This window comes from Dipodomys spectabilis, unplaced genomic scaffold (assembly GCF_019054845.1).
Source record: "Dipodomys spectabilis isolate Male_0828 unplaced genomic scaffold, ASM1905484v1 ptg000170l, whole genome shotgun sequence".
NCBI lineage: Eukaryota > Metazoa > Chordata > Mammalia > Rodentia > Heteromyidae > Dipodomys > Dipodomys spectabilis.
This window is the reverse complement of record NW_024870847.1, coordinates 2,018,351-2,090,439: the sequence shown is the minus strand read 5'-3', so window position 1 is coordinate 2,090,439 and position 72,089 is coordinate 2,018,351.

Below are 72,089 nucleotides of genomic sequence, written 5' to 3'. Positions count from 1 at the left end.
CAATAAATAAGTGGGCGAACGACTTAAAGACAAGCATCTCTGAAGAAGAAAGAAGGATGGTCAATAGACACATGAAGAAATGTTCAACATCCCTAGCAATAAAAGAAATGCAAATCAAAACAACATTGAGATATCACCTCACTCCAGTTAGAACGGCAAAAATCAAGAACTCTAACAACAACAGACGCTGGAGGGGATGTGGACAGAAAGGAACCTTACTTCATTGTTGGTGGGAATGTAAACTTGTTCAACCACTTTGGAAAGCAGTATGGAGGTTCCTCAAAAGACTTCACATAGAACTCCCCTATGACCCAGCAATCCCACTTTTGGGCATTTACCCAAATGTTTACAAAAAACACCACACTAAAGCTACCAGCACAACTATGTTTATTGCAGCATTATTTACCATAGTTAAGATATGGAACCAACCCAGATGCCCCTCAGTAGATGAATGGATCAAGAAAATGAGGTATAGATACACAGTGGAATTCTATGCCTCCATCAGAAAGAATGACATTGCCAAATTTGTTAGGAAATGGAAAAACTTGGAAAAATTATATTAAGTGAAGTAAGCCAGGGCCAAAGAAACATAGGTCCCATGGTTTTCCTTATTTGCAATATCTAGTATATGTATGAGTCAAGCAGAAAAGGTCAGATAATGTGATGTCAGGAAAATGAACCCTTAGATATGTATTTTAATGTTTTTTTCTTTCATGCATGTATTTCTAACGCATTTATAAGATTATCTCTTTGTTGCTTTGTATGTCCCTCCCCCACAGTATAACCCCTGCTTTCACTATATTTGATGTCAGTATAACTTGTGGAGGAGATAGGGAAAAACCAGTTGTTTAACGATACAGGTGGACCTGTTGCAACAATGAGAAGTACAACTTGACATGTCCAAAACGAGCTTTACAACGTCAGTGCGGGGGGGGGGCAGGGGGAAGGGGGAGGAAGGAGAAGGATTGGGATTGGGGGGAGGGGGGAGGCTGGGAAGGTATGTGAAGGGTAAACCCAAAGAGGAGGCTGCAATGCTTGGTAAGAAATGTATGCATTATCGTGCTCATGTAATTGTAACCCCTCTGTACAGTATGTTCACAAATAAAATAAAATTAAATTAGAAAAAAAACAGAAAAAAAACAAAATACACTGAAGAAAACTATATTAAAAAAATAAAGATAAATTCCATTAGAACCTTGTTTCACACAGTGAGAGTATATTTCCTGGGTAAGTACAATTCTCAAGGGAACCTACAGTATTTATAGCAAGGCTTTTGAGATTTGTTTGTTTACAGTGAAAAGGAGCCATCTTCACCCACATTGCTCCCTCTCAGCTAAGTCTCCATGGATTTCTTTGCATGAAAGCCTATTTTCCCCGGCAATTTTAAATTTTATTAAAAGGCTAAGTTATTAAAAGTTTTGAACAATTAAACTTTACCTGTCATATTTTTTTTCTTTTGAAAATACTGTACAGACGGGTTACAATTACATGGGCAAGATAATGAGTATATTTCTTATCAAGCATTGTAGCCTCCTCCTTTGTTTCCCCTTCCCATCCTCCCCTTGCCCCCACACCAAATCCTCCCCACTCCCCTTTCCCCCCTTCCCCGCACCAAAGTGGTAAATTTCGTTTCCTACATAACGACTTGTACATCTCATTGTTGCAATGGGTCCACCTGCATCCCTACTTAAATGATTTGTTTTTCCCCTTCCCCTCCACAAATTATACTGAGATCAATACAGTGAAAGCAGCAGTTATACTGTGGGGGAGGGACATACAAAGCAACGAAGAAATAATCTTATAAATGTGTTAGAAACCATCACATGAAAGAATAAAAACATTTGAATACATATCTTAGGGTTCATTTCCCTAACATTACCTTATTTGACCTTTTCTGCTTGACTCAGACATATACTAGATATTGTAAATAAGGGAAACCATGGGACCTAGGTTTCTTTGGGCCTGGCTTACTTTACTTAATATAATTTTTTTTCTTTTTTTAAGTTAATTTTATTTTATTTGTGAACATACTGTACAGAGGGGTTACAATTACATGGGCAGGATAATGCGTACATTTCTTACCAAGCATTGCAGCCTCCTCCTTTGGTTTACCCTTCACATCCCTTCCCAGCCTCCACCCTCTCCCCCAATCCCAATCCTTCTCCTTCCTCCCCCTTCCCCCTGCCCCCCCCCCCCCGGCACTGACGTTGTAAAGCTCGTTTTGGACATGTCAACTTGTACTTCTCATTGTTGCAACAGGTCCACCTGTATCCTTAAACAACTGGTTTTCCCCATCTCCTCCACAAGTTATACTGACATCAAATATAGTGAAAGCAGGGGTTATACTGTGGGGGAGGGACATACAAAGCAACAAAGAGATAATCTTATAAATGCGTTAGAAACACATGCATGAAAGAAAAAAACATTAAAATACATATCTAAGGGTTCATTTTCCTGACATCACATTATCTGACCTTTTCCGCTTGACTCATACATATACTAGATATTGCAAATAAGGGAAACCATGGGACCTATGTTTCTTTGGGCCTGGCTTACCTCACTTAATATAATTTTTCCAAGTTTTTCCATTTCCTAACAAATGGGGCAGTGTCATTCTTTCTGATGGAGGCATAGAATTCCACTGTGTATCTATACCATATTTTCTTGATCCATTCATCTACTGAGGGGCATCTGGGTTGGTTCCATATTTTAGTATAGTAAATAGTTCTGCAATAAACATAGTCGTGCTGGTAGCTTTAGTGTGGTGTTGTTTGTAAACATTTGGGTAAATGCCCAAAAGTGAGATTGCTGGGTCATAAGGGAGCTCTATGTGGAGTCTTTTGAGGAAATTCCATACTACTTTCCAAAGTGGTTGAACAAGTTTGCAACCTGTCATAATTTTTAAAGTCTTTTAAATTCCTTTATCAGAATCGCGAATTCACCAATCCTAATTCCACCTTTACCATCAAAAACAGTTAACATGTTGTTTTGATGTTATTGTGTCCATGAAACTATTATTTTCCAGTGACTTTGTTATGCGTATATATGACCATATAAGCTGATGCTGAGCAAAATGGACTCCAAGATATGGAAACAGAGATTTTTATTTGTGATTGTTGTTTTTTAATGTACTATGTGATTTCTATTTTCTTTGGGCTTTTCCCCTATAGTTTATTCCCTGCTGTATTTGATTGTATACACATTTAGGTAAACAATTTGTATACACCTTTAGGCAAACCAATGCAATAGAAATTCTCACAAGACAATACGTTGGAAATGTACATTACAACTTTTGAGGTTATTAGGGTGAAGAAAATCTGTGAGAAAATGAGGGAGGGGGTAACAAGTTTGAAAAGTTATTTATTCACTAATTTACAATTACTGTGACCCCACTGTACATCACTTTGACAATAAAATTAAACTAAAAAAATAAGTTGCATAAAATATACCTTATCTCTATTCTGAAAAAAATACTAAACCTCTGCGAATGTGATGCCCTCCTTGTTCTGGAACGAACACCACAATAAACTGGGTTGCACGAATTTTTCCCATACTGGTATTCTTGAGATCAGAACACTTGCAAATATTATTCATATTTATACTTTTTAAACTATCATAGATATGCAGGATGCTAAGATTGAAAGATTATAGTTCAAAACCCACCCAGGCAGGAAGGTTCGTTAGAGTCTTATCTCCAATAAACTTCTCAGAAAAAGCCAGACACAACTGGCACTGAAGTTGAAGTGATAGGGCATGAGCCTTGAGCAAAAACAGGCTCAGAGACAGTTTACAGGCTCAGCGTTCAAGCCCTAAGACAAACCAATAAAACAAAACAAAAATAAAATCAAACCCCAAACCTAACATTTTTCTCATTGCGTACAGCAGCATATAATTAAGGAAATTGCTTCCTGTGTTACATATAGGTAGAAGAAAGACGATCTCACAGAATCATTCTCTTCATTCCATGTTATACCAAAGCCTCAAAAAATTGCTTTTTATAAATTTATAAATTTAGAACTCTGTCTACATTACTCACATTATGATTTTATACACGAACTATTGGAATTATCTATTAACTAATTTCTAATTATAACTCTCTTGAAAGAATATTCTTGGCAAATAGAATGCCAGAAACATTTGTTTATTTATCAATTAAACCATCTACATGAAAAGAATTTTGTACTATCCTATAGAATATGAAATTACAAAAAAAACCAAAATATTTATTTTAAATCTAAATTCTAATTTAGCAAGATCTTCGAAGTCTTACAGATGAAATTTGCTATTTCTCCAGGCTTAACCTTTTGTAATCCTTCATCATTTCTTTGGAATCCAACTGAATGATGATTACTTACTTTTTCAAATTTTGGATGGGAATCATGAGCCATTTTGCATCTAGGAATGTTGGGTAATGAAGAGAGCATTTAAAACTCAACTGGGGACAATATATGAGTTGCATTGCGATAGGAAACTTGACTTCTCAAAACATAATAACAAAATTAGCCCAATCTTCCAATTGTGTATTCCTTTCTTGAATGGTTTGTTTTATTAAGACAAAATTATACTACCTGGTCTAGGGAAGCTATCGCTATATAATTGCACTCTCTAATCTCCTGTCTTAGTCTGAGTGCTAGAATTCTATCCTTGTATCACATTTCCCTGTCATAGTTTCTTGGTTTATTTAATCTAGATAAAGACTTGCAATTCTGAACTACTCCAGTGATATTATTCACTAGAATGACTGTTCAGACTGTTTATCTTCTATTTTCAAAGATGTTCTAACATTTCACACAAGATATGAACATTGTCAGATGCACCTGCAGGGGTCTCTGATTCATTCCTCCATGGATCCAATCCCTTTAATAATGATTACTTGATTCTCTTACTATCTCTGGTACCTACCTATGTAATAGTCTCAAACTTTTTTGAAGGTAATTCACTTGAGGACTTTCTAATTTTAAAAATTATTACTTGATTCTAGTGTTACTCAGGACATATTTTCTATTGTTTTCTAACTTTTCTACATATTCTGAGAGTTGTTTCATTTGTGTATTCGTGTGTGCACATGTAAGTGCCTCTGTGTGTATGTGTATCTTTGTATGTATGTATGCAAAAGCCCCAAGCTCTTATCCATCAGTCTTGCTCATGACTGGTATTCCATCACCTGAGCCATTCTTCCAATCCAGCTTTTGGCTGGTTAATTATAGGTAGTGTCACAAAGTGTTCTGCCAAGGCTGGATACAGACTGAATTTCACAGACTCCTTTACATTCTTAGGTTTTATTTCTCCAGGAGTATCAACTTTTAAACTACAAACATTTTTGTGAGTATAAAGTCTAAGCTGTTTACCAGATTTTTCACACAAGAATTCATATAAAGATAGATGAACATGCACATTGCATATACTGAGTGTACACTGTTAGAAATGTGATCTTAAACCGGGAGGCGTTGGGATCTGAGGATTGGGTTTCAAAGCCAGCCCAGGTAGGAAAGTCCCGGAGACTCTTTTCTCCAGTTAACTACAAGAAAAAGGGAAGTGGTACTGTGGCTCAAGTGGTAGAATGTTAGCCTTGAGCTGAATAGCAGAGGGAAAGTGCCCAGGCCCAGAGTTCAAGACCACAACCACCAACAAAAAAATATATAAGTAAAGAAAAAGAAATGTAATCTCAGCCAACCGTTCATTGCTAGTATAATCCCTGTTCTCTCAGGATTCACTTTTTCCCAAGTTAAGTGCATGCTCTTATATCTGACTTACATTGGAAAAAGAATTATTCTTCCATTCTACTTTTAACAAATTTGCATGATTAGAAAGTGTGATTTAGAAAGGGAGTGGCCACATACTTCGTGTTCCACTTAGGAATAATGCTCTCTGTATATCACTCCCATAAATCTACATACTGGAAATGGCTTTATTGTTTCATTGTTGTCTTATTTGTAGAGTCTTCTATAGTGTATTGAACCCTTAGACTTAAAAGCAGAACTTCTCTTTCTCCTATTATTGATATTGTTTCTCTTACTGTTAACTCATGTACACTTGGGAAATAATGCGCAGCACATATACTCACAAAAAGAAGGAACTGAGAACCTTCTTCCCATTAAAAATTCGCCTTAATTTACAGACACCTTACAAAGTTTGAACTCAAGGTACTCATTGATAGTATATTCATAAGCATGATAAATTTCATATTTTCTTTTTACTAAGTTGTCTCTGAAACACGTGCTACCTCAGGTCCAAAGGTGTCCTAGTGTTATTTCAGTGAACCCAGAAAACTTTCATCATAACTCAGGTAGCACCATCGATTGTAAGTGGAAATAATTGCTGTTGGATGTGGAAACTCCCAGGAGAGGAAATGAACATAGAGGAATAACAAAGGTCATGTTAACTTGTGCTTTCCCTTTTACTGAACAAGAATGAATCGCAAGGCTTGAAGGAAACTCTGTCCCTGATATTTTTGAGTGTGTTCTATACTCATATAAAACTTTTCTGTAAACTTCTAGTTGAGAGTATTACAAAAAGAAATAATGTGCTATTTGAAGGCCAGCATAGAACAAAAGGAAAATAACGTTGTTTTAAAAGTGTTCTACAGCAAAGAAACAAAGACATGGAGGTGTTAAAGTCTCTTATGGATGGATATTTCACTCCTGAGATGATTCTCTTGTTGCAGGAGACAGTTATCAATTCCTTTAGTCTGGCCCTGAGTTCTCCAGAGCAATAAGAATTCCAAAAAAGCAGGATCCAGTGAGTATGATCAGCAAAAGGAGCCTCTTCTCAGACCAGTACTCCTTTAAGGATGGTCCCAAAGAAATATGTGGGGTTATTTTTGTTTCCTTGTTTGTTTGTTTAGTTTGTGTTGGTTCTGGGGCTTGAATCCAGAGGCTAAAACCTATCCCTGAACAGTTGTCTTTCCTGCCCACCTGCCTCCAAAGCTAGTACTCTACTGCTTGAGCCAAACTGCACCTACGGCTTTTTGGTGTTTAATTACAGATAAGAGTTTGACAGACTCCCCTGCCTGGGTTTGCATTGAACTAAGATAGTAAGAAAGCTAAGTGACATCAACTGTATAGACTTATCTTTTGAAACAAGAAATATTAGTTGAGGGCTGGGAAAGTGACTCAGTGGTAGAGTGCTTGCCTTGCATGCATGAGGCCCTGGGTTTGATTCCTCAGCCCCACATAAGCAAAAAGAAAAAAAAGCCAGAAGTGGCGCTGTGGCTCAAGTGGTAGAGTGCTAGCCTTGAGCTGAAGAGCTGAGGGACAATGCCCAGGCACAGAGTTCAGGCCCCACATCCAGATCCCCCCCCCCAAAAAAAAAGAAAAGAAAAAATTATTATTTGCAAGTTATTGTCAAACTAATATTTGACAATTTTTAAAAGAAGAGAATATGTCCAGCAAAGAAGCCATAACTTAAATTTTAACTCAGCAAAAGTAGGTGCACTGAATCATTTTGGAATTATTTCTTCTGCTTAGGAAGATTATTGACCTTGTCGTTCTTTTGGGGGAAACTTAAAGTCATATTTCACTTTTTTTGTTGGTCTTGGGGCTTAAACTCTGATTCTAGGCACTGTCCTTAAGCAGTTTAGTTCAAGTTGAACGCTCTACCACTTTAGCTACAGCACCACTTCCTGGTTTTTGTTGGTTAATTGAAGATAAGAGTCTCATGGATTTTCCTGACCAGGCTGGCTTTGAACCACAATCCTCTGGTCTCAACCTCCTGAACAGCTAGGATTACAGTTGTGAACCACCAGCACCCATCTCACATTTGCATTTATGTGCAAATATGCAGACAAAGTATGGAAACTTGAACCAAATGATGACATTGCAGCTTTTCAGAAAATTTGAGTTAGCAATAATTATGTCCTCCTTTTCCAAGTTGTTACGTTAATAACTAATGAGCTATAGGACCCTTACATTAGTATCTTTTGCCATCTGTACATGTGTAGTATCAGGAAATGTTCATAGACAAATAGAGAAAGACTGAGATTTTTAGAAACAAAGGAGATCAGGTATGAAAGAACAGCCTAGAAGGAGATACATTTATCACACAGAGCTTAAGAACTATTCTAAGAGATTTAGAAAGCTATAGGCAATGAGGAACAATCCTAGTTGATAAACTAGTTCTTCAATAATCAAAAATGGTTCCCTACAACAGCTTCTGGTATACCTTAGCTACCATTTTATTCCTTCCATCTGGAGTTATTCCTTCTCTTCTGTCACAACTGTTAATTAGCCGCTGCCTTTTTGGTGCCATGACTGACCAAAAAGATTTCTAAATCACGCTTTGACTACCCTTCTCTTTGTGATTAGCAATGACCACACAAAAGCCTGGAATCATTGAATTTCCAGAATTAATCTTCACCTGACATCTAAGCACATTCCTGGCATTAATTCCTGTGACCTAATAAACAAAACTTTTTATTTCAACACAGTATCCTAATATGATTAAAGTACATGAATTAGAGACTATTTTCAGGTGTCAGTATGGAAGGAGCAATTATATATTCCAAGTATGGGTTCTTTATTTTGCATTTACTAAATGTTTTTTGTTTTGTTTAGGTTTGTTTTTGCCAGACCAGGGGATTAAACTCAGGAATAGGGAATTATTCCCGAGCTTCTTTTTTTCCTCAAGGTAAGTACTCTACCACTTGAGGCACAGCACCACTTCCAGTATTACTGAGAAATTTAACCCAGGGTTTCAAGAATGCTAGGCAATCACCGTACCATGAAACCACATTCTCAGTGCCCTAAATGACTGTTTTTTAAATATGGCATTAAATTTTCATTCCATAACTATGTATCATAATTTTGGCCAGGTGCTACAAAATGATGTTGAAAACTATACTAAGTCCAGTAAGGGTGGATGGACAATGAATAACCATCACGGTCTAGCCAGGACACAGAGAGGCTTACCTCATGGAACTGTTTCAACAGGCTGAGCAAGACAGCTCCTGACCCAAAGCCCACCCCCTGAATGAGAGGGCCACCTTGGGTTCCAGCCATATGGGGACACTGGGCTGCCTCCTTCAGCGCCATCCAACCAGTTCCTGTGTGTGAGGGAGAGAAAGCAAGTCAGAATTACACTTAAGTCAGTGCTGGTGGCTCAGAACTCTAATCCTAACTAGACCGGAGCCTGAGATTTGAGAATCAGGGTTCATAGCCATCCCGAGCAGGAACGACTGTGAGACTCTTATCTCCAAAGAACCACGAGAAAACCGGAAGTGATGCTGTGGGCTCAAGTGGTAGAGTGCTAGCATTGAGCTGGGGAGCTTGGGAACAGCTCCTAGGCCTAGAGTTCAAGCACCACGACTGACAAGAAGTGGACTTTCGACCACAAGAAGTGGACTGAATAGCACACATTGTCCTAGAGACATGGCAGAGAAGTCAGGCTGATCATCCTCTGGACTTGAGGTCATAAGTAGGTCACCTGGCTTCCTTATGCCTTGATTTCCCCAGCTGCAAAACTTAACACAGTGAAGGATCTCCTTCCTCATGAGGATAGGATAAGGATGAAAGAAAGCCATGTTTTGTTTCATAATCCCAGAGGTGTTGCATGAATAATAACAGGTCCCACATGAGCCCTTTCCTGGTATCTTCCTGTCATATGCTCCCAGGATTGTCAAGAAGCTTGTATGAAGGGCACTCCCTCTGTGCTTAGCCATGCTCGAGATCCCTCTGTATAAATCCCTTGTTTCTTCACAACTGTTCTGTGAGGAGACTGAGGTCCTATGGTTGAAGCCTTACACAGAGCTTCACCTGTGGTCAAAAATTGGCTGCTGTGGAATAAGGGTTTGGGTTAATCCATCTAAACCGATGACTGAGCATGGTGCTACATGCCTACCATCCCAACTACAGAGGACCAGGCCTGGTGGAGCATACCTGTCACAGATAGGAGGACCATGATTCAGCCCAGCCTGAGCATATATTAAGTCTCTATATCAGAAATTCCCAAGACAGAAAGGTGGCTCCTCAGAGCTGGGGAGAGGAAACAAGCAGGGGATCATGGTTCCCCTAGATGGGTGTCTGAACCAGGGTAGGGATGGTGTTGGGGGGGCCATACCTCTGTGCTGCTGAGAGAAGCTGTTGGTGGCTGCTCCGGGTGGGGTGAGCAGCAATGGCAGCAGCATTGCAGACACATGTGGCCAGAGCAGAGGACCTGGGGCAGGGACCAGGTGGGAGCCTTAGGCTAGCTGGCGGCAAGCCATTGCCTGAGGTATGAAACCCAGCACTGCGGGGAAGCAGAGGAGGGGGCCAGGGCCACGCTGGGAGTATCAATATCCTACTATACTCAAATTCTCTTGTGCACCACTCAGCCACCTCTGCCTTCCTCAACTGCTGGTAGTGGTGTCAACCAACAGAATGAATCCCTGTGCTACCTGGCAGCATAGAATATGGCCACCATTCTTGTATCCCATTGTTCAGAAAGAATCATGAAAGAATGGGAGTGTAGCCTGAATTCTGTGATGCAGGCAGCACGGGTGGAATAAAGATGACAGCGGCTCCCACAGCGCTTTTCCCAGAGAACTCTGTCCAATTCAGTTGGGTACAAGAGGGTGACCTGCTTTAGCCAGATAACGGCACGGATTGTTGTGTATATCTGTTTGTTTCCAGTCCCAGATATTGAACTCAGGATCTGGGCAGTCTGTGAGCTCCTTTTGCTCAAGGCTGGCCCTCCACACTGGAGCCACAGGGCTTCTGGCTTTGTTGGCAATGAAGTTGGACAGGGGTCTCAAGGGCTTTCCTGCCTAGGGTGACCATGATTCTCCTGCCACAGCCTGGTAAGTATCTAGGAGGACTGCTGAGCGCCACTGGTGCTTGCCTCCTCATTGGTCTTGCTGATGTTCTTGTACAGACCGGTGAGTTCCCTATCCACGGGTTGAAGTCGTGGAAGCTGGAGCCCACAATTCAAATCCTGGTCCTGCCACCTCCAAATGGCAGGAGATACTAAGAGACTTGTTCCTATCCATATGATTACCAGTGGAATGTGATATATGTCATGATTGCATGAGCAGATCTTGAATGATTCTAGCATAAAATTATTCACAATTATATTATAGGACACTGATCAATTTTAGTTAATACTTTATTAAGCATTTAAACAATCATATACATACAATGGAGGCATAATGAAATACCTAACAATTGGGCCGTACATACTATAAAGGTTCCATTTTTTCGGCCAGGACTGGGATTTGAACTCATGATCTGGGTAACTCTGTTGCACTGTGTGGGAAAGGGAAGCTGGCTTCCTCGAAGTCAAGAAATTCAATCTGCTCCTTAGGCCTGAAATACATCCCCACCACTAGAAAACATCCTATCCATGTACAACTTAAATATATGATGTATATTTATGTACATATGTTGACTCCATAGGAGTTAAGTATAGTTATTTTATTTTTTGTTTTAATCATGTATTGACCGTTTATGTCATTGACTATTATGGCACATAGAACATTGATTACATTGATTAAATAAGATATAGGTCTACATATGTATTCTACTTCATACCTGAAACCGAGGACATTCACAGAAAAGGAAAACTCCACGATTCATTGTTTGGGAGTGCTGGCATCTGAAATTATGGCCTACAAGGCCAAATTCATGAATGTGTGAGTGTCATCATGACATCCTGGGGCAAATTGGGCTGACAGGCTGTTTCCAGGATCTGAGATAGAGCCCCAGGTGTTAACAAAATAAGAACAGATTGACATGCAGATGGCATTATGCTAATAAATATATATCTTTATAGAGTGCCAGAGTTTTCTATAAATTTTTCAGTTATACAGATTACATTCCTACCAATTCCTGGGTATTTATTATGGATCCACATAATTAATGTTATTGTTTTCATCCTTAAAATATTAATGAAATCAATTAGTGTCCTGAACTTATTGCATTCCTGTAAGTAATTACATTCTTTTAATGCTTCATAAATATTAAATAAAATTAATCAACCTCCCGAAATGATGCTGTCTAATTTTATAGGAGCATAATTCATGATCAACTCATTCAACCATGACATTGACACCATTCCATTTTTATTCCTATGGATGGGAACCTGTATCTTAATATCTCCTGCCATTGATTGTTGTCAGAATGGGGATTCGAAATCAGGGCCTATGCTGCCACATAGCCCTATGGCTTCCCTGATAGTCTGGCCGCCGTCAGCAATGCAGGGTGAAGTACCCTTTGCAACAGTGTCATTCAGACCCAGGAGGGTCACCATGCAAAGGAAGAAAACATAAAATGGCCACATTTTTTCTGTGCATTTTTTTCCAGGCAAGGCCTGGAGCAGCTATGGGGCCAGTGGGTGCCCTGCAGCTTAGGGTGATCAGAGCTGAGGCAGAGGTACCACGAACTGAGTTCAAGCCCTGTGCTGAGAAAAAAAATAAAAAATAAAATATAAAAAAAATTAAGTATTTGGCTTGCAATTCCTGCAATTCATTCTTCCAGGCTTTGAATTTGAACTCAGGATCTGGGTAAATCTGCAGCAATGTGGATGAAGGGGAAGATAACTGTACTTGAAGATAAGAAAGTCAGGCCTGTTCACTAGGCCTGAATTCAAGCCCCAATCCTGGAAAACATACTATTTATATTCATTGTAAAGACAGGATTTATACTTACCTATAGATGTTCAGTCCATTCATGTTTGATGTGGTTGTTCCTTGTATTTTTTGTTTTATTCATTTATTTAACATCAATTATACTACGATGAAAACCATTCCGTTTATTACATTGATGACATCCTTTCACAGAGCATCTAGATTTGTAGAAATGTTCTCCATCATGTCTGACACCCAGGATTCTCACAGAAAAGGTAAACAAATTTGACACTCGGCTTCTTACTCCATGATGAACTTGTTGGTAGTGCTGGAATCTGAACTCAGGGCCTAGCAGGACCAATTGGAGAATAAGTCAATGTGTGAGCAACTAAGGAGCTCCAACATTCCTAGGATCTGAAAATGATCCCCAGGGTGTTCCACTATAGTCATAAATTGATTACTTAAACATAGGATCTATATTGACATACATGTGTGGACACCATCTTCTGTTCGGTGTACTTCTTCTTATTTTGTCCCAAATTCTTGGAGGTATTGTGTATTTTACTAAGTATGGTGACAGGTATAACTGTTCTTACATGGATGACAACCTGTTCCCATGGTTATAAGGTTGCCTATGCATTCTCCATTCTAGTTGATACACAGGACATTCACGTCAAGGAAAGCGTGTGCAACAACTGGCTTTTGACATCAGCATGAATGTTTTGTCATTTCTGGGATTTGAACTCAGGACTGGGCAGCTCTGTTGCACTGGGGAAGAGGGGGAAGCTCACCATCCTTGAGGGATAGAATTTCAGGCCTGGTCCAAGGCCTGATTTGAAGCCCCAGCACAGCAAGCCCACCTTTTTTAAACATAAGATCTCTCTTTACCTACAGGTGTGGTATGCATCTTGCATTCAATATAGTTATTCTTTTTATTTTGTGTCTTATTCAAGGATGTATTGTATATTTTGTTGAGTATGGTGACAGATATAACTATGCTGACATGGATGACAACCTCTTGTCATGGCTATAGAGTTGCGTATATAACATTCTCCATCCTCGATGAGATCCAGGACATTCACAGGACAAGAAAACATGTGCAACCATTGGTTATCACATCCGAATGAATCTTTTGGCAGTGCTGGAATTTGAACTCAAGGCCTAGCAGACCCAATTGGTGAATGGGTCATGGTGAACACACCAGCCTGTGAGCCACTAAGGAGTTAGGTCATTCCAGGGACCTGAGATCGAGCCCTGATGAGGGGCAATATAGTCATAAATTCATAATTAAAGAGAGGATCTATATTTCCAAACATGGGTGGGCATCATCTTGCATTCGGTGTAGTCACTCTCTTTATTTTGTGTCTCATTCATTGATGTATTTTGTATTTTCTTGAGTATAAGGAGACAGATATAACTGTGGTGAACGGGATTACAACCTATTCCAATGAGTATAGAGTTGCCTATGCATTCTCCATCCTAGCTGAGACCCAGAACTTGCACAACACATGAAAACAGGTGCAATGCCTGGCCTCTCACATCAAGGTGAATTTTTGGCAAAGCTGGGATTTGAACTCAGGGCCTAGGAGACCCAAATGCACAATGGGTCCAGGTGAGCACACCAGCTTGTGAGCCACTAAGGGCTGGATCCTTCCCAGAAACTGAGATTGAGCCCCAAGGAGGCCAAAATAGTCCTCAATGCATCATTGAAATATGATATATATTCACATCCATGTGTGGACTGCATCGTGCATTGAGTGTAGTTATTCTCTTTTTTTTGTACGTTATTCATGGATGTATTGTGTATTTTCTTGAGTATATGATGACAGGTATAACTGGGTTGACATGGATAATAACTTATTCCCATGGCCACAAGGTGACTCATGCATTCTCCATCCTATCTGAGACCCACGACTAGCACAGTAAAGGAAAACAAGTGCAATGATTGGCTTGTGACATCAAGATGAATCTTTTGGCAGGGCTGGGATCTGAATTCGGGGCCTAGCAGTTCCAATTGGAAATTTGGTCCACATGAGCACACCAGCCTGTGAGCCACGAAGGAGCTAGGCCATTCCCAGGATCTGAGATTGAAACCCCCCTCTGCAGGGGAGGAAGAGTGAGGAGCACAATAGTCATCCATTCATAAGCTGAAGTACTATGCAAATAAGTACATATTTGTATAGGTAGGAGAGATGGTGTCCTGTGATGGAATCCAATCTACCATGGGACTACCGATTCTTAGATCTTTCCTGATGCCTCCATTGCATGACTGTGATGATTATTGTCAGCTTCATCAACTCTTCTTTACAATTAATCAATACCCCATGAGTCTTGTCTATCCTTTTCTACTCGCATCATGCATGAACTACTCATTCAAGGATGAGATTGATAGCATACCATGACTCTTCCGAGGTCCACAACTGAGTAGCTCATGATCTCCCACCATTCTCTCCTCATATCGGGGTCTAAATTCAAGATTCAGGCCTGCAAAAGATACACCTTATATACATTTTAAAAGTAGGATTTATACTTCCATACAGCTATTCAGTCCATATTGTGTTTGGTGTGGTTATTTATTTTATTTCTTGTTTCATTCACTTATTTAGAATTTATTTTATTGACTCTGATGCCACCTATACCATTTAGTAAATTGTTTACATCCTATCATATAGCATCTAGATATTGGATGTGTTCTCCATCATGTCTGGCAATGCTAGGATCTGAACTCAGGCCTAGCAGGCCCAATTCATGAATGGGTGAGTTTGAGCATGGCAGCCTCTTGCCAATGAAGCTGTGAAGGGGCTCCCACATGCTGAGATTGACCCCAATGTTTGGACAAAACAGCGATACATGGATTGGCAGACGGTGGTATACAAATAAATATATATTAGTAAAGAGTGCCAGAGCCGTCTATCTATGATTGAATGAGACCTACTACGTTTCTATCAACACTTAGGTATTTATTATACTGCCAGTGAAGGAAAATTATTCATTTCATGCTTAATAAACTATTAATTAAGAAGAATCAGCATTCTAGGATTATTGCATCCAATTTTAGACTAGACCAAGGCATGAAGTAATCTTTCAACCAGTATTCCTATGCATAGGAATGAGTTCCTTTTGATCTTCTGCCACTGGTGTCAGGACTGAGATTTGAAGCTAGGGTCTATGTTGACAGGTTGTCCTATGGCTTCCCTGAGAGCCCATCAGCCAATAGCAATGGCAGGTCAGGTCCACTTTACAGCAGTGTCATTCAGACCCAGGATGGTCACTGTGTAAAGAAAAATAAATAAAAGAAACCCAGCCCTCTGCAGCTCGCCACTTTTTGTGTTTTCTAGCGTTTTCTTTTCTTCCTGACAGCCCACTGGGCCTAGGATCTCAGGATCGGCTATGGGTCCGGAGACTGCATCCCAGCCTAGGGAGGTCCAAGCGGAGGCAGTTTCCACGACCTGATTTCAAGCCCCATGGTTGGCCAATAAGTAAGTAATAAATAAATAAATTAATTAACAAAATTAAAAAAAATGAAGCTCCCTGGTTTGGAATTTCTGCCAGTTTTATTTCCTAGAAAGGGATTTGAACACGGCTTCTTGGTAAATCTGTAGCAATGTGAGGGAAGAGTTACCACTACTTGAGTTCAAACCCCATGCCAAACAAAAATGAAAAATTAAATCACTGACCTCGGCAGGGGGAGCTAGTTGTCAAGATGGGAGGGAAGGGATGGTAAGGGGAATACAAAGGAGGAGGCAACAGTGCTCAATAGGAAATGTACTCATTACCTTGCTCATGTAACAGTGATCCCTATGTATAACGTTTTTACAATAAAAAACATACAAAAAAGAAACATTAGTTTTCAGAGAGGCACTTTGGGGGTAAAGGAAGGCAATCTGAATAGCTGTACAAAATTCTACGCTGCCTATTTTTAATGTTCAGTATGGAACTGAATAAACATAAATGCTTCCATTAAAAAAAATTAAGTCACTGTCTTGGAACTGGGGCCAGTATTTCTGCCATTGCTAGGATTTGAGCTCACCATCCAGGTAACTCTTTTGCAACAAGGGTGAAGGTGAAGCTCACTGTCCTTGAGGAAAAGAAACTCAGGCTAGAGTTCCCAGGGCCTGAATGAAGGCCCTGCAATGGAAAAAAATATTTCTATACATGTATAATGAATGTATGATATATACTTACATGTGTATGTTAATTTAATATTATTATTTTTATTATTGATTTTTATTTAGTTTTATTTGATTCATTTCTTTATTGATTATTGTGTTAAGTATTATTATACACATAATATTTATTCCATTTTGCACATCTATTATAAAATTATACACAATAATTTAGGACATTGACTCGTTTTTCATTAATATTTTATTAAGTGTTGAAACATAATACATAATTAAATGGAGCCATTTGTCACAGTCTTAACATGTTTAGAGTCTCTCCCAAGTATGAGCTTTTTCTTTCTTTTTTCTTTCTTTTCTTTTCTTTTTATTGTGAAAATACTGTAGAGAAGGGTTACAATTACATGGGCAAGATAATGAGTACATTTCTTATCAAGCATTGTAGCTTTCTCCTTTGTTGCCCTTTCCCATCCCTTCCCATTCTCCCTGAGGTTTTTTTTTTTTTTTTTTTTTTTTATCTTTGGACATCTTCCTATAGAGATTTTTTTAGATGATTTATATTCAGAAGCCTTTTCCTGAGGATACGCAAATTGAGGGATAAAATTTTAAGGGTGGGGCTAGAAATGTGGCTTAGTGGTAAAGAGCTCGCTCCCTCAGCATGCATGAATGCCAGGGTTTGAATCCTCAGAGACGCATACTCAGGAAAAGCCAGAAGCTGTGGAGTGGTTCAAGTGGCTAACCTTGAAAAAGAAGCACAGAGATAGTACCAAGGCCCTAAGATCAAGCCCCAGGACTGACAAAAACAATAGGCTAGATGCCAGTGCTCACAGCTGGAATGCTAACTTCTCAGGAGTCTGAGAGTTGAAGACTACAGTTCAAAGACAGCCTAGTCAAGGAAAGCCTGTTAGACTGTTATCTCCAGTGAACCACCAAAAGACCCCCCCTGGCACTGTGGCTCTTGTGGTAGAGTGTTCGCCTTATGTTGAAGGGCTCAGGGACAGTGCCCAGGCTTGAGTTCAAGACACACACTAGAACAAAAGTGAGGGTTAATCAAAGTACTTTCCTATTTGCTAATTAGGAGAACATTCTCTGGAAAATGAACACTGATGTACACCAGAATTGGAGTCACAGCTCCAGGTTCAAATGTAGCAGATTTATATTCCAAGCCTCTTAGACTCTAGCATTGTAACCTTGTGTCCTACATGGTTCTTAAAGGTCCATTGTTGAAAAGCTTAATATGCTTCCCAAACCCTATGTGATAAGCAGTTGACTTGTATTGTAAATGTCATTACATTTCTGAACCTAGCAGAGCAGCAGTAGCTCATGCCCAACAACCTAGATCATGAGGCTGAGGTCTCAGGATCACAGGGTGAAGCCAGACAGGGCAGAAAGGTCTATGACACTCTGACTTCCACTTCTGAAAGGTCAGATGTTCAAGAGCTTCCTGTGTTTCCCTTGGTGATGAGAAGTTACTTGCACTCTAATGTTCTTAGAGTTCTTGAGCTATAGAAGCAGGAAAGAAACATTATTGAACCATCCTGGGTTCAAATGAAGTTCTCAGGATCCAAGCCGTAGCAATATTTGAAGAAAAACTCTAGTGTAACACTAATTGAAGGACAGAAAATGGTTGCAAAAGCCAGGCTAGGTGCAGAGACCTAGGCCTGCAGGATTAGGGAGCAGAATGTACACAGTCAACAGGGAAGTCAACTGCAAAAGCCAGCAATGGGGGGCCCTGAAACATTTGTTAGAGTTACACCAGGGTCAGGCTTTTCTCACCCTCTTCAAACAATGACTAATTAACCTTCCTCTCTCAGGTGAACGGAGCCTCAGGCTATCTTTAGGGTAACAATAGAGAGCCAGTTTAGTGGGGGAGAGGGGAGGAACAGAGAAGAAAAACCCTGCTCTCTGGTCTTAAGGAGTGGGGTTTTGACTCTCCATATGTCAGATTTAAAGACCATTCTTCTACCTCCATCAGTCCATTCTCCCTTCCTTCATTCTGCACATCATTAATGCAAATTCCCAGTCCAAGGAGAAGCAGGGCCCTTTCTCTTCTGTCTCCAAGCACCTGAGTTAAAACCTGGCTCTGCCCTCTTGGCTCTGGGGCATTTGGCTGCCTGAGAAGTGGGAAAGAGACAGTCTTCCTGCTCTGTGGTTGTGTGAAGGCGAAGTTGGTGACCGGAACATTGCATAAGGCATCATGATTGGAAATTGTTCCCTTCATTCCTCCTGACATCCAAGACCAGGCTAATCTGTCATGTTTCTTTCTATCTATTTATCTATCTATTTTCCTTTCTATTTATCTATCTTTTTTCTATCTATTTTCTATGTATCTATGTATTATGTATGTATGTATGTATGTATGTATGTATGTATATATGTATGTATGTATGTATGTATGTATGTATGTATGTATGTATGTATCTATCTATCTATCTATCTATCTATCTATCTATCTATCTATCTATCTATCTATCTATCTATCTATCTATCTATCTCTCTAACTACCTAACTACCTAGTTAATTAGCTACCTACCTAAGTAGGTTTCTGTTTGCCAGGTCTAGCCACAGCCCCAATTCTGGCTTTTTCTGTGTATGTGATACTGAGTAATCATATCCAGGGCTTCTTGTATGCTTGGCAAGCACTCTTTCAGTAATCAAAGTCCGCAGCCCCATCTTTTTCTTCATGGTAGTTTTTACATAAGTATACTACCATTTTACATCCCCAAATTTATTTTTCTGAATACTAGTTATTTCTAAAAAACCTTATCTTCTGTTCCCCTGCCTGATTTGTGTCTGTTCCTGAATGGCCTCAGAATAAAATGTAAATAAAGACTGCTGAGAGCTTAAGTGTCATCATATAAGGACACAGGCCTGGAACACTGGAAGAGAAAAGCCATGGGCCCGAAATGAAGAGAATGGTGCTGTATGTGCAACGAGCATACCTGAAAAATGAACCAGTAAATAAAAGGAGAAGCATTCCATATGATCTGTTTGCACTCAGGGATGTACTATACACACATAAGTAGTTAGTGCACTGATACATAATCCTGGCCTTCTCTTTTTGAAAAGAGAAGCCATCTCAGTGCTTAAGCACAGGGCCCAATGCATTCTTCAGCTGTTTCGTACAAGGCTGAGGCTTTACCACCACCATAGCTCCACTTCCAGCCATCTGGTCGTTAATTGGACATAAATGCCTCCCAGGCTTTCTTGCCTGGTCTGGCCTGTGTCTCCTGTTCGGCTTTTTCTCTCAAAGCTGGAGCTTTACCCTCTGGGACACTGTTCCACTTCTGGTTTTCTGGTGGTTTATTGGTAATAAGAATCTCACAGACTTTCTTGCTCGGGCTGACTTTAAATTGTGATCTCCCCAGGAGACTGCAAGCAGCTTTCTCAGGGATACACTGAGAAACCCCTCCACACAAAACCTTAGTCTAAATCTCGGGATGTACTAGAGAAAAACAGAAACATGAAGATGCTTCTAGTGTGTTCTAGATAATTAATATTGGAGATACACAACATTCATAATTATTAGATCATTTTATAGGGAAAAGGAGCAATGTGGACAGTATGAGGATTGCTCCAGCTTTCAGTTCTCTCATCCATAGAGAGTAAATACACTGCATCTCAATGCTAAGTGACAGAACTGGCAAGTAATGTGGACATTAGCTGCCAAATCCTGTGATACTCATTTCTTACTTTTGGCTTCAAACCTGTGACCAGAAGAGAAGATGAGGAGAGAAAATCCTTCTCAGAGAAAGCAGCTATAAAGGACATTGGAATAGCTTACTTATAAATTCAAACCACTGTAAGGACCTTGTTAAGAAGTCAGATTGTACAGATTAAAAAACAAAGAAAAAAAGAAAGGCAAGAGCCAGTGGAGAATGACTATAATCCCAGCTCCTCAAGAAGCTGAGATGTATAGAATCTGAGTTTCAATCCAGCCAGCATAGGAAAATCCATAACACTGTTATTTCTAAGAGATCACAGAAAAACCCAGAAGTGGGGCTGTGATTCATGGTTAATGCAATACCCTTGAGCAAAAGGAGCTAAGGGACAATGCCTAGGTTCATAGTTCAACCCCAGGTCCTGCCCCTTCGAAAAGAACCTGTACCTCCATATCTGTGTGTATATGGACGTATTCCTATAGTGAATCTCCAGTGTAGCTATTATGAATTGCACCAATCTAGAAAAATGTGTTTTCAATTCAATGATTTCATAACACAGAGAGTGCTTTCATGACAGTGCATGTTCTGGGCCTCACCTCACTGTTCCCAGTGTAGCCTGAGGGTTTCTCTGCATCCCAGGCCTGCTGGAAGAAGTTTCTCTCATTGTTTCTCTGTATCCCAGGCCTGCTGGAAGAAGTCTCTCTCATTATCTGGATATGCAGACAAATGGCCTCACTCCTGTTCAGCTGTTTAACAAACAATTCCATCTGCATCAGTTATTGATGATGAATGTGAGCAGGCTTTGAAGGCCAGGAGAAAAAGGCCTCTTTGTATCCCAAGCGATCTCTCTCCCTAGTGCCCTCTTTTGACAGGAAGCCTTCATTTGTGCCACTTCCCATGGCAGGCCCAGTCCTGTGCACTTATCCTGCCTTTGTGAGACTATTTCGGGTGTTCAGATACAGTGCTCAATATAATTCAGGAGACCTTCTGGCAGACAACTAGGGCACTGAACCTAATGAAATATTTCATTGTTGGAGATGATGGGCCTATGATACCTTTTCTAGGTTTCTGGAAGCTTGGGAAATCCAAGCACATGTCAGATATCTCAAAGCTTCCTGTCATCTAGGGCTGGTGAAGCTCATCAGATACTGAAACTTTTGACCTCTCCTAGTTAGGGCCTGGGTGGCTAGGTTTGGGGGTTGAACACAGGGCCTGGGTGCTACCATGAGCTCAGTGCAGAAGCCAAATGCATTACCATTTTGTGTCACAACTTCACTTCTGGTCTGTGTTTGTGTGTTCGTGTGTGTGTGTGTGTGTGTGTGTGTGTGTGTGTGTGTGTGTGTGTGTGTGTTTGTGTGTGTATGTGTCTGTTTGATTGCGAATACACCCGTCCTGGAGCTGGAACTCAGCACTGTACCTAGTTTCTCTTGTACAAGGATAGCCCTCTCCTGATTGAGCCACAGAGCCACTGCAGCCTTTTTCTAGTGTTGTGGTCCTGAGAAATAAAGTCCAGGGTTTCATAGTTCCAAAGCACTCCACCCCTAAGGCACATTGCAGCCCTTTAATTCAGGTTTATTAGTTTGTTTCTGTCTTTTTTGTTGTTGTTGGTTGTAGGAGTTGAAGTCTGGGCCTGGGTGCTATCCCTGAGCTCTTCAGCTCAAGTCTTGTGCCATACCACTTGAGCCAAAGCGCCACTTCATGTTTTCTGGGGGTCCATTGGGGCTAAGTGTCTCAAAGTCTTTCCTCCCCAGGCTAGCTTTGAACCATGACACTCATATCTCATCCTCCTGATAAGCTAGCATGACAGGTAAGAGCGACAAGCACCCAGCTTCAACTTCAGGTTTCTTAGTGGTGAATTGGAGATAATAGTCTCATGGGACCTTTTGTGTCTGGGATAGTTTGAAACCCAGGTGCTCAGATCTGAGCTTCTTAAGAAGGCGGGATGACAGTCCTCAGCTATCGACCCCTAGGTGGCACTCTCCTGCAAGGGGGTCCTTGGCTCCACGTGGTGGCGTGCTAGCCATGTGCCCAAGAGGTAAGGGTCAGTGGCTAGGCCCCAAGTTCAAGGTTCATGACTGTGAAAAAAAAGAAAGAAAAAAAAAACAAATTGTCTGCAGGAGACAACTCACTAGTCTTCAGTAATACATAATTTTGTCCCTGCCATGGACACATATCTGAGCCTCAATATTCTTGTCTGCATAATCATCTCAGTTGTAGTGCTCTTACAAAGACCTGATGAAAGAATGCACCTGTGAAGGACACAGCACATGGCACTCTTTGCATGACTCAACACACAGCATCCTGTGAAAGACCCAGCACACAGCACTGAAAGCAGGACTCAGCACACTGCACCCTGTGAAGGACTCAGTATATAGCACCAGGTGCAGGACTTAGCACAGAGCACCTTATGAAGGACTCAGCACATAGCTCTATTCCACAAGCTGTTATTAGAATGAGGGTGCTTTCATCAGTATCACCATTCTTTGAGGAACATTTCACAAACCACACAAGTTCACATCTAATGGTTTATTGCAGTGGGTTTTCTTTTGGGGGGGTTAGGCATATGGCTTGAACTCAAAACATGGAGATTATACTCTAATAACATTTGCTCAAGGCTAGAGCTCTACCACTTGGAGCCACATTTTAAAGAGTCCCATAGAATTCCTTCCAGGACTGGGTTTTAAAGCCCCTGAGCAGCTAGGATGATCTGGGTAAGCCAATTGTGTCTGGTTCCATGGAGCTGGGTTGCAGCATTTACATCTGGCTAAGTCAGGTTAGGTGGCAGCTGTCAGCACTAGACTCCTAGCTTGCTCTGTGATGGGGTATTTGAATTTCTGTCTTTGTATAGTTGCAGTTAGAACAATCTACCTTTTTGTGGCAGCAGTCCTATGGCTTGAGTAAGGCCTTAGACACTGTCCCTAAGCATTTGTACTCCAGGCTAGCACTCAATTGATTGAAAGACCTCAGAACTTCCTGGTATTCTGTTTATGTGGCACTGAGGAATCGAACCAAGGGCTTGGTGCTTGCTAGGTGAGCACTCAACAACTGAAACCAGGACTGAACAAGGTATACATAGAGATTGCTGTATATAAATATTATATACACAGAGAGATGTCTGTATATTATTTAATTATAGATAATATTACTAACAATTTTTAGGTATTAAAGTATGTCTCCATTTAATGATATGTTTCAGTTGAACAATTAATAAATCATTAATTAATAATTACTCTATATCCTGTTATCATATATGTACATACATCCATACATAAAATTACATATTTTATAGAATGAGATAGATGTCTATATATAGTTAAATTATGCATCATGTGTTACTTTCAATTATTAGGTATTTAATTATATCTCCATGTAATTTTTATTCTGTTAATGCTTAATAAAATATTAATTAAACTTAATGCACCTATAATTAGTGCATACAATTTTATTCCAGAATGATTCACTACTAATTCAATGTGTTTTTCATTCATTTTAGTGACAATTATTCCACCTATGACATTTCTTACCTTTATGACATCCTATTACATAGTATATAGATTTTTACCCGAATTATACGTCCTACCTGACACTGAGCACTTTCAAAGAAAAGGAAAACATGGGTCCCGCTCAGCTTCTTACTCCATGATTATATTTTTGGCATTGATAGGATCTTGACTCAGAGCCTAGAAGGCTCAGTTCATGAATGGGTGGCTGTCAGCACAGCAGTCTCTAGCCAATTCATCTGTCAGGCAGTTCCCAGGCCATGAGATCGAGCCCTGTATGTTGACTCAATATTGCGCTTATTGTGGTTAATCATTCAATTTTTTGTTTTATTCATTTAGTTACCATTTATTTTATTGACATGGAATATTTACCACATTTATTATATAGGATATAGATTTGCCTATGTATGAAACTTCACACTTGACACCCAGGACGTTCACAGAAAAGGAAAACATGTGTTACCCTGGGCTTCTTACTCCCTGCTTCAATTTTTGTGAGTGCTGGCATTTGAACTCACAGCCTACAAGGCCTAATTTATGAATGGATGAGTGTCAGCTTGGCCAACATGGGACAGATGGAGCTGACAAGCAGTTTCCAGCACTGAGATCGAGCCCTAGGGGTTGACAAAATAAGTACAGATTGACATGCAGATGGTAGTATACAAAGCAGTATAGAGGTTCCTCAAAAGACTCCACATAAAACTCCCCTATGACCGAGCAATCCTACTTTCGGGCATTTACCCAAATGATCACAAACAAGACCATACTGAAACTACCAGCACAACTATGATTTTGCCTCATTATTTACCATAGCTAAGATATGGAACCAACTTAGATGCCCCTCAGTAGATGAATGGATCAAGAAAATGTGGTATATATACACAATGGAATTCTATGCCTCCATCAGAAAGAATGACATTGCCAAATTTGTTAGGAAATGGAAACACTTGGAAAAAATTATATTAAGTTAAGTAAGCTAGACCCAAATATACGTAAGTCCCATGGCTGCTTTATTGCAATAAGTAGTATATGTCTGAGTCAAGCAGAAACGGTCAGATAAGTTGATGTTAGGGGAATGAACCTCAAGATAAGTATTGAAATTTTTTTGTTTTTGTTTTTGCCTTTCATGCAATTGTTTCTAACATATTTATAAGATTATTTCTTTGTTGCATTGTATGTCCCTCCCACACGGTATAACCCCTATTTTCACTGTATTTGATGTGGGTATAATTTGTGGATGGGAAGGAATACAGGTGGACCCATTGCCACAATGAGATGTACAATTCGTTATGTTGTAAAATGAACTTTACAACTTTGGTGGGGAGGGGGGGGAGAACCTGGTGGGAGGAGGAGAGTAGTATGGGAAGGGATGGGAAGGGAAACAAAGAGGAGGCAACAATGCTTGATACGAAATGTACTCCTTATCTTGACCATGTAATTGTAACTCCTCTGTACGGTATTCTCACAAAAAAAAGCCCTGAAAAAAAAAATAAATATAGATCTTTATAGAGTCCAAGAGGTTTCTACACATTCTTCAGTTATATAGACTACATTCTTACCAACTCTTGGGTATTTATTATGCCTACATGTAATTAATATGACTGTTTTCATCCTTAACGAATTTTAAATTGAATCAACCACTGTCCTGAAACTATTACATCCATGGAATTAAAAGTATTCTTTTAATGTGTCAGAAAATATTCATTAAAATCCATTGGCCTCCTAAAATCACTCTGTTTAATTTTATAGTAGTATCTTTCAGGAACAACTAATTCAACCTTGACATTCATAACATTCCATCAGTATTCCTATGAATAGGGATGAGACTCTTAGGATTTCCCTCCATTGGTAGGGGACAGGAACGGGCTTCTAACACAGGGCTTATGTTGCCAAGTTGGCCTATGGCTTCCCTGGTAGCCCGCCAAACTTCAGAAATGCCAGGTTACAAACAATTTTCAGCCGTTGTTCAAATCCAGGATGGTTACCTTGCAAAGAAAGCAAATGTAAAACCGGAGCCATCTGCAAGTTGCTGGATTTATATCTGTCTTTTCATTTTTTTTTCCTGTCAGTCTTTGGGGCCCAGGAACTCAGGTTCAGCTGTGGGTATAGTGGCTGCACCCCAGCCTAGACTGATCAAAGCTGAGGCACAGTTGCCACTACTTGAGTTCAAGCCCTGTGCTTGACAAAACAAAAATAAATAAATAAATACATACATACATTAAAAATATTTTAAAAATTATGAGGATCCTTGGCTTGGAAGTCACGCCATTTTTTTTCTGCCAGGCCTGGGATTTGAACTCCGGGTCTGGGTAAATCTGCAGCATTGTGGGGGAACAGGAAGCTCACTGTGCTGGAGACAAGAAAATCAAGCCTGTTCTCAGGGCCTGAATTCAAGTCCTAGCATTCGAAAAAAATAATATTCGTATACATTTTAAATACATGATTTATATTTACATGCACGTTTACTGCATATTGTGGTTAGTGTAGTTATACATTTTATTTTGTGTTTTATTTATTTTTACTATTTAATGAGTATGATTACACAGATAACATTTTTTACATCCTATTACATAGGACATAGATTTGTCTATGTATTATACATCATTCCTGAAACCCAGGACTTTCACTGATGAGGGAAACAACTGAGACCATTGGCTTCTTCCACCAGGATTAAGTTTTTGGCAGTTCTGTGATTTGAACTCCAGGCCTAGAAGGCCCACTTCATGAATGGGTTAATGTTAGCACAACAGTCTGATGCAAGTGAAGTTGGTGAGCAAATTTCAGGACCTGAGATCAATGCCTAGGAGTGGCCAATACATAAACAGATAGATGTGTAGATTGCTGTGTGTGTATTTACATATGTATATTCATCTATAAATAAATGCATATATATAGAGAGACAGACATTTATGTAGATTCTAGTGTATAACTCTATATAAAGTGATGTCTGTCTATATCTTATTTTTATATATTCTATTACTACCAATTATTAGTTCTAATACTATGCCTCCATTAATTACTCATGGTGGAAGACTTAATAAGGTACTAATTAAATTAATCAATGACTTATATTTATTGCATACAATCTTAGAAAGACTAGCCAATTAGTAATTAAATAGCATATGTCAAACATTCTATTAATGTTCCTATAGATAAGAACGAGTCTCCTAGGATTTTCAGCTGTGTGTAGGTGGCAGTCCCAGGATCATGGAACTCAGGGCCTAGGTGTCTCTGTTGGGCTCAGGCTTCACTGACAGCCCACAAGCCTTAGGCCATGCAAGGTGACATACAATTTTCCAGCCAAGTCATTGAGACCCAGGTTGGTCACAGTGCCAAGGAAAAAGTGGTAAAATGGTTGTGTAAAACTTCTTGGATTTTTCTTCCTCCGTTTCTTTTTTTTTTTTTTTTTGGTTTGATGTATTTTTGCCAGTGCTAGGAGTTGAACTCGGATCCTAGGATCCCCAGATCATCTGTGGGTGTAAATGCTGTACCCCAGCCTAGGGTAATCATGGTTTAAGACAATAAAGTGCTTCCTTCAGCAAAAGTAGCTCAGGGACAATGTCTAGGCTCACAGTTCAAGCCTCAAAAAAAAAAAAGTCATTACAAAAAGCCATTAAAAAGCCACAAAAAAGAGCCATTAACTCCATGTGTCTGTGTGTGTATGCATGTATTTCTATCGGTGAACATCCATGGCCGCTATGAAGAAAGGCACACAGCTAGGAAATTTGCTTTGAATAGAATGATTTCATAGCACAGACAGTGTTTTCAAGACAGTGCATGTTCCTGGGCTCCCCTCACTGTTCCCAGGGTATCCTGAGGGTTTCTGCGCACCCCAGGCTGCTGGAGAAAGTCGGCCTCACTGTTGGAACAGGTAGACAAAAAGTTTCACTCCTGTACAGCTGTGTAGCAAACAATTTATTGGGGGCAATTAGTGAGGATGAGTGTGGATGGGCTCTGAAGGCCAGGAGAAAAATGCCTATTTGTACCCCAAGCTAACTCTCTCCCCAGTGCTCTGTTTTGACAGGAAGCCTTCAAATGTGCCACCTCCTGTGGCAAGCCAAGTTCCCTGCACTTGTCCTGTCTTTGTGAGACTATGTTCCAATGTTGAAACAAACTGCTTCAATTAATTCGAGTTCTTCTGGCAGAAAACTAGGGAGCTGAACCTAATGAAAAGATTCCTAATTGTCAATTGGGGTGCCTCCCTAAGATTCTGGAAGTTTGCTAAATCTAAGCACTTGTGCAAAATCACAATGCTTCCTGTCATCTAGGTCTGGTGAAGCTTATCAGGTTTTGAAACCTTTGTCCTCTCCTAGTCAGGCCTTGGTTGGCTAGTTTTTGGGGTTGAACACAGGGCCAGGGTGATGTCCATGAGCTCAGAGCAGAATCCAGGTGCTTTACCATTTTGTGTCACAACTTTACTTCTGCTCTGTGTTTGTGTGTGTGTGTGTGTGTGTGTGTGTGTGTGTGTGTGTGTGTGTGTGTATACACTAATCCTGGAGCTTGAACTCAGGACACGAGCATTGTACCTGTTTCACCTGCTAAAGTATAGCACTTGAGCCAGAGAGCCATTTCAGACTTTTTTTCTAGGGATGTGTTACTTAGGATTCAAACCCAGGGTTGCATACATGCAAAACACTCTACCCTAAACACAAGTTCCCAGCACTCCACTTCAGATTTCCTTCTTTCTTGTAAGTTGGAGGAGTTCAAGTCTGGGCCTCAGTGCTGTCTCTGAGCTCTTCAGCTCAAGTCTAGCACTCTACCACTTGAGCTACAGCGCCCCTTCAGGCTTTCTGGTGGTTCATTGGAGATAAGCATCTCAAGGAATCTCCTGCCCAGGCTAGATTTGCACCATGATCCTCATGTCTCAGCCTCCTGATTAGCTAGGATGACAGGCATGAGTCACCGATGCCCAGCTTCCACTTCAAGTTTCTAAGTGGTGAATATAAGATAATAGTATCATGGGACATTTTGTCAGGTTAGATGGCAGCTGTCAGCACCAGACTCCCAGCTTGCTCTGTGATGAGGTATTTGTAGTCCTATACTTGTGATGAGGTATTTGTAGTACTATACTTACATTGTTGCAGTTAGAACATTCTATCTTTTTTTTTTTTTTGGTGCCAGTCCTGGCTCTTGAGTAAGGGTCTAGACACAGTCCTTAAGTTTTTATGCTCAATGCTAGTGCTTGACTGCTTGGGTGACAGCATGACTTCTGGATTTTTTTGTGTACACAGTAGTGAGGAATCGAATGCAGGGCTTTGTACTTACTAGGAGTACATTCTATCATTAAGCACCAGGAGTGACAATTGTATGAACAGATAAATGTATAGATTGGTAGATAGACAAATAGATGTATATGTATAAAACAAAAGAGAGATGTCTGAATATTATGAAATTGCATATACAATATTAATACCGATTATTGGCAATTAAATTATTCCTTCCATTTTTAAGTATCATGATTGAATAAATAATAAAGTATTAATTGAAAATTAGTCAATATTTTATAATTGTGTATAATTTTATAATATCGTATACTAACTACTAATTTAATTGTTAATTTTATAACATTCCATTTGTATATGGGAATAGATTTCTGAGAATCTCCATTCATTAGTGGCAGTCCTGGGATTCGACCTCCAGGCCTAAGTTGCTGGTTTTGGCTATGGCTTCCCTAATACCCCGCCAAACATCAGCAATGCAAGATAATGTATGCTTTCTGGGCCTTGTCATTTAGAACCAGGATGGTCACAATACAAAGGGAAAAAAAAGGAAAACTACCTCCTTGAACTTCTCAGTTTTAGGCTTCTCCTTTACAGTTTTTTATTTCTTTTTCAACCCTGAGATTTGAACTCGGGTCCTAGGATGCCACCACAAACTGTGGCAGAGATGCCAAGACCTGAGTTCAAGCCCCGTGCCTTGCCAAAATAATAATAATAATAATAATAGTAATAAGGCCCTGCTTTGGAATTTGCACCATTTTTCTAGTAGGCCTGGGATTTGCACTCAGGGTCTGGGTGAAGAGGAAAGGCTCAGCATCCTTGAAGACAAGAAATTCAGACCAGTTCCCAGAGCCTCAATTGAAGCACCAGCACTGGAAAAACTAATATTAATATATGAGATGTGTTTACATACATGGGTTAGTACATATGACATTTATTACCCTTATTTATTTAGTATTTACTATATACACATGTAACATTTCTTTTATTACATCAAATCACATAGGATATAGTTGCATATGGATTATACATCATACTGAGACCAAGGACTTTCACAGGGAAGGAAAATAATGTGTCAAAATTGGCTTCTTACTCCATGAATAAATTTTTGGCCATGCTGGGATTTCATCTCACAGCCTACAATGCCCAATCCATAAATAGGGTTACAGTCTTAGTCTTAGCAGACCAGCCTCCTGAAAACTGAGCGGCCAGGAAGTTCTGAGGACCTGTGATCAAGCCAAAGTAGTGCCCCATATATATATATATATATATATATATATATATATATATATATATACATATATATATATATATGTATATGTTGATAAATATGTAGATTGAAGTAGATAGAGAGATAGACATAAACATACATACATATATATACATATACAGAGAGTGGGACTGTGAGGATATTAAATTATATATGTTATTACCAATTATTAGTTAATAAATTTTGCCTCCATTTAATGAAGTATCTGGGTTGAATACTTATAAAAGCATTAATTAAAAGTTAATCAATATCCTTAACTATACCATGGTGCTAGAATGGAAAACATAAACCCAATAATTTTTGTGTGGCATTCTAAAATAGGGTCATGAATCCACTGCACATTTATTGTTACATTAATAAAACTCCATAAGCATTCACATGAACAGGAATAATTTTGTCAGGCTCTCCTTCCTTTTGTGGATGGCTGTCCTAGCATTCAAACTCCAGGCCTGGGTCGTTTAATTATAATGCAAACCATTGGAATGACACCGTGAAGACTTCAGATTGTTACGATTAAAAAAAAGAAAAAGAAAAAGAAAAGTAAGCAAGGTGCCAGTGGCTCCTACCTGTAATCCTAGCTCCTCAGGAGGCCAAGATGTAGAGAATGCCAATTTGAATTCAGCCAGGGTGGGAAAGTCCATGACACTCTTCTTTCTAAGAGATCACATGGGAAAAAAAAAACCATGCATGGGGCTGTGGCTCAAGGGCAGAGCACTACTCTCAAGCAAAAGTTGCTCAGGGACATAGCCTAGGTTCATAGTACAACCCTGGACCTGCCAAAAATAAAAAAAGGAGGCAATAACTCCATGTATCTGGGTATGGACAATAGGCATTCAGCAGGTTGCCCATGCCCAACCCCCCAACCTGGGCAATCTGGGACAAGCCCTCAGAGAGTACAAAGTCTGAGCGGGCAACATGAACAAAGCATCCATCTCTGCCATTTAAGAACTGAAGCCTTATATTCTGGCCGAGGTGTCCCATCAGGACACCATGCAGCCAGCCACTGCCTCCAGGGAAAGCACAGTTACTAGACTGTAGGAGTTGTCAAAGGTTCTAGCTCCATATACTCTATCCTTCTGTAGGATGTGAGGCTAGACTTCTGGGGAATGTGGCTATCACTCATTTATCATTCCTCATTGACAAGTCACAGTCTGGTCCCAAATCATGGCAAAGATATGAAATAGAGATTTCTACACCAAAGGGGGTAAGCCAATAAACCCCACCCTCATAACTCCTGTTAGAAGGGAGCCTTGGGCTGAGATTGGAGCTTAGTGCTAGAGTGCTTACCTAGCCCGCATGTACAAACCCTGGGTTTGGGTTTGATTGCTCAGTACCACAGAAACAGAAAAAAACAAAAGTGGTACTGTGGCTTAAGTGATAGAAAGATAGCCATGAGCAAATGTAGCTCAGGTGTATGCCGAGACCCTGATGTCAATCCCCAAGACTGACAAAAAGAAAAAATTCATCCAGGTGTGATCTTTTCTCTGGGATTCAGAGGAGGGCTGAAGTTATAGATAAGAGGTAGAGTAGAGGACGGGTGCTGGTGGCTCACCCCTGTAATCTTAGCTACGCAGGAGGCTGAGATCTGATGATCCCAATTGCAAGCAAGAAAGTCTATATGAGACACTTTTCTCCAATTAAACACCCAAAAAGCCAGACGTATAGCTGTGGTTCAGTAGTAGAGCACTAGCCTTGAGCACAAAAGCTCAGGGATTGGATAGCATCCAGGCCATGAATTCAAACCCCAGGACTGGCACACACATGCGCGTGCGCACACACACACACACACACACACACATGATAGAGCATTTGCCAATCAGCCCGCACAAGTTCCATCTCTAGAAACTCAATATTAAAAAAAAGAGGGAGAAGGGAAGGAAAGACTTGCTCAACGAGGTGATATATCCAATGCCAAAATTCCACAGGAGTTCTAAGATGTGGATTCAGGACAGAGGGCCTTAGGCAGAAAGTACAGCATGGGCAAAGGTACTGAGGTGTGCTTTAGAGCAGATGGTGTGGGTGGAATGAAGATTCTGTGGCTTCAGACAAGTCTGGTAAGACATTCAAGGCTGAGTCAAGGTTTATATTTGAGTCACAGGTAGGGCAGAGGGTGGGGTTCCAGAATGGGGCACAGGGGGAAGATCAGTTGGCTTTTTACCAGAGACACCTGACATTTCCTGTGGCTGGAAGCTTATTTTTCACAGCTCCTGACCCTCAGACCTCCTTTGCATGGAGGAGTCAGGGCAAATGCAGGGAAGAACATTTGCTTAAGAAAAGCTTCTAGCCTAATGCCACCAGTGGCTCAACCCCTGTAAATCCTAGCTCCTCAGGAGACTGAGATAGAGATTGTGGGTCAAGCCAGCTCAGGGGAGGAAAGTTAGTGAGACTCTTCTTGCCGATGAACTACCAAAAGCCAGAAATGGAGCTTTGGCTCAATTGGCAGAGTGCTAAAATTGAGGGAAAAAATTAAGGGACCAGAGCCTAACCCCTGAGTTCAAGCCCCAGTACTTGCACCTAAAAAAATAAAGAAAAGCTTTCAGAAGCTCCTAGTCTACTGTGGTGTAAGGCCAGATCAGCCGGCACCGGTGGCTCACACCTGTCCTCCTAGCTCCCCAGGAGGCTGAGATGTGAGGATCACAGTTCAAAGCCAGCCTAGGCAGGAAAGTCTGGGAGACTCTGATCTTCAAGGAACCTTCAGAAAACCAGAATTGGTGTTGTGCCTCAAGTGGCAAGCCAAACCTCTTGGGGACAGGCCCCAGGCCCGGAGTTCAAGTCCCATGACCAATACCTGGCCTGCTTGGACCTCACTCTGTGGATCTAGGCGGAGTAATTTCCAGTGGGCCACTGAGGATCTCCCAATGTCTAGGTGTCCTACAAGTCTTGAGAGCAGCCTCTTTGGAGGCCTTTGCCTACAGAGCAGGCCACAGTATCAGAGAAGGTTCGAGCCTTGAGCACGGAGGTCATTAATCTGTTCATCAGAATGGCATCTGTCATGGCTGCACTTTGGATCTGAGCAATAAATCGACCTCAGACCAAAGTTCTGGGCCAGAAGGGGCAGGAGCTGCAAGATGGCACAGGAGGTAATGCCCACTCACTCGAGTATCACAATAGTGTGAATCTGTCAGGCACACATTTGGCGGGTATTGAGTTGGGCTCATGAAAGACTTGTAGTCTCAGGTATCCACAGCCAGCAGGCTGCTGCTGGTAGCAGTCTCTATCCCAGGAGTCACAGGGCTCGGAGCCTTACTTTCCTCACCAGTACTCGGAGCAATCATGGGCTGACTACAAGTGAGCATTCATAGTGGCTTCCCTTGGTCCTGTGGCCCTGTGCATGGATAGAGGGGCAGGTTCCATGGAACTTACTGCCATGATCCAGACCCCTCAGCCCAAGAATGACTTAGGGAAAAACTACTTGATCTGCCTTGAGAGTTTACTATGACTATGCCTCAGGAGTGCCCCCAGTTTTGTAGCTGAGCTCATCATTACCACCATCTTCTGTGTGTGTGTGTCTGTGTGTGTCTGTGTGTGTATATATGCATGCACACACTTGCACACATCTTGGTACTAGGGCTTGAACTCAGGGCCTGAACTCTGTGCCTCAACTTTTTCATTCAGGGCTAGCACTCTACCACTTGAGCTACAGCTTTTCTTCCAGCTTTTCGGTGGCTAGTTGCAGAGGAGAGTCTCACAGACTTTTCTAGCTGGGCTGCCTCTGAATGGCAATCCTCAGATCTCAGACTCCTGAGGAGCTTGGACTAGGAGGGCATGAGCTATTAGCATCTGGCCACACTTTCCTTCTTGGCTGAAACAGAATACCTCTCCCCCAGCCGAGCGCCCATCTACAGCTACCCTCCTTCCCCAGGCTACAGAAGAAACATACCCTCCCATGAGAACAAAGAATGGGATCAGGTTAGAGGTTTATGTTCTCCACACAGTCACGGGATGCTGGGAGCTGAAGTGGAGGTCAGAGATCTAGGCCAGGGGAAATAGACAGCTGTTAGAACAGAAGAGCATATGAAAAGACATCCTTGCAACTGGGTACCAGTGGCTCATGCCTATAATCCTAGCTACTCACGGCTGACACCTGAGGATCAATCAAGATTCAAAGCTAGCCTGGGCAGACTCTTCTCTCCAATGAATCACCAAAAGCTGGGAAGCAGAGATACCCTAGTTCAAGTGGTACAGCACCAACCTTGTGCAAACAAGCTAAAAGATATCCCCTAGGCTCTGAGATCAAGTCCTGGTAAATACACACACACACACACACACACACACACACACACACACACATGCACACATGCACACATGCATGCGCACATGCACGCAAACATGCACGCAAGCACATGCATCCACTCCCATCCTTAATTGGAGCCAATTGCTCATACCAGCAATTCCAGCGACTCAAGAGGCTTAGCTCTTAGAATGGCAGCTTGAACTCAGCCCAAGCAGGAAAGTCTGTGAGACTCTTCTCTCCACTAACTACTAAAAAAGGTGAAAAGTGATCTGTGTTATAAGTGGTAGAGTGTTAGCTCAGGAACAGTGCCTAGGCCCTGAGTTCCACTCTGAGATTTTTTTTTTAATATACACCCTTTACCTTTGCCACCCCCACAGACCATAAATCCAGATTTTGGTCATACTAGATCTCACTTTTGCTCTTGCCATTTCCATAGCACTTCCACAAATGGCCGGTGTGTGGCCAGCCACGGGTTAAGAAGTGAACTTACGCAAGGAAGGCATAACCAGGTCAAGGCTAATGCCCCAGAACACTGAGATACTGGCCATACCAGTCTCTCATCCCCCAGTTCCCTGGCCCTGGAATCTAATGTCTGTGCCTCTATATTCTGGGTATCCGGAATCGTTTAGAAGGAACTGAGAGGTCAAGTTGGGGCTGGGAGATAGACTTGGCTGTGATAATGTTTGTTGACATTTCCTAGACAACAACAGATACTTCCAAGCCACCTGGGCCTCACCTCTATGCAGCCAAAGATCCTTCTTGCTTGGGCAGCCTTCATTCAGCTATCAAGCTCAAGTTGGTCAGAGCCACTGGCAACCACCCTTCCCCCACTCCACTGTCAGCTGCTGAGAGGGACATGCAGCCAGAGGCCCAGCTGAGGAAAAGGAAAAGACATCACATGACTGAACCCCACCCTTCCAGAGGTAAGGGAGAACCTATGCCAGCTGGCCCTGCTGACACAGAATCCCATGGAGGTGGCCAAAGATACGGACAGCCGGACTTGGGCACCAATGAAAAGCTGGACTATACAGGTCTCTGGCAATTTAGGACTCATTGTAGACCCTGCCTGGGGGCTAAAGGCAAGGTTGTAATGGAAGAGGGGCAACATCCAAGGTCAGGAAGAGGAAGACAGGCACCCAGGAAGGGGACAGAGAAAGATGAGGGAAACACACACACACACACACACACAGGGGTAGCCCAAGGCCTCATCAGGCCCTGAGCACCAGAACATGCCAAACAATGAGTAGATGGCACTACCATCCTCAGACCAACTGTAGACAAATCTCAGCCTCTCACACGTCTGGAATGGCTCATAACACAGCATGGCATTTCCTACTGTACACAACTCTATGCAGAAAACTCATCCACCTTATTTTTGGTTGTCGGTCATAGGGTTTGAACTATGGGCCTGCACGCAGTCCCTCAGCTCTTCAGCTTAAAGTGCACGCTCTACCACTGGAGGCACAGCACTACCTCTGGTTTTCTGGTGGTTCATTGGAGATAAAAATCTCACAGACTTTCCTACCAAAGCTGGCTTTGTACTGCAAGCCTCAGATCTCAGCCTCCTGAGTAGCTAGGATGACAGTTGTGAGCCACCAACAGCACCCGGCTTTAGTTACCTTCTTATAGCCAGGTAAAACCCAACTTGTCAGGCTACAAACCACATGCAACCCTTCACTTCAGACTTTGACACTAGCATCCAAAACTATATTTCCATGGATGAAGAGAATATAATTGACAATACCCACCCATCCCTGCTCCCATTAGCCCACTCCATGCCTAAGACAGGCCAGGACTTCTGGAGTTGTTGGTAAGGCAACACCCACCCTGCTGTGACTTCACACTGGGGCAAACTTGGAGAGTTTTTAGAAATTTCTGTACACTTAGGCTAGCATCTGCTCTCCCAACGACAGGACCCCCACTGCTTCACCATCACTTGCAAGCAAGGTTGTCTTTCTGGTTTTTATTATTGTTGTTTTTGATGAAGGGCTTGAACTCAGGGCTTGGGAACTGTCCCTGATGATGATTTTTGCTCAAGGCCAGATCTGTACCTTTTGAGCCATGGTGCCGTTTCTGTTTGGAGATTGGGGATGACACTCTCATGGGACTTTCCTGCCTGGGCTGGGAAATGAGATCCTCTGAGTCTCAGCCTCCCGAGTAGCCAGGATGACAGGCGTGAGCCACCAGCACAAGGCTTACGGTGTCTCAGTCATTCGAATTTCCATCTAGTCCTCCTCTATACACTACCACCTAGACACTCCTCTATCTCCCTCACAGAAAGCAAAGAAAGGGTTGGAATCTGGTAATGGCCATGGGCATTAAAGAGCTCCCTCCACATCTCAACCCCTCTCTAAGCTCCCATCTGCCTCCTCTGGATGGACTGGTCCTCTGTGACAGGTCAGACCCAGTAGGACTTTAGGGGTTTGCCCTGTATCCCCCGAACCCCATCCAACTTGTACCTGAGGATTTCTGGGGCCATTTCCGTGGTGGAAGATGTTGGGAGGGTTGCTGATAACCACCTCCAGGGGTGTCCAGGGCAGAAGGAATATCCAGCTCCCCTCTGTCAAAGAAGGAGACCCTAAGCATGGATGGATTTACTAAGAGCTACAGGGCATAGCCAACCACCTGTCACCAAGGTCCATCTGAGTGCTATTTTATTTTCACAGTCCTGAGACGTGACCTCAGGGCCTGGGCAATGTCTAGAAGCTTCTTCTGACAGAGGCAAGCACTCTTCCATGGTGCCGCTTCTGGCTTTTTCTGTGTATGTGGGACCTAGGAATTGAACCCAGGGTTACCTGTGTACTAGGCAAGCCCACTACTGCTAAGACACAATCCCAACCCTGGATAGCTGTTCCTCTGTGAACCCTCGGGCCTGCCTCGGGATACTCTTTCACATCAATATTGAGTTTCTCACCAGCAGCCCTGGCTGGAAACAAACATGCTCAACTATGTTGTAATTTATCTACAGCGTCTTTGCTCTCTGTGCTTCCTGTCAGATCCTCTTTGTTAAGAAAGACCCCTTTTCAAGTGCTGCCTCTAAAAAGCCTGCTCCAATCGCCCTGACAGAGCAAGATCTTCTCTGCTCTGCAGGCTGCCTGCTTTGTCATGCTCTGTCTTCCAGCTGGTGTGGGTTAAGATCACACGAAGGAGTAGGCCTGGCTTCCACCATCCAATTTCTGAAGGCTCTGATACACTAACTAGGACCGGTGCTGTATCACACACTGTGAGAGGGCACTCAGGGCCCAGGCAGTCTGGAGATGAAAAGATGGGGCCATTTTTGTGTGTGGGCTTGAATTCATGTTCTGGGAGTGGTCTCTCTGAGTTTTCATGCTCAAGGCTGGTGCTCCACAACTTGAGCCACAACTCCACTTCTAACTTTTTGGTGGTTCTATGGAGAGTAGATTCTCACCAGCTTTCCAGCTTATGGCTGGCTTTGATCTTTGATCCTCAGATATTTGCCTCCTAAGTAGCCAGGGTGTCAGACGTGTACCTGAGCCAGAGGAGATGGGCACCAGACCCTTTCTTTGTTTATCTCATGCCAACAAGCAAGCCATAGTTAAAACAGTCATTTACAAGGGATCAAGTTCCTCTGCTAGGTCAGTTAATACAAGGAGATAAGGTGCCTTTGAAAAAGGCTAGTCTGTGTTGGCCTAGGTGTGTGTGTGTGTGTGTGTGTGTGTGTGTGTGTGTGTGTGTGCATGTGTGTGTGAGTTTCGGGGATACCTACCCCTATCTCTGCAGTGCCTCATCCTCCCAGTGGTGAGTACATCCAGAATCCCCACCCCAAGGAAGGTGTTTAGGGGAGGGTATATAAGGTCACATTGAGTGGGATGATCTGAATTCTATCCTGAAACTGAAGCCTGGAGAGCTAATGGAGAGAAGGGGAGGTTTAGAGGAGCATCAAAGAAGCCCCTTACTTTTGGCTACAAGTACCAAAGAGAAGACTGAATCCATTTTTTTAGTAGTAAGATAACAGGTGCCCACTATTCATTTATTGTATTATTTTTTTCTGAGCCCTAGGACTTGGATTCAGGGCCTCGGTGTCGTCCCTGAGCTTCTTTCATTCAAGGCTGAGGCACTACCACTTGAACCACAGAACCACATCTGGCTTTTTTTCTGGTGGGGGGAGGTGGTTTTTGGGAGATAAGAATATCACAGACTTTGCTGCCTGGGCTGGCTCTTAGTCATGAATATCAGACCTCAGCCTCAGCCTCCCAAATAGCCAGGATGGTGGGTGGCACCCACCAGCACGTGAACACCACCATCCATTTATTTTCCTCTAGGGCCAGTGCCAGCCACCTGCACTGCACCCCCCCTTATTGTGAGTGGGAAGTAATCATGGGTGGGTTTGATACTTCAACAGCCCACCTACGTACCTTTTAGCATTGTTCCTGATCAGTTTGATGGCAGCTACTTCCTTATCCACAGCAATGACTTGGCTCTGTCACAAGAAAAAAGGTACCTCAAGAGCTGTCAGGTCTGGAGTCTTTCCTCTGCACCACGCCCCCCTACCTGAAATGACACACCCCAGCAAAGCGAAGTACACATAGAGTGAATTCATTTTCTTATAACCGGGGTCTGGCCAGATAGATGGCATTGAGGATCAGAGGTCCAGGATCATGCTGGGTGGTTGGACAACACGATACCTCCTCATCCACTTTCCTTTAACTCTCTTAGCAGAGGGTAGTGGGGAAGTATTCAGAGGATGGATGGACAATGAATAACCGTCATGTTCTAGCCCAGGCACAGAGTGGCGGACCTCAGGGAGTTATTTCAATAGGCTGAGCAAGACAGCTCCTGACCCACAGCCCACCTCCAGAATTAGAGGGTTACTGTGGGTCCCAGACACATGGAGACACTGAGCCACCTCCTCCAGGACACATTCAACCAGTTTCTGAAAGAGAGAGAGAGAGAGAGACAGAGACAGAGACAGAGACAGAGAGGGAGAGACAGAAAAAGAAAGAAAGAAAGAAAGAAAGAAAGAAAGAAAGAAAGAAAGGAAAGAAAGAAAGAAAGAAAGAAAGAAAGAAAGAAAGAAGGAAGGAAGGAAGGAAGGAAAGGAAGGAAGGAAGGAAGGAAGGAAGGAAGGAAGGAAGGAAGGAAGGAAGGAAGGAAGGAAAAGAAGGAAGGAAGGAAGGAAAGAAAGAAAGAAAGAAAGAAAGAAAGAAAGAAAGAAAGAATTGGACTTATGCCTGATGCCAGTGGCGCAGGCATAATGCTATACAGGAAACTGACATATCAAGATCATGGTTTTTAGCCAGGTGGGCAGGAACGGTCTGTGAGACTCTTATCTCCAAAGAACCACCAGAAATCCAGAAGTGGTGCTGAAGGCTCAAGTGGTAGAGTGCCTGCCTTGAACTGAGGAGCTTGGGGATAGCGCCCAGGCCAGAGTTCAAGCCCCAGGATTGACAAGAAGTGGACTTTCCACCACGATAAGTGGACTGAATAGCAGCCATTGTCATAGGGAGCATGGCAGAGAAGTCAGGCTGAGCTTCCTGTAACTGGGTGTCATGAATAGGTCACCCAGCTTCTTCGTGCCTCATTTTATCCAGCTGCAAAACTGAACACAGTGAAGGATCCCCTTCCACATGCAGATAGGGTAAGGATGAAAGAGAGCCGTGTTTTGTTTCATAATCTCATACCTGTTGCATGATAAATAACAGGCCCCATCTGAGCCCTTGCAGGGTATCTTCCTGTCATATGTTCACAGAATTTGAAGAACCATGTCTAGCAACCACTCCTTCTATGCCTGGCCCTGCCCCAGTGATCCCCCTATATTGATCCCTTGATTCCTCACAACTGTCCCAGGAGGATACTGAGGTCCGATGGTAAGGCCCCGAGCTTCAACTCTGGTCAAGAATCAGCTGCTGTTGACTAAGAGTTTGGGACAATCCATCTAAACTGATGGCTAAACGTGGTGCTACCTGTCTAGCATCCCGATACAGAGAACCAGTCATGGTGGCCCACACTTGTCACAGGAGTATCGTGATCCAGCCCAGCCTGAGCATATATTTAGTGTCTATCTCAGAAATGCCCAAGACAGAAAGGCTTGGCTTTCATGGTAGAATACCTGACTGGCAAGCCTAAGGCCTTGAGTTCAATCCCTAATATACCAAAAAGAATCAGAGGCCCGTTGCCAGAGGCTCATGCCTATAATCGTAGCTACTCAGGAGGCTGAGATCTGAAGATGATAGGTCAAGATTTAAAATAGGGTTGGCCTCACCCATCAGACCTCATGATGAGAAGACCCAGAGTTTGGCCCATCCAGTACGCTCCATACTAACAGAGCTGGCATCCTGAATAAGTGCTGGCCATGCTCTCTGTCCCTCTGGGGAGCCACCCCATGCAGGCCCCACTCCCAGGTCCTCCCAAGCTCCCTCTGCCACCAACCAGGGACAAGGGAGTAGACAGCTCCCGGGAACACAGATCCCTTGGTCATATAATTTAAGCCTTTCACCCTTCCAGGCTCCCAAACCTAAGACACAACATTCATGCACCCACCCAAAGATAGCAGTTAGAAGTTACCAAAGGGTCCAGCGCTCCTAGTTGCAACCCACTTCTACACACACACACACACACACACACACACACACACACACACACACACACAAATCCGGCACAGGTGTTTCATGTATGTCATCCTACCTACTCAGGAGGCTGTGGTCTGAGGATCACAGTTCAAAGCCAGCCCATGCAGGAAAGGCTCTGAGGCTCTTATCCTCAGTGAACTACCAAATAGATAGAGATGAACCTGTGGCTCAAGTGTCAGAGCACTAGCTTTGAGCTCAGAAGGTCAGGAACAATAACTATGGCCTGAATTCAAGGCCCAGTTCTTCTACTTCCAAACACACAAAGACACAGACACAGACACAGACAGAGACACAGACCCACACAGACACACAGACACAGACACACAGACACACACACACACACACACACACACACACACACACACACACACAGGGACAGCTCAAGGCTTCAGCAGTCCCTGAGAACAAAACTACGAACTCATTCCATTAGGATCATATCCCACCCACAAGAAGGTGGCACTAGCGACCTCAGACCCACTGTAGACAAAACATTGAGACTCTCACATATCTGGAATGGCTCATAGACCAGCATGGCATTTCATACCGTACACACTGCTATGTAGAAAACAGCCACCTCTTTTTTTGTTGTTGCTCATGGGGTTTGAACTCTGGGCCAGGTCACTGTCCCTCAGATTTTCAGCTGAAGTTGAGCACTCTCCCACTTAATCCACAGCACCACTTCCTGTTCTCTGGTGGTCCATTGGACATCAAGTCTCACAGACTTTTCTGCCCAAGCTGGCTCTGAACCATGGTCTTCACATCTCAGTCTTCTGAGTAGATAGGATGACAGTTGTGAGCCACTGGTGACTTCCGGTTTCAGCCACCTTTACATACCCAGAGGAAAACCATCTCATAAGGCCACAAACTCCTTGCAACACTTCACTTCAGACTTTGTCACCAAGCATCCAAATCCATCCTTTATTGGAGAAAAAACAGACACAGGAATCCTAGCCCTGCACCCATTCACCCACTCACTGCCTGACACAAGCCATGTCCTCTTGAAGCAGTGGGTTCAAGTTGGGGTAATCTTGGGGAGATCTTAGAAATGTCTGTACAGTGGGGTGAGCACCTGGTCTCCAAACCACAGCACCCCCCTCTTCATCCCTTGCACACCTGGACCATCCTTTGCAGGCAAATATGTTTTATTTTCTTTCTTTTTTCAGTTGTGGGGCTTGAACCCTAGGTCTGGGTGCTGTCCCTGAGCATTCCAGATCAAGGCGAGCACTCTACTACTTAAGTCACAACACAACACCACTTCTGTTTATCTGGCGGTTCGTTGGAGATAAGAGCTTCAGAGTTTTTCTTGCCCAGGCTGTCTTTGACCACTGATCCTCAGATCTCACCTCCTGAGTACCTAGGATGACAGTCATGAGCTAGTGCCACCCAGCCAAACATACTTTTCCATGCCTGTCATCCTATCCCCTCAGGAGACTGAGATCTGAGGACTTCAGTTGGATGCCACCCTTGGCAACAAAGTCCATGAGAACTCTTTATCTCCAATTATAAATGCCCAAACATGTTGGAAGTGGAGCTGTGGCTCAAATGGTAGAGCGCTAACTTTGAATATAAATGACAAGGGATAGAACCCACTTCCTAGTTTCAAGTTTTTCTAGCAAAAACCCACCCAAGAAAGGGAAGCAGGTGGGCATACGGGAGCTGAAAGCTCACACATAGTACTCAAGACTCCCAGAACAGACCCCATCCTGCTGTGATTCTCTAGATTCTATGTCCTACATTATGGTAATCTTAGATGGAACTTACCATGCACCAAGTTAGGATGTTCAAGTACAATCGCATATTCAGGATCCCCTGGCCTTATCAAAGACTCAAGATCTTTCACTGTCCTGCCTCTATACTGGGTAGGGAGGTGAGGTCTAATTATCCAACCACAGGATGTGGGAATGAAAGGATTTCTCGGCCAAGGTAAGTAGACTCAAGGGTTCCAGGTCTCTCTCTCAGGAAGAAGAATAGGGCTGATCTATCCCAGGAATTTTCCTGGGGTGTGAGTATTCTCAAAGAAACAACCCTGCTCACAGACCAGTGCCTCTGGTTTTCCAACCAGCCTCTATCCAAACCTGCCCCACATTCAGTCTGCCTTCTCTGAATCCCAGATCTGCCATTTAGACTAAAGGCTGAGCCAGCAAAGAGACCCATCTCTGCCTCTGAGAATAGCAATCACGGGGTCCTAGTGCCCCCTAGAGGAAGTCTGGGGAAACAAGGGTCCTTACTCCCACCCTCATTCCCTGGCTGCCCCGTGCTAGTGGCCAGCTTACTTCTGTCTCTGGTGCAGGAAAGAATAGGGTGGGGGATGTCAACTTCAGATTGAGCCCTGGAAAGTCCCAGTCCCCAAGGATGTACTGCACAGGCATCCTGCAGTGGACAATAGATAGGTGGTCAATGGTGAATCCAATATGCCAGGACTCTTAATAGCAGTGTAGCTGGGTCAAAGGCTCTATCACATTTGGTCTAGGATGTCAGGTGAAGTCATGGCTCCAATATCCTGATATTCCTGACCTGTGATCCTCCTCCCTCTTCATCTTCTGGCTTATCCCTTGCCCCCCCCCCAACACTGCCTCACACCAATACCTCCCTAGACCTTGGACAGCGTGTTCTTATCTGACCAGAAAATAAACTCATTGGCTCCAGGGATGGTTGAAAACTGGTGAACCGCCCTGAGTCCTAGTGTCTACCAGAGATTGCTTGCCTCTGTAGTTGGCTACCACACAGCTCCTGGATGTCAGAAAGTTGCAGAGGTATCAGTATCTTGGTCCTACATACTGGCTTTAGTGTCTGAAATTGTCCCCACATAGATTGTGAATGGTTGGCTCACTTGATCCAGGGACTCCAATCCAAGGCTCACATGTTCTCCCTTCTTCCTTCCTTTCCTCTTTTTATCCATCCAGCCTTCCCTCCTCTTTCTCTCTTTCCTTCCTTTCTTTCACTACTGGGCCTTGAACTCGGAGACTAAGTGCTATGCCTGAGCCTTTTTACTCAAGGTCAACAGACTACGTACGGCTTGAGCCACACATCCACTTCTGGTGTTTCCTTTTTGGTAGTTAGTTGGAGATAAGACTCTTACAGGTTTTCCTGCCTGAGCCTCAAGCATCGATCCTCCCATCACAGCCTCCTATGTAGCTAGGATGACAGGCATGAAGCACAGGCATCCGGCTCAAACCAAGGTTTCTTCATGTGCTGTGGAACAAGCACTGGAACCTCTCATTTTCTATGACCCCTCCAGAGCCTGGCACAAACTGTAACTCGTTGTTGCATAAATAAATGAGCATCTGTCTACAAAAATACTACAGAAAATCCCATCCCATTCAGGTAAGCATCCTGGTGGGCGGGGCAAAGCCTGATGTAGCTCTCCCACAGTTCTCCCTCCTCCCTCTTCCCACCTTCCTGGTGCCACCGAACTGAACTGTTTTAGCTCCGAAGACACTGTGTACTCGCTGGATTCCAGGGCCTCTGGGATGCCTATCTTCTCAAAGATCTCTGGCCAGCAGCTGACCAGCTTTGTGGCACTCAATTCCCCACTCAGGAGTGAATGAGGTTGCCCTGAGCTGAAGGCCAGGCTCAAGGGTCCTACTCTCCTACCCCTGGGGCCAGCCAGGATGGCCCACCACATCTGGCCCCCTAGTTTCATGTTGCAGAGATCTTCGAGGCATTTTGGGTTTCTGAATCTCCCAGAGTCCAGTGCAGGTGCTGAGAATCCTCTCTACTCACAGGTGGCAGGCTAGGGATGGTGAGGTCACAATTTCTTCTCCCCATGACATCCTCAATGTTATGCCTAGGTCGCAGGACCCCCACCAAGAAGACCACCAAGAGTCAGACTCTACAGCTGTTTTATTTAAACGGGCTGCAGCTGGGGTCTCGTCCTATACTCTGACACAGTGGAACCCAGGATGAGAGCCCTGAGCTAAGGATTTACAGGTCTTATAAAGGCACGCAACCAGGTGGTTTAGCACCATGTGTTGCTCTGCTCTGAAACAAGCAACAAATGGTCACTGCCTCAAGTATTTTAACCCTTCACTCAACCGTGGTGGTAACACTAGAGAAAGTCAGAGGAGAATCAACAGCTGCCGCATGAAAGCAATCAAGGCACGACGTTCATAGCAGGAGACCATCTGGCTTGGAAACTCTGCTTGTGATACTATGAACATCATTGATTGTTGGCTGAAATGGTCCGTCTAATTTGACCAATAATCCCAGTTGTTAGTGGAAATTGCCAGCTTCAAGAAAAAAACCCTCGAAAAGGTGGTATTTCAGTTGTCCCAATAAAACTTAAAGGGTTCCAAAGTTAGCGGTCCCCTTTTCTTTCCAGACAGCCCACAGCAGGTTACAGAAAATGGCATTCAGCCAGCCCTAGCTTACTGCCACGGCCTGATATAGAGCAGGCTCCACCAGGGGGAATGCACTTGCCTACCACTGCCCAGCTGGAAACAGCACAGGCAGGACACAAATTAGAGTCTACAGGATGCCAGGGAGGACTTCAAACCAGTGCACTCCCCCAGGATGGAATCCACACCACCAGTGGGGTCCCAGAGCCCCCTGCCTAGATGCCCATGGACACCGTCAATGCCCTGGGTAAGGTTGCCCTCTCATCCTCTGTAGTGGGGAACCATCTGCAATGTCACATCATTCACCACTTCCCAGAGCCTCCTAGATTCACAGCCCCTGCCCTACTCCCCCCCTCCATCTCCTTCCCTAGTTACATTTGGCAGACACATTCCCAACCCTTGAATTAGCTCCAACTATACAAACGAGAGCAGACTGTCTGGCTGGAAGAGTGCTCTGTGGTCACACTCGTCTCACAGGCTTTCAGGCTTAAGACAGAAGGTGTCCACTTTGGTCTGTGGTTCACACAGGCCTCCAAGGGGAGATCCACCCAGGCCCAGCAGCTACTGTGGGCTATAGGAAAAGGGGAAGCCAGAGGTGGAAAGGCACGTCTACTGAAATCTTCCCTAAAGGAGCCATGAAACAGTGAAGGTGAAAACAAAAATTATGTCTGGTCTCATACTTGGCATTGATGAAAAAAGCACAACAAGTACACACACACACACACACACACACACACACACAAACAAATCAAGAACAGTGACTGTAGACTCATCCATGCAGCATCTGCAATTTGCCAACTGATCACTTACCTGAGCACAGTCAGGCTCTCTCTCTCTCTCTCTCTCTCTCTCTCTCTCTCTCTCTCTCTCTCTCTCTCTCTCTCTCTTTCTCTCTCTCTTTCTCTCTTTCTCTCTCTCTCTCTCTCTTCTTCATGCACACACACGCACGGTACACACACACACAGACATAGGTTCAGAATAGTGCCCCTCCTGAGTTTGTAGGTTTCTCATCTGGGACAATGTACAAGCTGGAGCATGTGAGTTCCCTTGTCAGAACCAGGAGCTCGACCCAAGGAAGCACTGCTCTAATCATGCTGAACCACCCTGCCTCTCCCTTTCTTCAGGGCCAGACACTTTCCCTTGGGAATAACCAGCCTTGACTCCCCATTCAGCAAAACTCTAGGCCAGGACTCTGGGTGAAGGAGTCCTGAGACAGGTGGCTCTTCAGAGCTTAGACTGAAAACAAGCAGGAGGTCATGGTGCCCCCAGAGAAGTGTCTGACCCGGGGTCAGGGCAGTGTTGGGTAAATGGATGGGGTCCTAAAGGCTACATACATGGATGAACTTCCTATTCCAGCCTAGATGATTCTGGGTTACTTGGTGGATTCTTGGGGAGGATGAGGAAACTACATGGACTTGGAGCACCAGCAGATGGTGGCAGAGCTGGTAAATGTGATCACCCTGTGAGTGCTGTTGACAGCTGGATTTGGGGGGACAGGCTTCCCCCCAACCCCAGCAGCTGCCTGGGGGAATTGAAGATCCCCTCAGCCCAACCACTGGGGGAGACACTTCTCCATCCACCCCACACACCAAGCAGGTGCATGGTAACGCTCAGTGTTTGTGTGTGTGTGTGTGTGTGTGTGTGTGTGTGTGTGTGTGTGTGTGTGTAATTGTCCTCTCAAGGACTCAGAACATTGAATCTTTTGGGATGACAGCACACAGCACACTTAAAAAGAGAAGCACAAAGAACCCTGTGTAATGGATTCAGCACAATGTGCCTTTTGAAGGACTCAGCACACAGCAACTTTTGGGATCCTCATGGTAATTTAATTACCAGTAAGATTAGACATGCCATTTTGACATCACTAAACTTAAATATCATAATATTATGACATTATATGTCGTAGGGACATTATAGACATATTGTGAATTCTTATTCTGTGATTTCATTCTATTACAGGCTAGTAATATTGGTGGATATCAGAAATCCATTGTGACCTCAAAGTCATTGTGACATGAAAATCCCTTTGTGACATCACAGTGCCATTGTGATATCATTAACCTGTTCTGACATCACAAACCTATCCTGTCCATTGTGACCTCATCACCAATGTGACATCACAAAACCATTGTGATATCACATTGCTATTGTGACATTACAAGCAACTTGAAACCTCCCAAACCCATTATGACATCCTTAGCACCTTTGAAAAAAACACATGACCTTTGTGACATCACAGTCCCTTTGTGTATCCATATCCTCATTGTGAAGTATCAATTGAGATCAAATATGCCATTGTAATATCTCAAAACACAATATAATCATTGGTGTGACATCAGATTGTCATTATGACAACATCAGGTCATTGTGACATTACAAATCTGTAATGACATCATACCACTATTACACCACATTGTCATTGTGACAACACATATACATTATAAAGGCCTATTATGTGATTTCGTTGTATTTCAAAGGTGGGTTCATATCAAAAACACATTTTGACTTCATAACCATTGTGACATGACAATCCCTTTGTGATATACCATTGCCATTTTGATACGTCTAAACAACTGTGATAACTCAAACATGTCCTGTCCACTGTGTTAGGCACATTGAGAGCTCAGTCTATTTTCAACCTCATATTATTTCAGGTATGACATTAAATATTAGAAATATACTGTGATATTATGAATATTGTGACATCACACTGCTAGATGTAATGACCATTGTGTCACATTGTCACATCACAAATCTGTTCTGACTTCATCACATTTGTGCCAACAAATGACTTTGGAATCCTCACAATCCCATTCTAAACTTATATACTCATTATGAGTTAATGACAATTGAGGTCTGAAATGCCATCGTCACATCACCAAACTACTACGACATCACAAAACTATTTTGAACTCATCACTATTATGACATCATCAACTAATTGTGACATAACAACACTTTTATGACATTATAATTTGACATCATATTGCAATTGTGATATTACTGAACCACCATGCTTTCACAAACCTATTATGATCTTGTTACATCTTAAAAAATTTTGACCTTTGAGACATCTAGCTCCTTCTGTGAACTTGTGTCATTGTGAGCTTGTAGCAATTGAAAATTGGAGTAAGATGTGATATTGCAAACTAGTTTTGACATCACTAACCCATTTTTATATCATTAACACTTTGACAACCAGAACCTGTTAGGAACCTTAGCACTTTTGACAAAATACATGGCCTTTGTTTCATCACAGTTCATTTGTATATGTCATTGTGACTTCATTCTCATATCTTCACTATAAATAATGGCAATTAATATTTTTCTGAAGGGTAAAGGAGGAGGCTACAATGCTTGATAGGAAATGTACTCATTATCTTGCCCATGTAATTGTAACCCCTCTGTACAGTATGTTCACAATAAAAAACAGATCTGACATGCCATTGTGACATCATAAACCCTTTGTGATATCATCACCAATGTGACATCAGACTGTCATTATTACACCATCAGCTCATTGTGACATCACCAAGCTACAGTGACATCATAGCATTATGACATCGCATTGCCATTTTGCTGTCATGGACACATTGTGAATGTATATCTTGTGATTTCATTCTATTTCAGAATATATCAGAAACACATTGTGACCGCATAACCATTGTAAGATAATAAACCCTGTGTAACATAATAACCAGTGTGACATTATATTGTTGATATGACATCTTTAGCTTATGGTGACATCACAAAATGATAATGACAGCATAGCATTTGGCATTGGCATTGTGACATCATTGTCACATTATGAATGCCAAATCTGTGATTTCATTGTATTTGAAATGTGGCATGTGGGTTGATATCAGAAACTCATTGTGATGTCATAACCATTGTCACATCAAAATCCCTTTTTGACATCAATTTGTCAATGTGACATCACACTGGCAATGTGATGCTAGTAAGGCATCGTGATATCACAATGGTCATGAACTCACAATGGATTTCTGGTAACAACCAACATGCCACATTAGAAATAGAATCAAATAATGTAATAGGCAAACACAACGTGTCTGTCTATGACATCAGAATGACAATGTAATGTTACAATGCTATGATGTCATTGTAGTTTTACATGTCAAAATGTGCTGATGGTGTCATAATGGCAACATGATGTCAAAATTATTATTATGTCAGAAAGGATTTGTTATGTTTCAATGGTATATCTGATGTCAGTTTTCATTAGTTCCCTATGAGGATATGGATACAAAAAGGTTCTGTGATGTCACAGAGGCCATGTGTGTTTTCAAAGGTGGTAAAAGGTCATAATAGGTTTAGGATGGCACAATATGATCCATAATGTCACAATGGAAATGAGATATCCCATTGGGTTTTTGATGTCACAGTGGTGATGAGGTCACAATGGTTTTGTGATGTCACAGTTGGTTTGTAATATCAGAATGATATATCAAATTTCAATGACTCATAATTCAATATGAGGATACCAGGTGATAGAAGAAGTATGAGGTCATACTATGTGAAAAACCAATGGGACAGTGATTTCACAATGACAATGATATATCTCACCATTCTGTTATAAGAAAGTTTTGATGTCACAATTGGTGATGCAATACTGATGAGGAGGTCACAATAGATTTGAGATGTCCCAAGGGGTTGGTGATGGCACAATGGCATGTGGGATCTCAATTGTCATTAACACACCATGAGTATATGAGTTTGGGAAGGGATTCTGATGTCAGCAAAGCATATGTAGTCAAAAAGGTGAAGAACTAAAAGGTCTGAGATGTCACAAAGTGACACAACGGTTATGATGTCCAGAAGTATGATATGATGATGTTACACTGGATTTTAGATATCTCATGTCATATCTGAAATATGAAGTTGAACACAGATTTTCAACACTCAAATGGCCTAAGATATCACAATGGCATGTCACAAAATTATGAGAACAGGAGAGGTATTTGATATCACAATGGGTTATTGATATAACAAAGGCAATGTGATGTGATAAAGAGATTTAGATCTCACAAAGGTTATGAGTTCACAATGGTTTCCTGATATCAATGCAGATGGCACATTTGAGATAGAATGAAATCGAAGAATAAGCATTCAAAATGGGTCTATGACATGAAAATGACAATGGGATGTCAAGGCAGCAATGTTTGATAGTATATATACTCATTACCTTGCTCATGTAACTGTAATCCTTCTGTACACTGTATTTACTATTAAAAAACTCACAGAAGAAAAAAATTAAAATATGGTATGGTGTCATTGGGGTTTGGTGATGTCACAATGAATGGTGGTGTCATGATGACAATGTGATTTCGCAGTCATAATTATTGCACAAAGTATTTGTGATGATACAATGCTATGTGTGGTAACAATTTTCATTAGTTCACTATGAAGATATGAGTACACAAAGGGTCTGTGAAGCCACAAAGGTCATGTGTTTGTTTATTTTCATGTGTTTTTTTTAATTGTGAAAATACTGTACAGAGTGGTTACAATTACATGGGCAAGATAATGAGTATATTTCTTATCAAGCATTGTAGCCTCCTCCTTTGTTTCCCCTTCCCACCCCTTCCCATTCTCTCCCTGCCCCCTCCCAATCCTCCCCGCTCCCACTCCTCCTCTCTGCACGAAAGTTGTAAAGTTCGTTTTCGACATAACGACTTGTGCATCTCAAGAGTTCACAATAGCTTTGTGATGTCACAATGTGATTGTGAAGGCACAACAGCAATGTGATGTCACAATGGATTTGTGATGTCACAGTGGTGATAAGGACACAATGAGTTTGTAATGTCACTATGAGTTTGTAATATCACAATGACATGTCTTATTTCAATTTCTACTAGTTCACAATGAGGATACAATTTCAAAGAAAGAATCTTAAGCTCCAAAGGCATTGAGTTTTTAGTCATAACTTGTGTGAAATGCTGCCATTAGGATATTTTAGGCCTTTAGTAAGCTTATAATATGTTTTCAAACCCATAATAATTCAGATATAACATATGATATCAGAAATTGACTCTGACATGAACATTGTGACATCACATTGATAGACATCAAGACCATGGTGTCACATTGTGAACTCACAAATTTGTAAGGGCTTCATCATATTTGTGCCAATACATGACTTTGGAGACAACACAGTCCCTTTGTGAACTCATATCTTAATTGCGAATTAATGACATTTGAGATACGGCATGCCATTTTGACATTTCCAATCAATATGACAGCTCAAACCTATTATAGTAGAAACACATTATGATCAAATAGCCATTGTGGTAGCACAATACCTTCATGACCCCACATTTCCATAGTGATATCACTAACCCAATGTGAAATTCCAATCCTCTGATACCCAATCCAGGTATGAAATGTGATACCCGTATCCAGTGTGACATCTTGATCATGGTGACATCACACTGATAGATGTTATGAGCATTTTGTCACATTCTGACAACACACAGCTGTTAGGACTTCATCACTTTTGTGACAACGCATGCCTTTGGAGACATCACAGTCCCTTTGTGAGCTCATATACTCATTGTGGGTTAATGACAATTGAGAGCACATGTGTCATTTTGATATCACCAACCCATTGTCACATCACACACCTCTTGTAAACTCATCACCAGTGTGGCATCACCAATTGTGAGATCAAAACATTATTAAGTCCTCATACTGCAACATCACATTGCCATTGTGATATCACTGTTCCACTGTGTTTTCAAAAACCTACTGTGTCTTCATAGCATTTTAAATAATTCATAGCCTTTTATATTTCAGTCTTCTGTGAACTCATATCCTCATTGTGAAATAGTAGCAACTGAAATTGGACATGTGATTATCAGATGTGACTTCACAAAATTATTTGATTTCATCACCAATCTGACATCACAAAACCATTGTGAGCTTTCATTGCCATTTGACATCACTATCACATTGTGACATCCCAAACCTATTAGGACCTCTTAGCACCTTTGAAAAAACACATGGCCTTTGTGACATCACAGTCCCTTTGTGTATCTATACCCTCATTATGAACTGACAATTGATATCAAACATGCCATTGTAACATCACGAACCCTTTGTGACATCAACAGTGTGATTATGGCAGCATCAACTACTTTTTACATCACAAATCTACAATGACAAGATAGAATTATGAGATCACACTGCCATTGTGATGTTATAAAAAGATTATGAATGCCTGATTTTAATCTTCCTTTTGCCAGTCCTTGGGCTTGAACTCTGGGCTTGGGTGCTGTCCCTGTTCTTCAGCTCAAGGTGAGCACTCTATCGCTTGAGCCACAGGGACACTTCTGGATATCTAGTGGTTTTCACTGGAGATAAGAGTCTCATAGACTTTCTTGCCTGAGCTGGCTTTGAACTGCGATCCTCAGATCTCAGCCTCCTGAGTAGCTAGGTTTACAGGCGTGAGCCACTGGCACCCAGCTTTTTTATTCTATTTCAAATTTGACATGTGTGTTGATATCAGAAACCTAATGTGACCTCATAACCATTGTAACATCATAAATCAGCAGTGACATCAAATTGTCATTATGACACCATCAGCTCATTGTGATATCACCAAACAACAATGGCATCATAGCATTATAAATCAAAGTGACATTGTTATGACTTAACAGTGTGAAGGCCTATTCTGTGAATTCACTCTGTTTCAGAAACCCATTTTGACCTTATAACCATTGTGATATCACGATCCTTTGTGACATCACATTGCCATTGTGATATCATTAACCTGCTGTGCCATCACTACCAGTCCTGTCCTTGTAAAGTTTGTGACATGCTGCCATGGTAATATAGTAGGGCCGTTGTGAGCTCATAATCTGTTTTCAATCTCATATTTCTGGTATGACATGTGATATCAGAAATCCCTTATGACATCATACTGCCAGATGTCATGACCATTGTGTCACATTGTGACATCACAAAGCTGTTAGACTGGCATCACATTTGTGACAATGCATGCCTTTGGAGACATTACAGTCCCTTTTTGAACTCATATATTTATTGTCAATTAATGACAATTGAGATATCCCATGCCACTCTGACACCATGAACCTATTGTGACATCACAAACTTATTGTGAGCTCATCACGAGGATGGTATCAACAACTAATTGTGGTATCAAAGCATTATTTTGACGTGATATTGTGGTATTAGCATTATTATTTCACTGTCCCATTGTGTTTTTGCAAACCGATTTTGGCCACATCACATCTTAGAAACTTCATGGCCTTTGAGACTTCAAGCTCTTTCTGTGAACTCGCATACTTATTACTTCTAAGGCAAGGAGACAAACCATTGAGTCACATTTAATAAAATAAACCAATTTACACTAGAAAGGAGACTGTGATTACCTTATCCTGGAAGGGATAACCATGTCCAAACCTCAGACCTCCAATGGGCAGCCCGCCCTATCTTAATTGGTCTGCAAACCACAAGCCAAAAAAATTATGAAGGTTCTCCAAAGCTCCAAACCTCAATGGGCAAGGCTTTTAACTTTTCCATTACTCCCTCCTTCGCTACAGACCTGTCATTCCTTTCTGGTCTTTCTGTTTTTCCCTTCCACCACTTCCTTCTTCTCTTCAGGCCTCTCCAGTCTCCATAGGCCTTCACTACACTGCCCTAACCACCACTTTTCTGCTTCCTCTCTTCTCAGGTTTTTCCCTTCCTGCTGTCTTACCACTTTCTTCCATCTGGGTAGCTCTCATTTTTATCTCCCCTTCCAATGCTCTAAAAATGCAACTTATATATAGCTTGTACCCCTCCTCATTCCAACGGGTCTTCTGCCTAACAGTTTTCAACTGTCACTTCCCAAACTGCAGAATGTTCAATCATTTCTTGACAGCTCACCATGTGAGGCTTGATACCTCCACCTTTGGGGGCGTTCCCCACACTCTCCAGTGGGCCAGGCCAAGAATTTACAATTATTAATGGCTCTCACAGATAATTCTGGCTCCACTGGTTAATACAGTATCATCATAGTGAATTAAAAGAAATTGAAATTGTATATGTTGTTGTTATATTACAAACTTGATGAGACATCACTAACCCATTGTGACCTCATCACTGCGGTGACATCACAAACTCATTGTGATATCACATTGCCATTGTGCCACCATGATCACATTGTGACATCCAAAACCTATTACGACCTTAGAAGCTTTGAAAGAAAGCATGGCCTTTGTGACATCAAAGGCCATTTGTGTACCCATAGCCTCATTTTGAGTTAATGACAATTGAGATCATACATGCCATTTTAACATCGCAAACACTTTGTGACATAATTACCAGTGTAACATCACATTGTCATTATGACAACATCAGCAAATTGTGAGATCATAAAACAATGACATCATAGCATTATGACAACACATGGTAATTGTGATGTAACAGATATATTGGAATGCTTATTCTGTAATTCCATTCTATTTCAAATGTGGCAGGTGGGTTGATATCAGAAATATATTGTGACCACATAATCATTATGACATCACAATACCTTGATGACACCACATTGCCATTATGATATCACTAACCCAATGTGACATCACAAAACTCTCCTATTCTCATAAATTTTTTGACTTGCTGCCAGTGTGATCTCTTTGGCATCACTGAGTTCATAAGTTGTTTAACTCATACTTCAGGTATAACAAGTGATATCAGAAATCCACTGTTTCATCATGACCACTGTGACATCACACTGCCAGATGTCATGACCACTGAGTCACATTGTATATCACAAGCCTGTTAAGACCAATTACACTTGTGCCAACATATGCTTTTGGATACATCATTATCCCTTATGAACTTATATATTCATTGTCAATTAGAGATCTGGCAGGAGATTGTGACATCACCATCCCATTGTGAAATCACAAACCTATGTGACCTCATCACCTGTATGGACCACCAATTATTTGTGACTTAAAAACAATACTATCTCATGTAATGGTAACATCACATTGCCAATGGGATATCTCTGTCCCATTGCATTTTCACCAACCTATTATGTCCTCATAATATTTTACAAAATTTATGGCCTTTCTGACTTCTAGCTCCTTATGTGAACTTGTATCTTCATTGTGCTCTAGTAGAATGAAATTGGACATGTAATGGTGATATTACAAATCCATTGTGACATCACTATCCAAGAGTGACCTCATCACCACTGTGACATCACAAACCCATTGTGTCATCACATTGCCACAGTGATATTACGATCTCCTTGTGATATCACAAACCTGTTGTGATCTCTTAGCACCTTTGAAAAAGCACATCGTGTTTGTAACACCACAGTCCCTTTGGGTAACCATATCCTCATTGTGAACAAAGGACAACTGACATCAGACATGCCATTGTACCATTACAAACGCTTTGTGACACCATTGGCAGAGTGAGATCACATTCTTGTTAGGATACCATCAGCCCATTCTGACATCCCAAAATGACAATGACATCATAGCATTATGACATCACATTTTCATTGTGAGGTCATAGAGACAATGTGATTGCCTATTCTGTGATTTCATTCGCTCTCAAATGTGGCATATAGGTTGATTTCAGAAACCCATTGTGACCACATTACCATTGCGACATTACAATCCCTTTGTGACCTCATATTGATATTGTAATATCATTAATGCAATGTAACATCACAAACCTGTCTTGTCTTCATAAATTTTGTAAGAAGCGACTACCTTGCCCTGGGCTGGTTGCCCAGAGCTAATTGCAGCCTCAACCATGAACCCTCAGACCTCGAAAGAGCAGTCTAACCATTTGTTAACCAGCCTTCAAACAACCAACCCCCAAAATAATCATCTCCAAAGCTCCACACTTCAAAGGACAAGGCTTTTTCTTTTCTCTTCATCCTCTTTCTCTACAGACCTGTCCTACCTTTCAGGTATTTTCATTTTTTCCTTCCACCATTCCCTTCTTCTCTTCAGGTTGCTGTACTCTTGACAGGCCTTCCCTGCCCTGTCCAGGTGGCCAGTTGCCATCCTTCACCTCCTGTTCTCCCTCAATTTCCTCTCCTCCCAGGTCTTTACCCTCCTGCATTCTCATCATTTCTTTCCTTCCAGGCCTTTCCCTTTTTCTTCCCCCTTCTGTTGCTCTGAACATGCAACCTACATATAGGCTGTACCCTGCCCCCACTAAAATATGTTTCCTGCATAACATTTTTCAATCATCACTTCCCAAATGTCCATGCCCAATAACTTCTTGGCAGCTCACCATGTGGGGCTTATCATCCTATCTCTTCAGCAGCATGTCTTGCCCACTCCAGCGGCATGCACCCCCCTCTCTGGTGGTCCAGACATGGAGGTCATGATGACTATCTGTTCCCCTGGATTATAGGGGCACTGCTGGTTTTTACAGTGTCCTCATGGTGAACTAGTAGTGACTGAAATTGGACTAGTAATTGTGATATTACAAACTCATGACCTAACTAAACCATTGTGACCTCAAAACCACAGTGACATCATGAACCCATTGTGACATAACATTGCTGTTTAGACACCAAGATCACATTGTGACATCCCAAATCTATTATGACCTCTTATAACCTTTGAAAAAATACAAAGCTTTGTGACATAACAGTGCCATTGTGTACCCAAATCTCCACTGTGAAATATTGACAATTGAGAATCAGTCATGACATTTTAACAATAAAAAGTTTGTGAGGTCATTACCACTGTGACATCACATTGTCGTTGTGATACCATCTGCTAATTGTGAAATCACAAAACTAAAATATGATAAAATTATAATTTCACATTGTCATTGTGATATCATCTATACATTATGAATGCCTTTTCTGTGATTTCATATTACTTCAGATGTGGCATACAGGTGGATATCATAAAGAAATCATGAACTCATAACCATTGTGACATCACAATCCCTTTGCACATCACATTTTCATTGTGATATCACTAACACACTGTGACATCACAAACCTATCCTGTCATCATAACTTTTGTGACATGCCTTTTCTTCCTCATAATCTGTTGGCCACCTCATTAGATTTCACATAAGACATTTGATATCACAAATTCCCAGTGACATCATGACCATGGTGACATCACACTGCTAGATGTCATAACCATTGTGTCAAATTCTGACATCACAAACAATTTAGTATTTCAATATGTGACAACACATACTTTTGGAGAAATCACAGTCCCTTTGTGAACTTATGTACTCATTGTAAGTTAAAGAAAATTGAGAACCATCATGTCATTGTGACATGGCCAGTACATTGTGACATCACTAATCTTTTGTGACTTCATCACAAATGTGGCATCACCAACTATTTGTGACACCAAAACTATGTTTTGACATGATGTAGTGTGTTGACTTTGCCATGGTGATATCAGTGTCCCACTGTGTTTTCAAAAACCTAATATGACCTCATAAAATTAAACAAAAATCATGTCCTTTAGGATTTCAAGCTCCTTCTGTGAACTTGTATGCAGATTTTGAAATAGTAGCAATTCAAATTGGACATGTGTTTGAGATATTACAAAATCATTATAACATCAAACACACATTGTGACCTCATCACAACTGTGAATCATAAAGATATCATGACCCTTAAATACCTTTGAAAACACATATGGCATTTGTGACATCACAGTCCCTTTGTGTACCCATATCCTCAATTTGAACACATGACAATTGAATTCATATATGCCATTGTAATATCACAAATCCTTTGTGACCCCATCACCAGTGTGACAACACATATTCATTATGACACCATCACCTCCTTGCAACATCACCAATTTACAATGACCTCATAGCTTTATGACATTATATTGTCATTGTGAGGCAATGGAAACATTGTAAATTCCTATACTTTTATTTCATTCTATTTTAAATGTGGCATGTGGGTTGATATCTGAAAATCATTGTGATCTCATAAATATATAGCATCACAATGACTTTGTGACATCACAGTGCCATGGTGATATCACTAACACACTGTGATATCACAAACCTGCCCTGTCCTCATAAGCCTTGTGACGTGCTGCAATTGTGATGTCTTAGTGTGAGCTCTTAATCTGTTTTCAAACATAACAATTCAGTTATGATATGTGATTTTAGAAACCCTCTGTGACATCATGACCATTGTGACATCATACTGACAGACATCAAGACCATTGTATCACACTATGACATCACAATCCTCCTAGGACTTCTTCATATTTTTGACAACACATGCCTTTGGAGATACCACCGTCCATTTGTGAATTCATATTCTCTGTGATTTCATGATAACTGAGAAACTTTATGCCATTTGGATATCACCAACAATTGTGACATCATAAACCTACTGTGACCCCTTACCTGTATGCCATCACCAACTAACTGTGACATCAAAACTTTTTTTGATGTCACAATGTGACATAAATTCATGACATCTGTCAGTGTGATGTCACAATGGTCATGTTGTCACAGTGGATTTCTGGAATCTTATGTCATTCATGAAATATGAGGGTGGAAACAAATTCTGAGGGCAAAAACTTCTAAGATATCACAATGTCAGCATGTCACAGAAGTTATGAGGATAGGAGAGGTTTGTGATGTCACATGGTATTAGTTAAATCACAATGGCACTGTGATGTCACAACGTGATTATGATGTCAAAATGGTTATGTTGACACAAAAATGTATTTTGGATATCAACTCTCATGGCATATTTGAAATACAATGAAATCACAGAATAGGCATTCATAATGTATCTATGATGTCACAATGACAATTGTCATAATGAGATTATGTCATTGAGTTTGGTGATGTCACAATGAGCTGATGCTCTCATAATGAAAATGTGATGTCACACTGTTGAGGATGTCACAAACACTTTTTGATGTTATAATGGCATGTCTGATCTCAATTGTCATTAGTTAACAACAAGGATATGGGTACACAAAGGGACTGTAATGTTGAAAAGGGTATGTGATTTTTCAAAGGAGCTAAGAGGTCATAATAGATTTGAGATATCACAGTGGAATCATGATGAAACAATGACAATATGGTCACAATGGGTTTGTGATGTCGTGCTGATGATGATGTCAAAATGGGTTTGTAATTTCACAACCACTTTGTAATATCACAATCAAATTTCCAATTTCAATTGCAACTAGTTCACAAGGAGGATACTGTAATAATCAGCAGGGCGCTAATAATCTATAGGGTCCAATAATCAGTGTGGCCCCATCTCCTGGCCAGCTGGAGAGGACAGGCATTCTGTGGGAGGGGCTGGAACTTTAATCACCAGGAGTTGAGCTGTTAAGAAGTGATTGGGCTGTGGGGAGTTTGGGATGTGACAGTTGAAAACTGTTAGCAGTTGGAGTGGAGAACGGGTACAGACTTTATATATGCTGCTTGTTCACAGCAATGGAAGGGGAGATACAAATTGAAAAGTCCTGGAAGGAAGGAAGTGGTGTCATAGCAGAGGGGAAAGACCTGGGAGGAGAGGAAGTTGAGGGAGAGCAGGAGGTGAAGGATGGCAACTGACGACCCAGGCAAAACAGTTCAGGCCTGTGGAGAGTAGTGAGGCCTGAAGAGAAGAAGGAACTGGTAGAAGGGATAAAGGGAAAGACTTCAAAGGAAGTATAGGTCTGTAGTGAAGGAGAGACAAAGGGAAGGGGAAAAAAGTCTTGCCCTTTGATATTTGTAGCTTTGGATGACATAATTTTGGGTTTCGGTGGTTTGGAGAACATTTATTATATTAAATGTGTCTCGATGGATTCTCTTGAACAATAGAGGCCTGAATTTTGGAGATCGAATTGAGATTAATTCGTTTGGATGGCATCAGGGCTTGGCCTCAGGGGAAAATCCCTATAGGTGAGAGTGTCAGCCTTCAAGGCCTCGAGTGTTTGTCTCCAGAGGAGCAACATGCACAAAAGTCATATAGGTACCTCTAGGGGTGCGTCTGGGCAAGCTTGCCAGCCTGTTTTTGGGACCCCCTCTAGAGGTCATTTGTGGCTTTCTTGGGAACTCCTTGAGAGGTCATGTGGGCCTTCCTTGGGAAACCATCTGGAACTTCATCAAGAGTGCATCTGCAACTTCCTTGAGAAGCTATCTGAGAACTACCCTGGAGGTCATCTTGTGCCTTCTCCAGTGGCCATCTTGGACTTTCTCCAGAGGTCATCTCTGGCTTCTCAGGAGGCCACCTGAGACCTATTCAAAAGTAGTCATTGGGGCTTCCTTAAGAGGCAAGTTAGGATGACCTCCTGAGGTCATGTGGAGCTTCTTTGGGAGGTCATCTAGGGTTACCTTGATGAAAACTCTGACTGTCTTCAGACATCATCTGGGAATTCCTTGAGAAGCTATATAGGACCTTCTCTGGAGGTCATCTGTCACTTTCTCAAAAGGGTTATCTGGAACCTCCTCTGGAGTTCATATGTGGCCTCCTTGAGTGGCCATCTGGGACCTACTCAAGAGGTAATCTCAGCCTCATGGAGAGGACATCTGGGTCCTCCTATGGAGGTCAACTGACACTTCCTTGGGAAGCCGTTTGGAACCTCCATGAGAGGTGTTCTAGGGCCTCCTATGGAGAATATATGTGACATCCTCCAGAGGTCATCTGCAGTATCCACAAGAGGCAATCTGGGATGTTCTCTCTGTCATCTCATATCTCTGTAGAGGTCAAAATGGAGTGGTGTGGCACTTGTGGGTTAAGTGTCTGTGGCTGTTGGTCTGTGTGTGTATGCTGATAGTTTTATCTGTCTCATGTATGCACCTCTGTTTACTCCTTTTCTCAGGATGGGAGAACAGGCCTAAAGTTGTCATATCCAAAAAAATATTCTCCCCCAGTGTTACAGAATCCTTCAGTGGAAGATGCACTGATGTACTCTCCGTCCTATTCTTTGCCATCAACACCTCTAATCTAAAGTCCTCCCATACCAAAAGTGGTTACTTGTACCAGCCTGAGGTGGTACAACGTGGTATGTTACCCTTATTACCCTTGAGACAGGAACAAGGAAGAGATGGTGGGCAGGACCTTCTCTAATATATTTTCCCTTTACAGCTAGTGACCTGTATAACTGGAAACAGCAAAATACATCCTTTTCAGAAAAAATAAAACCAGGGACTCATTCCCTCATTAGAGACAGTAATTTTCACACACAAGCACATCTGGGATGAGTGTCAGCAAATTTTACAGGTGTGTTTCACCTGGTCGTAAAGGGAGTAAATCCTGCTCAGTGACTTAAAGGTGGTCCTTCGACCACACAGTAGCCCCACTGTTGAACCAGACCATTTGGTGTTTTCTTTTTCGTAGGTAGTTGAAGATAAGAGCATTAAAGGCTTTCCTGCCCTGGCGTTAAGCCTCTATCCTTCTAACTCAGCCTCTTAAGTAGCTAGGATGACAAGCGTGATGTTCCAGCATTCAGCTCAAACCAAGGTTTCTTCATGTGCTCAGGAACCAGCACTAGAACCTTTCATCGTCTATGACCTCCCCACACACTGGACCCTGGCACACTGTGATGCGTTGTTGGATAAATAAATGAACATCTGCCTATTACAATACTACAGAAAAGTCCCATCCCATACTGGTAAGCATCATGGGGGGGGGGTGCAAAACCTGATGTAGCTCTCCCAGTTCTCCGTCTTTCCTCTTCCCGCCCTCCTGGTGCCACCGCACTAAACTGTTTTGGCTCCAAGAATGTGAGCCACGATATACTCAGTGGATTCTGGGGCCTCTGGTATGCCTATCTTCTCAAAGATCTCTGGCCAACAGCTGACCAGTTCTGTGGCACTCAATTCCCTACTCAAGTGTGAACAAGGTTGCTGTGAGCTGAAGGCCTGGCTCAAGTGGCCTCCTCTCCTCCCCCCGGGGCCAGTCACGATGTTCTACCACCTCCAGCCCCCAAGTTTCATGTTGCAGAGAAAGGATACTTGAGGCATCCCAGGTTTCTGAATCTCCCAGAGTCCAGTGTAGGTGCTGGGAATCATCTCTGTTCACAGCTGGCAGGCTAGGGATGATGAGGTCACAATCTCTGCTCCCCACGATATCCTGGACTGTGGTGGTCACCCTAGAAAGAGCCAGAGGAGAATCAACAGCTGCCGCATAAAGGCAGTCAAGTCACGACGTTCATAGCAGGAGACCATCTGGCTGGGGAACTCTGCCTGTGCTTCTTTGAATGTCATTGTTTGGTGGCTGAAGTGGTCTATCTAATTTGACCCATAATCCCAGGTGTTAATGGAAATTGCCAGCTTCAAGAAAAAACCCTGGAAAAGGTGGAATTGCAGTTGTCCCGATCAAACTTAAAGGGTTCCAAAATCAGCGGTCCCCTTTTCCTTCCAGACAGCCTACATCAGATTACAGAAACTGGCATTCAGAGAGCCTTAGTTAACTGCCACGGCCTGATACTGAGCAGGATCCAGGAGGGGAAACACACTTGCCTACCATAGCCCAGCTGGAAATGGACTAGGAGGGACGTACATTAGAGTTTGCAGGACTCCAGGGAGGACTGCCCACTGGCGCACTCCCCCTGGAGGGAACACGCCACCAGTGGGGGCTTGGAGCACCCTGGCCAGATGCCCATGGACACCGTCAATGCCCTGGGTAAGGTTGCCCCCTCATCCTTGGTCGTGGTGAGCCATCTACTATGTAACAATTCACCACTCCCCAGACCCTCCTAGCTTCATAGCCCCTGCTCGACTCCCCCACATCTCATTTACGTTTTGTAGACACATTCCCAATCCTTGAATTAGCTCCAACTATACACATGAGAACAGACAGGCTGGCTGGAAGAGTGAGGCTGTGGTCACACTCGTCTCACAAGCATTCAGGCTGAAGACAGATGCACAGGTGTAAACTCTGGTCTTGCGGTTCACATAGGCCTCCTAGGGGAGACCCATGCATGCCCAGAAGCTACTGTGGGATACAGAACAGAGGGAAGAGATAGCTGGAAAGGAACATCTACTGAAACCTTCCCCCAAAGGAGCCATGAAACGGTGAAGGAGGAAACAAAAATTATGGCTAGACGCGTACTTGGTATTGATGAAAAAAGAACAACACACACACACACACACAAATAAAATGCTTTTGCTCTTTTTAGACATGGTGACTTAAATATATTTTCATTTTTCTCATCTCCCTGCTCTCCCAACACACACATACATCCAGACTGTGACAGAAGACTAATCTATGCAGTACCTGCAATTTGCCAACTGATCACTCACCTGAGCACAGTCAACTTGTATAAGGGAAAGATGATCTCTCTCTCTCTCTTTCTCTCGCTCTGTCTCTCTCATGCACACACACACACACACACACACACACACACACACACACACACACACAAACAGACTCAGAGCAGTGCCTCTCCTGAGATTGTTGGTTCCTCCTCTGGGACAAGGTGCAAGCTGGAGCATGGGGGTTCCCTTGTCAGAATCAAGGGCTCGACCCAAGGAAGCACTACTCTAATAATGCTGAACAATCCTGCCTCTCCCGTTCTCTAGGGCCAGATGCTTTCCCTTGGGAACAACCAGCCTTGACTCCCCATTCACCAAAACCCCAGGTCAGGATGCTGGGTGAAGTTATACCGAGATAGGTGGCTCCTCAGAGCCAGGACTGAAAACAAGCAGGGGGTCATAGTGCCCCAGAGATGTGTCTGACCTGGGGTGGGGGCGGTGTTGGGGAAATGGATAGGATCCTAAAGGCTACATACATAGATGGACTCCCTACTTCCAGCCTAGATGAGTCTGGGTGACTTGGTGGATTCTTGGGAAGGACTAGGAGACCAGATGAAACTGGAGCATCAGCAGATGGTGGCAGAGCTGGGAAATGTGATTACCCTGTGAGGAATGTTGACAGCTGAGATGGAGGGGGGACAGGCCGAGTGTATGTGTGTCAGAAGAGGTGTGTTCCTCCCAGATATTCACCTTCTATCTGACCCCCAGTGCCCTCACCTCCCTAGTGGGCTCTTCTGGGACCCTCCTCAGGTAAAAAGGTGACCGAGCACAAAAGACAAGGGCTCACACAGCAAGGAGGCCCTATCTTCTGCATCCAACACCCACCACCCCCAGCAAAAAGGAAAAGACCCAAGAAGGCAGGTGAGGTGCTACTTCCCACCTCTGACTAAAGCCACCAGGTTCCCACCAGGGAGAAGTACGGTGCAGATGCACAGCTGTGTGTCTCTCACTGCTCCAGGCCAGGGGCTCTGTGGTGCCCCCTTCTCACTCTTTCTGCATCTTCCCGTTTCCTGGGACACTGGCCACTAGATGGAGGTGGGATCCCTGGGTCGACACCCACTCCCACCCTTCACCCCTGGAGCACATTTGTGGCAGGGCTATGGCAGACTCTGGGGCATGGCGCATGCGAGGGAAGGACGGGAGAGGGGAGGCAGGAGGCATGGGTCCGCATCAGCGGGGGAAGAAGTGGGACAGGAGGGTTCACAGGTCCTGGGCCCTTGGTAGCCACTCACCTGTGCTGCTGGGAGAAGCCATAGGCAGTGGCTCTGTGTGCTTGCAGGCCTGGAGTCCAAGGACTGAGGACTCAGACTGGGTTGGGGCCAAAAACCGGCCAGGGATTCGCCATCTCTGTTGGGTGACTGTGAGAGACAACATGGGTCCAAGCTATGTTTGAAACACCATGCTGCTGGGAGGGGGCAGGTGTATCTGCATGGCAACATAGAGTGGCTGCATGAGGGCTCTGCTCCTCTTCCTCTTCCAACGCCACCCCTGCCTCAACTGCCACCATTGCCTCCGTGCTCCCCTATGCTGTGACCTCAGACTCAGGGCCACCATGGCCCTGAGTGGCTGCCTGTGGCAGTGTGCCTGCTGCGCCAGCTCCATGTGCTCTGTGATCCCCACTAGGACCTGTGAAATTTCGGGGAGGCCGCCAGATGATGAAACTGCTTGCCCTTGTGCGTGTGCTTACTCTTTTCTCTGCTCTCTCTCTCTTTCTCTCTCTCTCTCTGCCCCCACTCCTCTCCTGGGCCACCTAGTGCCTGCCCCCTCCCCCAGTGCCTGCCCCCATACCCCTGGCCACTGCTGCCATCTCAGTGAGCCCTGGGCCCTGCCCCCTCCTTCCCTTGGCCATGTCCCCTCTTCTGCTAGACCCCTCCCCCCACCTTGGCTGCAAGCCCAGACCTGATTGGGCCCTAAGGCTTCCAAGCCATGGAAATTGCCGCCTCACCTCAGCTCAGCACTCCCTCCCAACCCCAGTCCCTTCCCAGAGGATTAATTCTCCCTTAGCCCCACTGTTGGAGGAGACTCTCCTCCATCTCTCTCCACTCCACACACCAAGCAGGTACACAGTGACCCTCATTTGTATGTGTGTGTGTGTGATTGTTGGGGATAACAACCTCTCAAGGACTCAGAACATAGCACACTTTGAGATGATTCAGCACACAGCACACTTCAAAAAACAGCATAAAGCACCCTGTGTAAAGGATTCAGCACACAGATCCCTTTGAAGGACTCAGCATATAGTATCTTGTGTAGAGTACTCAGCACACAGCATCCTTTGAAGGAAGGAGTCCATAGCCTGCAGTGTAAAGGACTCAGCACATGGCATGCTTTGAAAAACTCAGCATGTAGCACTTTTTCCCAGTTACTCAGTACATAGCACCCTGTGTTAAGAGCACCCACAGCCCCCTTTGAAAGGCTGAGTATGTAGCACCCTGTGTAAAACAGTGCACAGAACCCTTTGAAAGACTCAGCACATAGCACAATATTGAAAGACTCAGCACATACCACCCTGGGGAAGGATTCAGCACATACCACACTGTCAAAGGATTCACCACAGAGCACCATTTGAAAGAGAGTACAGAGCACACTGTGTAAAGGACTCTGCACACAGCACTTGAAAAATTCACCTCATCCCTCCCTTCTCAAGGGCTCAGCACATAGCAGCAGCCTTTGGGATGAATTAGCACACCGCACCTTTTGAAGGACTCAGCATACAGTACGTTATGTAATGGACTCAGCACATAGCACCCTTTGCATGATTCAGCAAACAGCACCTTTTTGAGGACGCAGCAGAAAACCCCAATGTGGAAAAGCCCCAGCCAACAGCACCCTGTGAATGACTCAGCACATAGCTGTATGTCACAAGTTCAGCTGTCATTAGAATTAGGGTGCTTTCTTCATATCACCATTCTTCAGAAATACTTCACAAATCCTACTAGTTTACTTTAGCCAACCTGTGTTTTATGGAGGACAGTCAACTGGGCGTCTTGAACTCAAAGCATGGGGTCCCTTTTCCTGAGCTCTTTGGTTCAATGCTAGAACTCTACCACTTGGAGCCATAGCTCCAATTTTGTTTTTTTTTGGGTTGTTCTTTGCCAGGTCTTATGGTGATCAGGCCAAGTTGGGGTGTCTGTGCGCAAAGGCTCTTAGCTCGGCCTGGAACTGACCTCTCCTTTCCTTGGGCCCCTGGGTGCTATGCCTCCTGGAGCTCTCTTGGCTTAGGGGAAACAGACCTGCTCTAGCATCAGCACTCAGGGTGAACAAAAGTCAGCTTGGCCCTGGTCACTTCCGAAAATTGAACTCTAGAGAATGGCATGAGGCTGCACATCTGGCCACCAGGGGGGAGGGGTCACTCACCATAGGGATTGTACCTGCAAGTTGTGTTTACTCTTGCTTCCATGGGGCCCCCATCATGCTTCAAAGCCATCCTGGACAGGAAAGCACTTGAGACTCTTACTTACAATTAACCATCAAAAGGGAAGTGGGGCTGTGGCGCAGGTCGCAGAGCATGAGCCTTGAGCAAGAAAAGTCAGGGATAGAGCCTAGGCACTGAGTTCACACACACACATACACACACACACACACACACACACACACACACACACACTACATGCATGCAAAATCAGATATTTCTACACTGCATTCTTTGGGTATTCTCTACCTTTTCCTCACTAAGCCTGATGGCTGTTGACCTAGGAGTTCGATGCATACACCACCACATGGCATCTTTAATTTTGGGGAACAGAATGGCTAGAAGGTCTGCCTTCCCCCATCCCAGCTCCTTGATTGGGTCATGGTCTATCCAGGCCCTTTGGAGCTCCTTTTACAGACCCTCCAAGATGCCTTCAAAAGGCCTCACATGCTGGGCACAGGCGGCTCGTACCTGCCATCCTAGATACTCAGGAAGCTAAGATCTGGTGGATCATGGTGCCAAGCCAGCTTGGGCATGAAAGTGTGTGAGACTCTTATCCTCAATGAATCATGATAAAACAAAAGTGTCCCTGTGGATCAATTGGTAGAGTGCTAGCCTTGAGAAAAAGAGCTCAGGGACAGTGCTCATGGACAACAACAAGGAGAGGCATTGCATGTTGACTTTAGGATTGGTATGGGCCAAATAAAATTGGAATTTTCAAGTGCTCCAAGACAAAGCAGTACCTGCTTTAGCCCTGTGCTCCTCCATCTTGTCTCACACCCTGGCCTTGGCCATGCTTTGGGTCAGCATTGATCTGGTTGATGGGAGGGCTCCAAGGAAGAAGATCCCAAAGCAATCACCCTGCCTCCTTCCACCCTTCTCACCCTGCTGCTTTTGCTCTTTGCCATAGACCTTCTTCCTGGAATCCATCCATGAGGTCATCACTGCCAACATTGTGGTGAGTGGTGGGTCCAGCCTAACTCGAGGCAGTCAGAAGTGGAAGTCAGTCTGGGATTAGGAGCTTCTACCTGTGTGGGCTGAAGTCAGGGCTGACCTTTATTTCATCCTGAGTCTTGAAGTGGTGGAGAGATAGTGTAGATTCCACATTGAGTCAGGTAAGATCAGAATATAGAGGACCACTTGTGTGAGATAGGCTGTGTGTCTCACGGGGCCACTTTTCGTGATACTCTTCTCTTGGGACTCACCTCTCCCACTCTCATCCCTATGTTAGAATAGAAAGTTCAACTAAGTGGATCTAAGAGGTGTCAGAGGAGTATTTCTGTGTGAACCGGACTTGTGCTTCATATTCATCCTAGCCCCTACTTCCTATTTATCTGAGGAATGGCCATATGGGTTTGGGGTGGAGAGGAATCATCCTAACTGAGAATGTGGCTCAGTGGTAGATGGTCGCCTAGCATGAGTGACACCCTGGGTTCAATTCCTTACAGAAAAAGCTTGAAGGGGAGGTGGGGCTCAACTGGTAGAGTGCCAGCCTTGACCAAAAGAGCTCAGGGACAGTGGTCAGGCCCTGAGTTCAATGCCCCGGACTGGAAGATCGAATTTTTGTTGGAGGTTTTACTTCCTTTTGAAAACAATTTATTGTTTGTGACAAGCATAACATGGGTCTCTTCTCTGGCTACCGATGGGCCATTAGATGTCCCTTGAATTTGGGCCACATCCCAGAAGCCTGTGCCCTACCTGACTCACAGTTTACCCATCCCATCTTGTGGCAGATGGAGGCCTGAGAGAAGACCACCTTGCCACCTACTTCTGGTGGTTTCCAAGGCTTTTGAAAGTCAGTATGTCATATAGAGAGTCATCATCCAGATCAGTCTACAGAAGAAAGGGAGGGAGCACTCCTTGTCTGAGCCCGCGAGCAGCAGGCCACTCTGGATGTGGGGCATCTGCATCAGGACGAGCTTCATGGAGGAGTTATCTACAGGTTCATGAACTCCGACCTCTTCTTTGGCAGTTTCCAAGGTGTCTTCAAGTTGCAATTCTTCAAAACCTTTCTGCTCCTCTCTCATTTCGCCCACCCCAGAGCATGAGTCATTTGAAGCAGTGGTGGTGGCAGGGGGCTAGAGCCTGCTGTCTGTCCTTCCCCTGCGAGGAGCGACATCAGCTCCTGCAGCTCTCTTCTCCATCTTCTCCTGGGAGAGCCAGCACATGCGCTTGGCTTTCTCCCAACACAGCTCATCCCGGATGAATGTCTGCTCTTTACACCCCATGAGGGACTCCTCGACAGTGGATATGTGTGCCAACAGCTTGCTGCATCGATGGTGGAGCTTATCTGCTGGACTATCGAAGTCCACTTCATCATACAGGTCATGGACAAACCAGATTTTCTTCTTGGATGCCCACATGTCCTACTTCCTATCCCTACACCTGCTGTGGTGGCAGCTCACAGAGCAGGGGGCCTGTGGCTCCAGCTCTGTCTGGCACTTGCTGCCGGGTGGGCCGGGCACCTGCAGCAGGGCCACCGCTCCTGCAGCAGGAGTTTCCCCCTGTGGATCTCAGCCTCCGAGAGCTCTCACAGAGCCACGTCCCTCTCGGTCTGGGGGACATCTCCAGCCTCTGCTTGGTCTCATCTGGGGGAGTTACCTCCTCACCTTTTGCTTCTCCAGGGCTCATGCCTTTCCCTTCCCTAGGGAAAGACAGGAAGCTCAGCTGGGCCTCCAGGCACTCCTCCTGTGCTCTGGTGGTTTCCAGGCACTGGACCATGTCCTGCTACTTTGGGGGCACCAACTGTTCCCCCCAGTTGGTTGGGCCTTGCACTTGCTTCAGCTGCTTCAGCAGCTGGGTCTACTTCTGCAGGTGCTGCTGCAGGGCCTACTTCTCAGTGTTCAGCCGCTCATTGGAGACAATCTGCTGCTGACAGGTGGCTCTGAGCTCCTGCAGCTGGGCCAGGGACTGATCCTGCTGCTCCTGCAGCTCCCAAACCACATGGTCCTGTCTCTCGGACACCACTTTCCATTCCCCTATATTCTCCTCTAAGTGATCTAGCTGTTCACACAGATGTTTCTTCACCTGCTGCTCTGAGTCCAGGATTCTGGTGAGGTCCTTCTCACCGCTCACCCTGTGGAGAGCATCCCACAGCAGGGCCAGCTATTCCTCTGGCTATGGTTCGCACACACCCATGTGCATCATGGGGGTCTCAGGGATCTCCTGCCGACCCTTGGCCTTCTCCTCTAGTATCCGTAGTTGCTCCCACTGCTCCGCAGTCTAGAGACATAGCTTTTGGTTTTCTTTGACCTGGATGTGACCTTGTTCCTCCAGGATCTTCAACTCCATCTGCGTGTGCTAGGCCTGCGCCGCAACTGCCAATCAGCCTGAGATGGCTCTATCAGCTTGCTGCTCAGTTCCCCCAGCTCATTCTCTAGGTCCAGCACCTGCCTCTCCCTTTGCTCCTTCTCTGTCAGTTGGTTCACCTGGTCAGTCAGCCACTGAGCCTCCTCCTTCCATGAGGACCTGTCAATGCACAGGTCCTCTGTGAAGGTGTCTCTCTCCAGATTTTCTGAGGTCACCATACAGCTCAGGTTGTCCAATAGTCTCTTCAGTACCTCCCACCCCGCCAGCACTTGTTGGAACTTGCAGATTCTGTTCTTCCTGTTATTCTTCTGTGTCCAGAGTGCTTCCAGCTTCTCCTGCAACGCTGTGTTCACTTGCTCCAGGTCATTGAAGCTTCTGGACTTTTCCTCAAACTGAAGTGTCACATCATGCAGCTGTGCAAAGAACATTTCGATCTCCTTCTGTGTAGCAGTGATGGCAGAAAAAGCCATCTCCACCTCCACCATGCCCCACTCTGCAGCCTGCATGTGGCAGGTGAGAGCTTCTTGCTCCATTTCTGTGTCATTGGCCACCTGCTTCACTTAGGCCGTTGCAGATTGTAAATCACTTTTTGCTGAAACCAACCTCTGTATGGGTGGCTTGTGGATATCTAGCTCTGTTTTTGGTTCTTTGTGCACCTCAGCTATCTTGTCCCTCTCTTTCTCCAGTCGACCCTGCTGGTCTGTCTTTTCCTGCTTCAGTGGTTGGATCTTGGCACAGAGTGCCTGATTTTCCTCTTTGGCTGCAGTCCAGGGTTGGCAGCATGTGTCGCTAGCACCTCTGCAGATCCTTGGTGGTACTGCGATACTTGATATTCTTGACCCTGTTGGCTTTGACTGTGTTCAAAGGCAGGGTAGGCCCCCAGTCAGCATCACCTTTGGCTGGACCCTCCTTTGAATCACCCTCCCCAGTTGTGTTTGTCTTGGGGATCCCTCCCTTTTTCGTGTTCAGTGTTTTCTTGAATGTTGCAGGTCTAATGGAAGGATTCTTCTGCCAGTGTTCTGGCAGTAGATTCTTGCCCGTAGCTCTCTCATGGAGTCTTGTTGTTTCAGACATCTGAGCACTGGAATGGGAAAGATGGGCTGGCCACATTCCCAGGCTCTGGGAAATCCTCTATTCTCCCACTCACTTACAAGGACATCAATTGCCTACTCTACTCCAAAGTTGCCTCAAGTCTGTAGCTCACCACACAGCCACCTCTACCTTCCTCAACTGCTGGTGGTGGTGTCAACCAATAGAGGGAATCTTGATGCTTGGCAGCATGGAATGTGGGGTGACACCATCCTTGTATCCCATTGGTTAGAAAGAACAATGAAAGAATGGGGTGTGACCGGAATCCTGTGATGCAGACAGCATGGTCAGAGTCAAGATGACAGAGGCTCCCCCAGCCCCTTTCCCAGGGAACTCTCTCCAATTCTGTTGGGGACAAGAGGATGACCTGCTTTAGCTGGATGGCTGCACAGATTGTTGTGTATGTCTGTTTTTTGCCAGTTCCAGACCTTGAACTCAAGATCTGGGCACAGTCTGTGAGGTGCCTTTGCTCAAGGCTAGCCCTCTACCACAAGAGCTACACTGCTCTACTTCTGTCTTTGTTGTCACTGAAGTTAGACAGAGGTCT